Source organism: Haematobia irritans, chromosome 2, assembly GCF_050003625.1.
Source record: "Haematobia irritans isolate KBUSLIRL chromosome 2, ASM5000362v1, whole genome shotgun sequence".
Taxonomy (NCBI): Eukaryota; Metazoa; Arthropoda; class Insecta; order Diptera; family Muscidae; genus Haematobia; species Haematobia irritans.
This window is the reverse complement of record NC_134398.1, coordinates 222,230,921-222,303,009: the sequence shown is the minus strand read 5'-3', so window position 1 is coordinate 222,303,009 and position 72,089 is coordinate 222,230,921.

Below are 72,089 nucleotides of genomic sequence, written 5' to 3'. Positions count from 1 at the left end.
ATTCATCCGATCCGAAATTTGCAACGTGGTGTTAGTATAAGGCCGCAAATAACCATGCCAAAATTGGTCCGTATCGGTCTATAGTTATATAGAGCCGATCCCCAACCACACAAAAATTGGTCCATATCGGTTCATAATCATGGTTGCCACTCCAGCCAAAAATAATCTACCAAAATTTTATTTTTATAGAAAACATTGTAAAAATGTTATTTCTATAGAAAATTTTGTCAAAATTTTATTTCTATAGAAAATTTTGTCAAAATTTTATTTCTATAGAAAATTTTTTCCAAACTTTACTTCTATAGAAAATGTTGTCAAAATTTTATTTTGTCAAAATTTTATTTTTTCAAAATTTTATTTCTATAGAAACTTTAAAAGATTACGTATTTAATCGGTCTTTTTTAGTTTAATATATACCACGTATGGACTATGTGGTATATATTACGTTGTTAGGAAGTGTTAAGATACCTTGCCATCGGCAAGTGTTGCCGCAACCCAAGTAATTCGATTGTGGATGACAGTCTTCAGTAGAAGTTTCTACGCAATCCATGGTAGCCTGGCCGAACTTACGGCCGTATATACTTGTTTAGTTTAGTTTTAATATATACTACGTATGGACTACCTTGTAATTTAGAAGACGGTGTTAGGAAGTTTTAAGATACCTTGCCATCGGCAAGTGTTAGCGCAACCCAAGTAATTCGATTGTGGATGACAGTCTTCAGTAGAAGTTTCTACGCAATCCATGGTAGCCTGGCCGAACTTACGGCCGTATATACTTGTTTAGTTTAGTTTTAATATATACTACGTATGGACTACCTTGTAATTTAGAAGACGGTGTTAGGAAGTTTTAAGATACCTTGCCATCGGCAAGTGTTAGCGCAACCCAAGTAATTCGATTGTGGATGACAGTCTTCAGTAGAAGTTTCTACGCAATCCATGGTGGAGGGTACATAAGCTTCGGCCTGACCGAAATTACGGCCGTATTTTTTTTTTTTTTTTTTAAACTTTCCCCAGCCTAAGTTTCATAAAGAAATTCAAAAATAAACTAAAACAAAATAAATTTTCAAAAATTACCTTCTTCTGTATACTAAATTTCAGATTTTTGTTTCTCTCCCTATTTGAAAATACCATTCCACTGTATTTTATATTTTCGAAAAAAAAAAACGAAAACGAAACAACAATATTTTAGATAAATTGAAAAATATTACAATTTGACAATTGCATTTGTGTACTCATTGGAATTTTGAAATTATTCAATGACCAATGCAGCTTAGTTAACTGGCCAGAATATCCGAAATAGGGGTATCATTCTCGTTTTACACATTGATGGTGGTCTCCATTGTTTGGAGCTATTCGATTTTGTTTTTGTCTTTCTTTTAAATGGCATAGTTGTTGGTGTCATTTTGTAATATTACAAAATTTTAATTGGCATTTAATCATTTACAGCTTTAACTATTCCAAAAGGTGTTAAACTTTGTTTTTATTGCCTTTTTTGGGGCTCTATGAGACGAGGGCAAACAATTGCAATGAAGGATTTAATGAATGGTCCAATAAAATAATTATCATCACATTAAATGACAACTCACAAGGACATGTGCTTTATTCATTCGATTCGAGTTCATTATGTACATTAATTGTAAAAGATATTTTTGAACTTATTTAATCATCTTGGAGTACAGTAACAAAAGCATTTAAGTTAAATGGGCATTTTCATAAAATAATTGTTTTCACTAATTTTCAGAAAAAAAGTGGTAGATCATGCGAAAAACATTTAACATCGCAGTAGAAACTATTTGATATTATTTTTTTTTTATTTTATCTTTCGCCTGGACGGAGAATAGAACCGTGGACCATACAGTATGTACGCCAAACAACCTCGGTTTGGTAGAATTCGATCAAAATGGTAGATTTGTTAGTGTTTGGTAGATTGGTATAATTCTTGATGTTTTGCACAATATTCCTCTCCAACTAAGAGTTTGTTATATACAGATTTAAACGAAGTATTATTTTTTGGTATAATAGGGTTTTTATACCATTTTTTATACCCACCACCATAAAATTGATCAGGGAGAAATTCTAAGACGATATAAGCATGTCCGTCTGTCCGTCTGTCTGTCTGTCTGTCTGTCTGTCTGTCTGTCTGTTGTAATCACGATAAAGCCTTCAATAATGGCGCTATTATCCCGAAATTTGGCACAGATTCGTTTTTTGTTTGCAGGCAGGTCAAGTTCGAAGATGGGCTATATCGGTCCAAGTTTTGATATAGTCCCCATGTAAACCGACCTCCCTATTTGGGGTCTTGGGCCTATAAAAACCGTAGTTTTTATCAGATTTGCCTGAAATTGGAAATCTAGAGGTATTTTGGAACCATAAAGAGGTGCGTCGAAAATGGTCTGTATCGACCCATGTTTTGGTATAGCCCCCTATTTGGACCGATCTCCCGATTTTGCTTCTTGGGCGTCTAGAAACTATATTTACCATCCGATTTGCCTGAAATTGGAATCCTAGAGGTATTTTGAAACCATAAAGAGGTGTGTCGAAAATGGTCCGTATCGGTCCATGTTTTGGTATAGCCGCCATATAGACCGATCTCCCGATTTTGCTTCTTGGGCGTCTAGAAACTATATTTACCATCCGATTTGCCTGAAATAGGAAATCTAGAGGTATTGTGGGACTATAATGAGGTGTGTCGAAAATGGTCCGTATCGGTCCATGTTTTGGTATAGCCCCCATATAGCCCGATCTCCCGATTTTACTTCTTACGCGTCTAGAAACAGTATTTTCTATCCGATTTGTATAAAATTGCAAATCTAGAGGTATTTTGCGACCATAAAGAGGTATGTCGAAAATGGTCCGTATTGGTCCATGTTTTGATATAGCCCCCATATAAACCAACCTCCCGATTTGGAGTCTTGGATCTATAAAAACCGTAGTTTTTATCCAATTTGCCTGAAATTTAAAATATAGAGGTATTTGAGGACCATAAAAAGGTATGCCGAAAATGGTGCCCATCGGTTCATGTTTTGGTATAGCCCCCATATAGACCGATCTCCCGATTTTGCTTCTAGGTCTTCTAGAAACTATATTTACAATCCGATTTGCCTGAAATTTAAAATATAGAGGTATTTGAGGACCATAAAAAGGTATGCCGAAAATGGTGCCCATCGGTTCATGTTTTGGTATAGCCCCCATATAGACTGATCTCCCGATTTTGCTTCTAGGGCTTCTAGAAACTATATTTACCATCCGATTTGCCTGAAATTCTTGAGCTTCTATAAACTTTATTTATTACCCGATTTGCCTGAAATTCGAAATCGAGATGTATTTTTAGACCACTAATAAGTGTGCCGAAATTGAGGTATATCGAGGTCCATTTTTTGGTATAACCCCCATATAGACGGATCTCTCGATTTTTACTTCTTGGGCGTCTAGAGACTATATTTTTTAGCCGATTTGTTTGAAATTGAAAATCTGGAGGTATTTTAAGATCACAAATATGTGAGTAGCAAATGATACCTATGGGTCCATGTTTTGGTATATCCCCTATATAGATCAATCTCCCGGCTTTATTTCTTGGGCTTCTAGAATCCGTAGTTTTTATACGATTTGCTGGAAATTAGTAATCTATAATGAAATTTTAAACAAACGAAATTTCCTTTTCTTATAAAGTATTTTCGTTTATTCAACGATTGTCTCTAAAATTTGTGTCAAAAAAACTTTGCTTGTCTAAAATTACGTTTCTCAAAAAAAGAAAACACTTCTTTCATGGTCATGAAAATTGCTTGAAACTGAAATTAGAATTTCCAGATTTAACTCATCGTATTTGTTCAAATAATGGCGGAAAAACTCTACAGATTTAAGATTTAAAATCAAGGCGTAATTTCATCATATACACGATATGTTTATAATTCTCTAAAACTCAAACAAAATTGGTTCTCATAAATCTAGAATCTGATCTGGTCTTCATAGGTAAAATCTTTAAAGTTCGTCTTCGGGAACTGACTTGCTTGGGAGAAGATTTGTCACCAAACCCCCTACAATTCTATATATTATCAAGTAACCTACTACAACGAAGAGTTTTCAAAGTAAACTATTATATTTGATTCATGGTGGTGGGTATTTCAGATTTAAGATTACTTATATAAAATAGTTTTCATCATAGTAGGCTTTTGTTATTGAATTTATTAAAACCTCATTTTCTCTACACGCAGAGAAGGAATATGATCACCTCAAACATGTTTCAAGAGCAAAATGTTATTTTGTATGGTGACCATGTTTGCCACTAAAATGTTGTTTTCTCGTCAAAGTCCCCGGTCTGACACATAGATGGCGTCGCTAGTATTAAATGCATATTATTTTTATATAGTACCAACCTTCAAATGATTCGTGTCAAAATTTGACGTCTGTAAGTCAATTAGTTTGTGAGATAGAGCGTCTTTTGGGAAAAAATACGGTGGAAGCAAAAACTTGGCTTGATAATGAGTTTCCGGTGTCTGCCCCAGGGAAATCAACAATAATTGATTGGTCTGCAAAATTCAAGCGCGGTGCAATGAGCACGGAGGGCGGTGAACGCAGTGGACGCCCGAAAGAGGTGGTTACCGACGAAAACATCAAAAAATCCACAAAATGATTTTGAATGACCGTAAAATGAAGTTGATCGAGATAGCAGAGGCCTCAAAGCTGTAGAAGGAACGTGTTGGTCATATCATTCATCAATATTTGGATATGCGGAAGCTGTGTGCAAAATGGGTGCCGCGCGAGCTCACATTTGACCAAAAACAACAACGTGTTGATGATTCTGAGCGGTGTTTGCAGCTGTTAACTCGTAATACACCCGAGTTTTTCCGTCGATATGTGACAATGGATGAAACTCAAAAGTCCGCTGTCAAAGTAATGGCCTCTGTTTTTTGAGATTCGCATGGAATAATTTTTATCGATTATCTTGAGAAGGGAAAGACCATCAACAGTGACTATTATATGGCGTTATTGGAGCGTTTGAAAGTCGAAATTGCGGCAAAACAGCCCCATATGAAGAAGAAACAAGTATATACGGCCGTAAGTTCGACCAGGCCGAATCTTATGTACCCTCCACCATGGATTGCGTAGAAACTTCTACGAAAGACTGTCATCCACAATTGAATTACTTGGGTTGTGGTATCTTAAAACTTCTTAACATCGTTTCCTAAATTGTGAGTTAGTCCATACGTGGTATATATTAGACAAAAAAGTTATGTATAGTTTAGTCTACAAATAATTACGAATCGATATAGACTTTTTGCACGGTACGTAGAGAGCCAGAATTGAAATATGGGGGTCGCTTATATGGGGGCTATATACAATTATGAACTTGATATGGACCAATTTTTGTGGCATTGGAAATCGATTTATCTGAGGGATATATATAACTATAGACCGATATGGACCTAGTTACGCATGGTTGTTAACGACCATATACTAGCACAATGTACCAAATTTCAACTCACTCGGATGAAATTTGCTCCTCCAAGAGGCTCCAAAACCAAATCTCGAGATCGGTTTATATGGGGCTATATATGATTATGGACTGATATGGACCACTTTTGGCATGGTTGTTAAATATCATATACCATCACCACGTACCAAATTTTGCTTCTCTAAAAGGCACCGGAGGTCAAATCTGGGGATCGGTTTATATTGGAGCTATATATAATTATGGGCTGATAGGAACCAATTCCTGCATGGTTGTTGGATACCATATACTAACATCACGTACCAAATTTCAACCGAATGGGAAGAATTTTGCTCTTCCAAGGGACTCTGTAGGTCAAATCTGGGGATCGGTTTATATGGGGCCTATATATAATAATGGACCGATGTGGACCAATTTTTGCATGGGGGTTTGAGGCCATATATTAACACCACGTACCACATTTCAACTAAATCAGATGAATTTTGGTCTTCCAAGAGGCTCCGGAGTTCAAATCTGGTGATGGGTTTATATAGGGGCTATATATAATTATCGACCGATGTGGACCAATTTTTGCATGGTTGTTAGAGACCATATACTAACACCATGTACCAAATTTCAGCCGGATCGGATAAAATTTGCTTCTCTTACAGGCCTCGCAAGCCAAATCGGGGGATCGGTTTATATGGGGGCTATATATAATTATGGACCGATGTGGACCGATTTTTGCATGGTTGTTAGAGACCATATACTTACACCATGTACCAAATTTCAGCCGGATCGGATGAAATTTGCTTCTATTAGAGGTCTCGCAAGCCAAATCGGGGGATCGGTTTATATGGAGGCTATATATAATTATGGACCGATGTGGACCAATTTTTGCATGGTTGTTAGAGACCATATACTAACACCATGTACCAAATTTCAGCCGGATCGGATGAAATTTGCTTCTCTTAGAGGCCTCGCAAGCCAAATTTGGGGGTGCGTTTATATGGGGGCTATACGTAAAAGTGGACCGATATGGCCCATTTGCAATGCCATCCGACCTACGTCAATAACAACTACTTGTGCCAAGTTTCAAGGTGATAGCTTGTTTCGTTCGGAAGTTAGCGTGACTTCAACAGACGGACGGACGGACGGACATGCTCAGATCGACTCAGAATTTCACCGACCCAGAATATATATACTTTATGGGGTCTTAGAGCAATATTTCGATGTGTTACAAACGGAATGACAAAGTTAATATACCCCCCATCCTATGGTGGAGTGTATAAAAAGTGTTGTTCCACCAAGACAACGCACCGTGCATACAAATCAATCATTGAGAACGATGGCAAAAAAATTAATGAATCGGGCTTCGTATTCTCCAGATGTGACCCCCAGCGACTTGTTCTTGTTCTCAGATCTCAAAAGGATGCTCGCAGGGAAAAAATTTGGCTGCAATGAAGAGGTGATCGCCGAAACTGAGGCCTATTTTGAGGCAAAACCGAAGGAGTACTACCAAAATGGTATCAACAAATTGGAAGGTCGTTATAATCGTTGTATCGCTCTTGAAGGGAACTATGTTGAATAATAAAAACGAATTTTGACAAAACAAATGTGTTTTTCTTTGTTAGACCGGGGACTTATCAGCCAACCTGTTACATATAAAAAAAGAACTGAACTTATATACAATCCAATCTAACATAGGATCCATAGAAAAACCATTTACAGTTCAGAAAAAATATTGTGGGTATTTTGAAGCTTAATTTCGATCTATGATCATAAACCCAACAGAGCGGACAATTCCTTAAATGCAATGGCGAAGAGTACATAATAGTCGAAATTTTGCCTAATATATCACCTTGAAATATTTGTTAAAAAAAATCCCCCATTTGGAAGTTTTTAAAAAGTTCTAATCATTCATTCGATTAGAAATTTAGGCCAATAGAATAATAACCAATTTATCCAATAACTTCCATGTTCTTCATTCACAAAACACACCAGGGAGTTGTCAAACATTTCTTGAACCCCTTAATAATCAATGTGAAACAATTTCCATGTGACCATTACTACCAAAAAAGGCATTCATTTGAACTGACTGACATCCACCCAGAAATGAAACAATGAAATGTTTGGAGGAAAAAAAATCTGTTTTGTTTTTTGGAGAAAAATCACCACCGACAACAATTACGACAATCATGAAACAACATTAAAACATTTCAAACAACATTAGTAACAAAACATCCAAGCAGGAAGGCAGGCAACCAGCTCAAAACAAAAGCCTAACAAGAATGCCATTAACATTTTGTGGCCAACAGCAAAGGCTAGCAACAGTTGTAGCCCACAAATGAAATGTTGCTGCGTTTGTTTATTTGTCCGTCTGTCCGTTCGTCCGTCCATTTGTTCGTTAAGCCGTCATCTATGATTGTTGGTGGTTGGTTTGTGATGTTATGTCGTTTTGCCGACAATGCCAGTGAGGGACCCTTGTTCTATTTATGCATGACATTACATAGCCATCGCGCCTTTAACTTCATGGCTGCCATCATCACCAGAATCACCAATTCGGGGACCCCGGAACAAACGGAGGAAGTTTTAGAATTTAAACCAAAAACAGTGTAATTAAGGCAAATACGAATATTGAAGGACCTTAAATGGAAATCAGAAATTGCCTATTAGTGGTTTATATTCTAAAGGAATAAAAAGGAAAATTCATTTTTTCCTTTTAAAAAGTAGTTAACAACAATAACTAGCAAAAGTAAAAAAAAAAAATTGGTGCAAAAAATCTTATTCCTTGGATAAATTCCATAAAATAGTTTTCCATTTAAATGCTGAACTAAGAATTTCCTCTGATTTCCTTGTAGGGTACCCTTCAAGAGCTTGATTGTCTTTCATCTAAGACATCATCAACATTAAAAGCGGAGGTCTGTCATAATCCACCCACACCCACATTTATTGTCGGCGTAAATTTATGTCAAATTGTGCTGTTCCATCTGCTGCTGCTACTCCCTGTGATATTTTTTAAGGCGAAAAAGTCAGCAGCAGCAGCAAACAATTAAAAAATTGGCCAGAAAGCACCATCATTGCCATGGCCAAAGATTGCATTAACCACGTTCGTTCGCTTGTTGGCCACTTTTCTAGAGTAGGAACCCACATGATTTGTCTTCTGTCCCCTTACACTTTTTTCACCGAACGTTTTTGTTGCTGATGAAAAGGGGCATAAAATTTCAAAAAGAAAAACAACCCGAAGAATTTTAAACATTATTCGTACTAACTACTTCATTAGAACTGCACAGAAATAAAACTCCCGACAAACATGCGTCGAAAATTGTTTTCTTCTACGTGATTAGAGAACGAGGTTGGGTTCGTAAGGCAAAAGGAGGAAAATTAAAACAGCAAGTAAAATAGAAAATATTTAAAACATAAAAACAAGGGTCCAGTTTTTATACCCTGCTCCACACTGTGGAACAGGGTATTATAAGTTAGTGCATATGTTTGCAACACCCAGAAGGATACGAGATAGACACATGGTGTCTTTGGCAAAATTGCTCAGGGTGGGCTCTTGAGTCGATATAGCGATGTCCGTCTGTCCGTGAACACATTTTTGTAATCAAAGTCTAGGTCGCAGTTTTAGTCCAATCGACTTCAAATTTGGCACAAGTATGTGTTTTGGCTCAGAATAGATCCCTATTGATTTTGGAAGAAATCGGTTCAGATTTAGATATAGCTCACATATATATATTTCGCCCGATATGGACTTATATGGCCCCAGAAGCCAGAGTTTTACCCTAATTTGCTTAAAATTTTGCACAAGAAGAACAATTAGCACTATAGTAAAGTGTGCCAAATTTTATTGAAATCGGTTCAGATTTAGATATAGCTCCCATATATATATTTCGCCCGATATGGACTAATACGGTCCCAGAAGCCAGAGTTTTACCCCAATTTGGTTGAAATTTTGCACAGGGAGTAGAATTAGCATTGTAGCTATGCGCGCCAAATTTGGTTGAAATCGGTTCAGATTTAGATATAGCTCCCATATATAGCTTTCGCCCGATTAACGCTCATATGACCACAGAGGCCAATTTTTAACTCCGATTTAGTTAAAATTTTGCACAGGGAGCAGAATCAGCATTGTAGCTATGTGTGCCAAATTTGGTTGAAATCGGTTCAGATTTAGATATAGCTCCCATATATAGTTTTCGCCCGATTTACACTCATATGACCACAGAGGCCAATTTTTAACTCCGATTTAATTGAAATTTTGCACAGGGAGTAGAATTAGCATTGTTGCTATGCATGCCAAATTTGGTTGAAATCGGTTCAGATTTAGATATAGCTCCCATATATATGTTTTTCTGATTTCGACAAAAATGATCAATATACCAACATTTTCCTTGTAAAATTGCCACTGCTTAGTCGAAAAGTTGTAAAAATGACTCTAATTTTCCTAAACTTCTAATACATATATATCGAGCGATAAATCATAAATAAACTTTTGCGAATTTTCCTTAAAATTGCTTCAGATTTAAATGTTTCCCATATTTATACCCTGCTCCACACTGTGGAACAGGGTATTATAAGTTAGTGCATGTGTTTGCAACACCCAGAAGGAGACAAGATAGACACATGGTGTCTTTGGCAAAAATGCTCAGGGTGGGCTCTTGAGTCGATATTAGAGGTCTGCATCGAATAACTTTTCGCTACATGTATGCAATTCGCTGTCGAATATAGTACATACACTGTCTTTCTCTCAGAGCGCAAGTAGTGAAGTGAAGAGAACACTTGCTTGTCAAATACCACCAAGTACTTATCCGAAACAATATGTGTTCCGAAAAAAAGGAACAATAAAAATGTAAGTACTTGAGAAAAAGTACAACATGGTTTCTCTTCACTTCACGTGGTACCACAAGTATTTCTCAGTTATGTGCGAAGCAAAACTTTCCATTATTATTAATCATAGATATGTATGTATATCACATATTTCATATATTTATGTATGTCACACACTTACCTTAACGTTTGCCGTTCTTTATAACAAACCGAAAACATATATTGTGGAGAGTAACTGTTTTTTTGTATTTCTGAAACTGCACGTGGTACATGGAGTACTCTATGAAGTTTTGTTCTCGCAACATACTCGACGTGATCACTCTGAGTACACTTCAATAAGAGAGAAAGAAGAATATGTGTTTGTTGGTAGTGAAGACATCAGAGTAGCAACAAGAAGTTACTCGTGGCTTTTGGTGTTCATCAAAATGTGTACCAATAGTTTTGCGACTCTCTCAAATAGATGTACTCATGTAGCAAGTACACGTGTACTCTGCATTTACAAATGGAATTGTGCAGACCTCTAGTCGATATAGCGATGTCCGTCTGTCCGTGAACACATTTTTGTAATCAAAGTCTAGGTCGCAGTTTTAGTCCAATCGACTTCAAATTTTGCACAAGTATGTGTTTTGGCTCAGAATAGATCCCTCCCTATTGATTTTGGAAGAAATCGGTTCAGATTTAGATATAGCTCCCATATATATATTTCGCCCGATATGGACTTATATGGCCCCAGAAGCCAGAGTTTTACCCTAATTTACTTCAAATTTTGCACAAGAAGAACAATTAGTACTATAGTCAAGTCTGCCAAATTTTATTGAAATCGGTTCAGATTTAGATATAGCTCCCATATATATCTTTCGCCCGATATGGACTAATACGGTCCCAGAAGCCAGAGTTTTACCCCAATTTGGTTGAAATTTTGCACAGTGAGTAGAATTAGCATTGTAGCTATGCGTGCCAAGTTTTGTTGAAATCGGTTCAGATTTAGATATAGCTCCCATATATATCTTTCGCCCGATTTACACTCATATGACCACAGAGGCTAATTTTTTGCTCCGATTTAGTTGAAATTTTGCACAGGGAGTAGAATAAGCATTGTAGCTATGCGTGCCAAATTTGGTTGAAATCGGTTCAGATTTAGATATATCTCCCATATATAGCTTTCGCCCGATTTACACTCATATGACCACAGAGGCCAATTTTTAACTCCGATTTAGTTGAAATTTTGCACAGGGAGTACAACTAGCATTGTAGCTATGCGTGCCAAATTTGGTTGAAATCGGTTCCGATATAGATATAGCTCCAATATATATATTTTGAGTCTATAGATTTTGTAGAAGTCTAGCAAATTCTGTCCAGATCGAGTGATCTCTATAGAAAATTTCACTAACATTTTATTTCTATAAAAATTATTGTCAACATTTTTTTCTATAGAAAAATTTGTCATAATTTTATTTCTACAGAAATTTTGTCAAAATTTTATTTCTATAGAAATTTTGCCAAAATTTCATTTCTATAGAAAATTTTGTCAAAATTTTATTTCTATAGAAATTTTTGTCAACATTTTATTTCTATAGAAAATTTTATCAAAATTTTATTTGTATAGAAAATTTTGTCAAAATTTAATTTCTATAGAAAATTTTGTCAAAATTTTATTTGTATAGAAAATTTTATCAAAATTTTATTTGTATAGAAAATGTTGCCAACATTTTGTCAACATTTTAATTCTCTACAAAATTTTGTCAAAATTTCATTTCTATGGAAAATTTTGTTAAAATTTTATTTCTACAGAAAATTTTGTCAAAATTTTATTTCTATAAAAAATTTTCTTAAAATTTTATTTGTATAGAAAATTTTGCCAACATTTTATTTCTATAGAAAATTTTGTCAAAATTTTATTTCTGTAGAAAATTTTGCCAAAATTTTATTTGTATGGAAAATTTTGTCAACATTTTATTTCTATAGAAAATTTTGTCAAAATTTCATTTCTATAGAAAATTTTGTCAAAAATTTTTTTTTCTATAGAAAATTTTGCCAAAATTTTATTTTTGTAGAAAGTTTTGTCAACATTTTATTTCTATAAAAAATTTAGTCAAGATTTTATTTCTATAGAAAATTTTGTAAAAATTTTATTTCTATAGAAAATTTTGTCAAAACTTTATTTCTATAGAAAATTTTTGTCAAGATTTTATTTCTATAGAAAATTTTTGTCAAGATTTTATTTCTATAGAAAATTTTTGTCAAGATTTCATTTCTTTAGGAAATTTTATTTCTCTAGGACATTTTGTGAACAGTTTATTTCTGTAGAAAATTTAGTCAAAATTTTATTTTTATAGAAAATTTTATCAAAATTGTATTTGTATAGAAAATTTTGTCAAAATTTTATTTCTACAGAAAATTTTGTCAAAATTTTATTTCTATAGAAAATTTTGTCTAAATTTTATTTCTATAGAAAATTTTGTCAAAATTTTATTTCTATAGAATATTTTATAACAATTTTATTTCTATAGAATATTTTATCAAAATTTTATTTCTATAGAAAATTTTGTCAAAATTTTAATTCTATACAAAATTTTGTCAAAATTTCATTTCTATAGAAAATTTTGTCAAAATTTTATTTCTACAGAAGATTTTGTTATAATTTTATTTCTATAAAAAATTTTGTCAAAATTTTATTTCTACAGAAAATTTTGTCAAATTTTTATTTCTATAAAAATTTTTTTTTTAAATTTTATTTCTATAGAAAATTTGGTCAAATTTTTTTCTATAGAAAATTTTTTCAAAATTGTATTTCTATAGAAAATAGAAAATGTTGTCAAAATTGTATTTCTATAGAAAATAGAAAATGTTGTCAAAATTCTCTTTCTTTAGAACATTTTGTTAAAACTTTATTTCTATAGAAAATTATGTCAGAATTTTATTTCTATAGAAAATTTTGTCAAAATTTTATTCTATAGAACATTTTGTCAAAATTTTATTTCTATAGAAAATTTTGTCGAAATTTTATTTCTATACAAAATTTTGTAAAAATTTTATTTCTATAGAAAATTTTGTCAACATTTCATTTCTATAGAAAATTTCGTCAAAATTTTATTTATATAGAAAATTTTGTCAAAATTTTATTTCTATAGAAAATTTTGTCAAAATATTATTTCTATAAAAAATTTTCTTAAAATTGTATTTGTATAGAAAATTTTATCAAAATTTTATTTGTATAGAAAATTTTGTCAAAATTTCATTTCTATAGAAAATTTTGTCAACTATGTTATTTATATAGAAAATATTGTTTCTAGAGAATTTTTTTTTAATTTCATTTTCAAAGAAAATGTTCTCAAAATTTTATTTCTATTGAAAATTTTGTCAATATTTTATTTGTATAGAAAATGTTGTTAAAAAGTTTATTTCTATAGATAATTTCAGAAGTTCAGAATTTTTGTCAGAATTTTAATTCTATAAAAGATGTAGTCAACATTTCATTTCTATAGAAAAATTTGTCAACATTTTATTTCTACAGAACATTTTCTCAAAATTTTATTTCTATAGAAAATGTTGTCAAAATTTTATTTCTAGAGAATATTTTCTCAAAATTTTATTTCTATAAAAACTGTTGTCAAAATTTTATTTCTATAGAAAGTTGTTGTGATTTACCACCCAAATAGAAAGCTAACACGTGTGATTTCACCACGAAGAACTTAATTTCTGAATGCAATAGATCGAAATGCGTTTGTAAGCTTTTGACTAACAAAATTAACTGCCACTGGAATAAAAAAAACTAGCTGTCTAAAAATAAGAGTAAATTGAAGTTGGTGACAATACATATCAGCCACAATGTATGCACTTATGTGACCAAATATTCTTCGTCCCTAGCTACCATGTCACTACCAAATTTCTTTACCACCTATCGTATCAGTTTAAAATTTCCCCACAAAAAAACAGTGAGTAACCAGCAGTTGGCAATTTCAGTGATTGTTATGGTCGTTCCATTTACGAGAGTATGGGAGTGTTTTTTTATTTAGAATTTCTTAGTGCTATTTTTTTTTCTTGACTTACAATCTAACAATAAACCTAGAAAATAAAAATTACAGGACCAAGAAAAAAAACGAAAGAAGAATAAGCTAAAATTCAAAATGAAAGAATGGCAATGAAATGTTATGTCGTATTCGTCGTGGTTTACTGAATACTGTTGTTCTTTCCATGGGGGTGGCTTTATAGGCCCATAACAATCATTAAGCGCCAGCCACCAACTCAAAAGTTTGTTGCTAGAATTGTGCTAGTGCTGCTGCAGCTGATCTCTACTTTTTGTAGTCGTCAGTTTTTGTCGTCGCAGTCATCATCATCTTCGTTAGTCCGTCAGGCCTTCTTTTTGGAAAGTCTCAGTTGTTATACTTTAGCAGTGGCTGTGCGCTTGCGCAGCATTATGGCAGTGGTAATCATCATACTTGGATACTTTACAAGCTCATTCACCACATACTTAGACGCTAACAATCAGTTAAAAAATGTTTTGCGTTTTTTTCTCTCTCTTTGCTTTTCTCCAATTTTTCTTGGATGCCATAAAGTTTTGGAAAAAAAATATTATAGCATTTGGACAGCGAATAATGACAGGATTTCGGAGGAGGAAGTATTTGAAGAAAATATTATCTCACACTGAAAAACAGCGATCCCGGTTCCAAAGAGTTTGTCTTTACACTGATGCACTGAAAAAACATTGAAAAAACACCAACAATTTTGGTTAATTTTAGAAAATTTAGAACCCAAGCAAAAAAATAATAGACTGAAGTTATAGGTTCAATTAATGTTTTATTTTATAAAAATTAATAAAAAATCTGACTTCAACATAAATAGACAATTAATTAAGAACATGTATATATGGCCGTAAGTTCGGCCAGGCCGAATCTTATGTACCCTCCTCCATGGATTGCGTAGAAAGTTCTACTAAAGACTGTCTTCCACAATTGGATTACTTGGGTTGTGGTAATACTTGCCGATGACTTTGCCATCTTACAACTTCTTAACATCGTCCTCTAAATTGTAAGTTAGTACATACGTGGTATATATTGGATAAAAACAAATATATACGGCCGTAAGTTCGGCCAGGCCGAAGCTTATTTTACCTCCACCATGGATTGCGTAGAAACTTCTACTAAAGACTGTCATCCACAATCGAATTACTTGGGTTGCGGTAACACTTGCCGATGGCAAGGTATCTTAAAACTTCCTAACACCGTCTTCTAAATTGCAAGGTAGTCGATACGGGATATATATTAAACTAAACAAGGCCGATTAAATACCTATATAATTAAGTTTGACAAAATTTTCTACAGAAATAAAATTTTGACAAAAGTTTCTAAAGAAATAAAATTTTGACAAAATCAAATCTTGACAACATTTTCTATAGAAGTAAAATTTGCACAAAAATTTCTATAGAAGTAAAATTTGGACAAAAATTTTTATAGAAATAAAATTTTGACAAAATTTTCTATAGAAATAAAATTTTTACAAAATTTTCTATAGAAATAAATTTTTGACAAAATGTTCTATAGAAATAAAATTTTGACAACATTTTTTATAGAAATAAAATTTTGACAAAATTTTCTATAGAAATAAAATTTTGACAAATTTTCTATAGAATTAAAATGTTGACAACATTCTTTATAGAACTAAAATTTTGACAACATTCTTTATAGAATTAAAATTTTGACAACATTTTCTATAGAAATAAAATTTTGGCAAAAATTTCTATAGAAATAAAATTTTGACAAAATTTTCTATAGAAATAAAATTTTGACAAAATTTTCTATAGAAATAAAATTTTGACAAAATTTTTCTATAAAAAATAAAATTTTAACAAAATTTTCTATAGAAATAAAATTTTGACAAAATTTTCTATAGAAATAAAATTTTGACAAGATTTTCTATAGAATTAAAATGTTGACAACATTCTTTATAGAATTAAAATTTTGACAACATTTTCTATAGAAATAAAATTTTGGCAACATTTTCTATAGAAATAAAATTTGACAAAATTTTCTATAGGAAGAGGCTCCGGAGGTCAAATCTGGGGATCGGTTTATGTGGGGCTATATATAACTATGGACCGATATGGACCAATTTTTGCATGGTTGTTAGAGACCATATACTAATACCATGTACCAAATTTCAGCAAGCCAAATCTGGGGGTCCGTTTATATGGGGGCTATACGTAAAAGTTGACCGATATGGCCCATTTGCAATACCATCCGACCAACATCAATAACAACTACTTGTGCTTGTTTCGTTCAGAAGTTAGCGTGATTTCAACAGACGGACGGACATGTTTAGATCGACTCAGAATGTCACCACGACCCAGAATATATATACTTTATGGGGTCTTAGAGCAATATTTCGATGGGTTACAAACGGAATGACAATGGTGGAGGATATAAAAATTAATAGACTGAAGTTATAGGTTCAATTAATGTTTTATTTAAAAAAAAAAATTAATAAAAAATCAGACTTCAACATAACTAGACAATTATTTTACAAAAAAGCAACTAAAAGTAGTTCCACACCTTTTCCCATAAACAAATTGGTGTTGTTGTTGTAAAGGCACAACTTTAAAAGCACTTCCAAAAATATCCTCACAAAGAATTTAATTATTTTAACTACGCAGGAAGTTGTTTTAATTCAATTTTTATAACATGTTTTTTCGTATATTTAGTTGGTATTTTTTTAATAGATTAAAAGGAGTAAGAGTTTATAAAATGGTACAATTTGTTTTTTCAAATTTTACCGCAAAAATGCTAATTCCATTCTAGAAAATTTTAATATTTTAATAATTTTTGAAAATATTCGAGGTCAAATGTTTCAGACAAGCGTTATAATACATTAAAAATCATAAAAACATATAAAAAATTTTTATTCGGGAAAATATCACACAATTTTTTAATTCACCTTATAATAAAGAAACTAACTTACAATTTAGAAACCAATGTTAAGAACTAAAATTATATATTGCCATCGGAAACTGCTACATTGTGGTAGTCGTAAATAGGTTTTCAAATTCTGGGGGGGGGGCTAAAATTTTTCTGGGGTGTCTAAGCCCCCTCCCTAGAGGCCTTCTTAGGCTTATGGACCATACGAAGTTCAATATGGGCGTATTTGTAGTAAAATGTTCAAATTTAAAGATATAAAGAACTATTTTGTAAGAAGTACGAATTTATAATTTATTCCCGTTTTGTAGTTCATTTAATAGTGATTTATATTTGCTTTTGTTATCTAATCGCGAAATATTAAAGGAAACCCTCGTCTTCCATTACCAACATCATACCATCAATTTGAATGGCCAGTTATTACAATCATTTTCTGCTTTTCGAATTTTTAATTTTAGTAAGGTAAAAGGATCATGGGGTTGCAAAGTACTGTCCCAAATCCGATGTAGGCAGCAAAAAGTTCATGCAAACTTGCGAAGAAGGCGAAAAATTACCTCTCGGCTAAAGAGGTGATGATTACGAGTTTCCTGTATTTACACGTTTTAATCCACATCAATCACAAAGAAATCTGGGAAAACGAAGTACCTCCTAAATTGAAATTATTTGAACGCTGATAGAGTTTTATACCCACGTCTTTTTGGAAAAAGGAAATCACGACCATGACATAATTGATGAGACAACTTATTGTCATATCCACTGTATGCTCCTGATTGCACCCAGGCAAACAGGCACCGAAAAATGTGAGGGCTATCCTGTCGGCCTGAAAGATGATGGCCACTGCTTTCTGCAATTCTCCGCCACGGAGGTTTCAAGAAAACAAATTTTCCAAACGGTTTAAAACTGTACTTGTCGCACAACTCTCAGTGTAGCTTTCTTCTTCTTTCACCAACAACTTAATAAACTTCAAAATAATTTGTTCGAACATCCAACTCTATGTTGTGAATAACAAATAAATGCATAGTAGAACAAACAGACAGACTGGTATCCATAGTTCAATCAGGATTTAGTTCTGAGTTGATCCATACATGAATAGCATATCCTGATCATTTAATGGTTATCGGAATCAAAACTTATGTGGTGGTCCCTCAGAACAGTATCGATTCAATTTCGCATGGCTTTTTTTGAAGTCACAGCAATAGTTGTGATGTTGTTTGTTTCATTTCGCAGTTTTTCAGCTATAGTTTGCTATGCCAACTGAGCTTTGCTTTGGCTATGGCTGTTGTTGGACTGTTTTGACTTTGATTTATGTATGACGCAAATTTCTTCATTTTTTGCATTCATTATGTGGCATTATGATTTAAGAATACAAGTTGTTATAGAATCAACCAAACAAGCTGGAACAGAAGACTTTTGCCATCATCCTTTCTTGTGGCATTTCCGAGCAATAGCAGCATTTTCAGCAGCCGCAAAAGCATCATCATCGTCGTCAAAGCATAAGTTGGGGTTCATTCTTTTCCGGCAAATCCAATGCCAAGAAATGACAGGAACCACAATAACAAAACTCCAAAAAAAAAAAAAACAGAAAATCATCTCAAAATAAATAGGAACAGTCCAAAACTTAAAACATTCGTGAGTGTGCAATGATAATGACAGAGCATTTGGGTTGGCGGTGGCTTGATGATGATGACGACCACATCAGTTCCTTTCACAAGGAAGATAGGTAGGTGGGGGTCTATGTATACCGACTTAGTAACGCCGAATCTATTTAGTCTCTGAGCGTTTCGATGTATGTTTCTCCCTGTAGTGTAGATGTTGAATGTTTGGAGTTTTGTATTAAAAAAAGAAAAAAAAAACATTTATTTGGAAAAAGGAGCAATCGTGACATTTCCTACAGGGGATATTCAATTAATTTTATGCTAATTTCTCTGAAGCTCAACTATTATGGAGCACTTAACAATCCTTTAAAAATAGCAAATCACGAAGAACAAGAACACCATAGGAAATTAAGAGGGTGTGATCGGTGTACTCGTATTTTGGGAATGAGAATGGATATACAAGGCAACAAAGCAGATGAGACAGCTTCCATAGAAGCTAGAAAGAATTGAGAAATTTTGTGAAAACACAGCACTAATTATTCACGGATTTTGTTTTGTTATTTAATCCTCATTAAAAAATCAAACATTCGATCATTTCTAAGAAAAATATTTTATGAAAACCTAGGTCCTATCCATTTGTCCACGAAACATAAGAAAACGATTCGCTTTTATCCGTGTGGAAATGTATTTCAGACCAACGGAGTCAGCCTTTAAATTTTTCATTTTTAAAATGTGCTGTGGAGGGATTGTATCCCAAGATCGGGATGAATTTCTAAGAAGCTCTTCCGATGTTCAAAGATTTTTGTTAAAGTGTCATTCTGAACATAGTTTCTATAGATCTCATTTCATTCCTTAAAACATGACATGATCGGATGATTTGAATTAAAATATGCTTAGTACCAAATATTGACAACATTACCAGTACACAGAAAAAAAATTCCGTACTTAAACTAACGCTAAATTTAATTTAGCGTTAGAAAAAAATTATTTGCTAGTAGTTAAATTTTATTATTTTTTTCGAAATTTTCTACAGTTTAAGTATGTCTCAAAAATTTTATCAACTAAACGTGGGTATAAAGTTCAATGACCGTACACATAAGTTCAATATGAACTAAAGCAAACGAAGATTTTCGTACGATTCCCAAAAATAGTAAGAATGAACTACTATATGGCTAAAATGGTGATGATTTGGCGCCAATGATTTTCTTCTTTACTTTTAGTTGATTTTTTCTTCCATGAGAAATTTCGTGAACTGCAGTTAAAAAGTACAAAAGGTCATTAATTTTTCCTGGTTTTAACAACGCTTTGTGGAAATCTCAAATGTGGAGTAAAATTTAGTTCAATTTTCGTGCGAGGTAGTTCATTCTTCCTATAAAACAATTCACTTTTTTCGGTGTATTACGTACAGATCGATACAGAGATGTTTTGTGAGGTAATCAAACACTGATAGACAGAGGGAGCAACTTCTGTAAAGTCTTTTTTTTAGCGCAAACACTACCCATTTGTATATCTAAAATATCTGTTGGTTTCCAATATAAGGTAAACCGGAAACTCAAGGAAACAACTTGGGGGCGGATTACTCGTATACATTTTAAAAACCTGAGCACCCCTCATTTTGAAGGTGTTTGTGTAGAATGTTGCTCCTATTTTGATTTTGGAATTCACTCTTCAGTTGTCAAAATGCCGTCCAAGCAAGAAGAGCAGCGTATCAAAATTTTGCTCGCGCATCGCGAAAATCCGAGCTACTCGCACGCAAAGCTGGCAAAATCGCTAAAAGTTGCCAAATCAACCGTTACAAATGTAATTAAAGTGTTTGGGGAACGTTTGTCGACAGCCAGGGAGTCTGGATCGGGGGAAATCGAAAACCGGAAGCCGCTGAGACGACAAAGAGAGTTGCCGGTAGTTTCACGCGAAACCCTAACCTCTCTCTCCGAGATGCCACAAATAAGCTGGGTGTATCGTCTACAACCGTGCATCGAGCCAAAAAACAAGCCGGACTATCAACTTACAAGAAGGTAGTGACTCCAAATCGCGATGATAAACAAAATACGACGGCCAAAGCGCGATCCCGGAGGCTGTACACGACGATGCTGACAAAGTTTGACTGCGTGGTAATGGACGACGAAACCTACGTCAAAGCCGACTACAAGCAGTTTCCGGGACAGGAGTTTTATACAGCAAAAGGAAGGGGAAAGGTAGCAGATATTTTCAAGCAAAGAAATTTTCGCAAAGAAATATCTGGTTTGGCAAGCCATCTGTACCTGTGGCTTGAAAAGCAGCATTTTCATAGCTTCCGGGACTGTCAACCAAGAAATTTACGTGAAAGAGTGTTTGAATAAACGTCTGCTGCCTTTCCTGAAGAAACACGGTTGTTCCGTACTGTTTTGGCCGGATTTGGCATCTTGCCATTACGGTACAAAGGCCATGGAGTGTACGCCGCCAACAACGTGCAGGTGGTTCCGAAGGACAAGAACCCTCCCAACACGCCAGAGCTCCGCCCAATTGAGAAATACTGGGCTATTGTCAAGCAGAACCTAAAGAAGACAAAGAAACTGCTAAGGACGAGCAGTAGTTCAAGGCAAACTGGCTTTCTGCGGCGAAGAAGGTGGACAAGGTGGCTGTACAAAATCTGATGGCAGGTGTCAAGCGTGAGACCCGGCAATTCGGATTTGGAAAAGCGAAAGCCTAACTGAATATTTTTCCTGAATTTTATACTAATTGAACTTGAAAAAGAAATTTAATTTGATTTTTTAAATAAACGATTTCACCGATTTACACGCGTTTTCCCTTGACCAAATTTTGACCGCATCACCCTTTATGTGAAATATATCAAAATTTTGGGCGATTTGCCACATCTTTGAACCTAGATTTCCTTGGCTGTCAGACCTACATCAAACGAGTACGGTATAATCAATACGGAGTGTCCGAAGAGCGAAAAAATCCCTAGAAAATTCATATTGGTCTTTTGTGATTCCTCATTCTTGGTTTCCTCCTCTTCATCATCTCTCTTCCTCCATCAGGTTTGATCCCATCATATTTGCTTTTCCAAATGAGTTTTCTAGGCCTTACATTACACAAAAACCTTGATGACGGCAAGAATATAGTTTAGATCACAGTACCGATTCAGTACATCGGTAATATCTTGAAAGAAAAACGAGCCCAATATCTTATTTCTTCTAAATGATAATGCCGGACACTGACAGAGAAAATGGTAAGAGTATTCCGTTGCCTTTGGGTCCAGACCACGGTTGCCACTCGAGCCAAAAATAATTAACCCAAAAAGTTAGAAAAATATTACCTAATAAATATATCTTATGCAAGATTACATTTTTAATAGAAAATTTTCTCAAAATTTTTTTTAAAATTTTATTTAACAATTTTATTTGTATAGAAAATGTCAAAAGTTTATTTCTATAATTTTGTCGAAATTTTATTTCTACAGAAAATTTTGTTAAAATTTTATTTCTATGGAAAACTTTGTCAAAGTTTTATTTCTATAGAAAATTTTGTCAAAATTTTATTCCTATATAAAATTTTGTCAAAATTTTATTACAATACAAAATTTTTGTCAAAATTTTATTTCTATACAAAATTTTATTTCTAGAGAATTTTTTTTTCAAAATTTTATTTCTATACAAAATTTTATTTCTATAGATTTTTTTTTTTCAAAATTTTATTTCTATAAAAAATTTTGTTAACATTTTATTTCTATAGAAAATTTTGTCCAAATTTTATTACTATAGAAATTTTTGTCAAAATTTTATTTCTATCGAAAATTTTTTTTTTCTATAGAAATATTTGTAAACATTTTATTTCTATAGAAAATTTTGTTAAAATTTTATTTCTATAGAAAATTTTGTCAAAATTTTATTTTTATAGAAAATTTTGTAAATATTTTATTTCTATAGGAAATTTTGTAAACATTTTATTTCTATAGGAAATTTTGTCAAAATTTTATTACTATAGAAAATTTTGTCACAATTTTATTTTTATAGAAAATTTGGTCAAAATTTTATTTCTACAGAAAATTTTGTTAAAATTTTATTTTTACAGAAAATTTTGTCGAAATTTTATTTCTATAGAAAATTTTGTCAAAATTTTATTTCTATATAAAATTTTGTCAAAATTTTATTACTATAGAATTTTTTGTCAAAATTTTATTTCTATAGAAAATTTGGTTAACATTTTATTTCTATAGAAAAAATTTTGTCAACATTTTATTTCTACAGAAAATTTTGTTAAAATTTTATTTCTACAGAAAATTTTGTTAAAATTTTATTTCTATAGAAAATTTTGCCAACATTTTATTTCTACAGAAAATTTCACCAAATTTTATTTCTATAGAAAATTTTGTCAAAAATTTTATTTCTATAGAAAATTTTGTCAAAAATGTATTTCTATAAAAAATTTTGTTAAAACTGTATTTTTATAACAAATTTTGTCAGTATTGTATTTGTAAAAAAAATTGTCAAAATTTTATTATCTATTATTTCTATTGTCAAAATGTTATTTCAATAGAAAATTGTGTCAAAATTTTATTTCTATAGAAAATTTTCTCAAAATTTTATTTCTAGAGAACATTTTGTCAATTTTTTTTTTCTATAGAATATTTGGTCAAAATTTTATTTCTATAGAAAATTTTGTAAAAATGTTATTTTTACAGAATTTTTTTTTTAAATTTAGTTCTATAGAAAATTTTGTCAAAATTTTATTTCAATAGAAAATTTTGTCAAAATTTTATATCAATAGAAAATTTTGTCAAAATTTTATTTCTATATATAAAATTTTATTTCTTTAAAAAAAAATTGTCAAAAATTTATTTCTATAGAAAATTTTGTCAACAATTTTTTTCTATAGAATATATTTTCAAAAATTTATTTCTACAGAAAATTTTGTCAAAATTTTATTTCTATAGAAATTTTTGTCACAGTTTTATTTCTATAGAAAACTGTGTCAACATTTTATTTCTGTGGAAAATGTTCTCAAAGTTTTATTTCTATAGAAAATAATGTCAAAATGATATTTCTGTGGAAAATTTTGTCAAAATTTTATTTCTATAGAAAATTTTGTCAAAATTTTATTTCTATAGAAAATTTTGTTCAAATGGAGAGGTATATTTGGCAAAATCTACCAAAACATCAAGAATTCTACCAATCTAACAAACATTGAAAAATCTTCCATTTGTGGTAGAATTCTACCAACAGTGGCAACCTTGGTCCTGACACCATCTACAAATATCTTCAGTCATTAAGTCAATCCTTACCATGTGTTTTGCAAGTGTGTTATGTCCTGTTATGATGCCTATTGATGGTCTTAAATCCTCTCTATGTGTCGTCATTAGAAATCCAGAGTACTCTTGTCGTCCCATATCAATTTGGTTTGCTCGAAGCCTGCAGAGGAGGCCGAGCGTCCTTTCCATAAATCATTGTATTTGACATTGACTCTGTAAATATAAAAAGATAGCGGGGGGAAACATCCGTAACGATGTAATTCGTGTCCCGTGCGCCTTCTATAGCCACCACAACAAGCCCATGTTATATTCATCACTTCTGCCCCAATTTTCTTTCGGATCCAAAAAGAACATTTTCACTACGTTTTTGGCGAGGTTTTTTACGCTGGGTAGTAATAACATTGGAGGATTTTAGATGGGGTGTAGTGTGGTACAAGCTATAATATAGCAAACCCCGTCTGACATTAGAAATTACTTATTTATTTAACAAAAAAGTCTTTTGTGTCTGGGACTGATCTATGACCTTTGTGATCAATGTGGTTTCTGAGCTGGTCAAATAATATTTAATGACTTTCTTAAAATATGGACTTTTTAGTGACCAAACAGACCATTTGTTAGCCCAATATTTGTCATTGAATTCAAATAGTGATTGTAGTTCATGTGGGGCTTTCCCGCTTTATCGATTACTAATTTTGCAGCTTGTACATTTTACTGTTAACCTCAATAGAGCCCATTGGTTTGTTTTTAATTCTAAAGACTTGCCGTTTTTTGCATGATTTCGTAGTTCATTGTTGGTTTGTAGTTTGAGGCCGTGTTTTGTATGCTAAAGTGTTCGATAGCTTCTGTTTTTTTTTTTTTTGTTCTCCATACCTTCTCTAGGAGCTGCTTGAAACAAATAAAACTCCTGTTACAAGAGGGAAAACGTGATCATTTTAACATTTTCTTAAATGATTTTAACTTGCTTTATGATATTTGATGGCGATGTTGTAAAAAAAAGACTATGTTGGATTTTTCGGCCAATTCAATGGTTTGTTAAGAATTTATCCAAAAAATGAACATAATCAATACCAAAGAAGAAATCCCATGAATAACTAAAAGAAGCCGAAAATGTTCCAACACCCCCCAATATTGACATACTTTCTCATATGGCTTTATTTTGTTATCGGACTAAAATCCTATGTTTCCCACAATATAGTTACATTAAAATATTCTCTTTTGCAATGGAATGGAATTTAAAATGAAATATTGTATATGTACGTATGTACTGCGCAAACAAAATGGTGTGGTTTTGTTTTTGTGTATGTTTGCGATTGACACAAATTTGATAGATATGCTATAAAACAATAGTCACGTTTATTGCTTAAGTCTTTTGTTTTAGTGATTGTGAAATTCTTGTCTCTTGTATGCATATTAAGCATAAGGAATTTGACATCTTAAGGTGTGAGAAGACGTTATCTATGAAACTATAAATTATTTTATATAGAATCGTGTATAATCAAAATTATAACATTTACTTATACACTGACAAAAATGTTCACTTAATATGCAGGTTGATGTATCCTGAATTTTAGGTCTGGAAATTTACACAACATTAAAAAAATTAAATTTTAAATAACAAATTGTTGAGCAAGTAAATGTTCATAAACTTTGCTTCAAACAGTTTTTATATACTGAAATACAGTACGGAACAGGGAATTATTAGTGCATATGGAAAGTAGACAATGCGTCAAATGGAGCTCAATTGCAGTGAGCTCCATTTGAAATCTCTAATAAGACACCGTACTGTTCGGCTTGGAATCCAAATGAATACTAATTTATTTATTTAATAAAAAACTTGTATCTAGAATATAGAAAATCTTAAACTAATCTAGAACAAGACAACAAGAATCCGTTATCATTCTTCTAGCTCTCTTATCACCTAACAAACGATCCCAAATGAACATGCAGTACACATGCACGTCCACTAGTTGTTTAGTTGTAACCTTTCGAAAACACCCTCACACATAAGTGTTTCTTAGAATGAGTGATTCATTTTGATCGTTTCTCTTATCTTCATAAGTGGAAAGAGAAAGTAATAAACATAAACGTAAACACTATGCTAGAGATTATTGATATTTAGTTGCATAGAACGTATTTATTCCATATGCATTTGTTTTGATTAGAACCCCTCAGAGATCCCATATTCAAAGCATTTTTGTTTTGAACACCCGATATGGCCAAGAGGCCGTTTGGTTTTGCTTAAAATTTTGCACAATGAGTAAAATTAAATAAAGACTCTACGTGTACCGAATTCGGTTAAAATCTAGTTAGATTTGCGCAATTTACCTTCATATGGCCCCAAAAGCCAAAATTTGTATTCGGATTTACTTGAAATTTCGCGCAGGAAGTAGAATTAAAATTGACGGATTTGAGATGGCGTTGAAAATGTGGATCCACAAATGGTTCAGGTTATAATATAGTCGGCCGACTGTGGATTTTCCTTACTTGTTGATTTTTTATTAAATTTAGGACACGAATCTTTGAAATTTAAGTCCACCCATTAAAGTCGTGTGTTTGAAAGTAAATGTTCCTTAACATAAAATAAACAAACTCATTTTTAATTTAAAATAATTTTAACAAATAATCTTTAAATTAACAGAGGTATAGAATCTGGGGATTAAAATAAATATCTTCAAGTAGAGTTTGAGACTTATCTCAAAAATTTTACATCTTTGGTTTCATTTTTATACCCTCCACCATAGGATGAGGGTATATGTTATTAACTTTGTCATTCCGTGTGCAACACATCGAAATATTGCTCTAAGACCCCATAAAGTATATATTCTTGGTCGTGGTGAAATTCTAAGTCGATCTGAGCATGTCCGTCCGTCCGTCCGTCTGTTGAAATCACGCACGAAACAAGCTATCGACTTGAAACTTGGCACAAGTAGTTGTTATTGAGGTAGGTCGGATGGTATTGTAAATGGGCCATATCGGTTCACTTTTACGTATAGCCCCCATACAAACGGACCCCAAATTTGGAATGCGGATCCTCTAAGAGAAGCAAATTTCATCCGATCCGGCTGAAATTTGGTACATGGTGTTAGTATATGGTCTCTAACAACCATGCCAAAATTGGTCCGCATCGGTCCATAATTATATATAGCCCCCACATAAACCGATCCCCAGATTTGGCTTGCGGAGCCTCTTGGAAGACCAAAATTCATCTGATTCAGTTGAAATTTGGTAGGTGGTGTTAATATACGGCCTCAAACACCCATGCAAAAATTGGTCGAAATCGGTCCATAATTATATATAGCCCCCCTATAAACCGATCCCCAGATTTGACCTCCGGAGCCCCTTGGAAGACAAAATTCATCCGATTCGATTGAAATTTTGTACGTGATGTTATTATATGGTATCCAACAACCACGCAGGAATTGGTTCATATCAGTCCATAATTACATATAGCCCCCATATAAACCGATCCCCAGATTTGACCTCCGGAGCCCCTTGGAAGACAAAATTCATCCGATTGGGTTGAAATTTTGTACGTGATGTTATTATATGGTATCCAACAACCATGCAGGAATTGGTTCATATCAGTCCATAATTACATATAGCCCCCATATAAACCGATCCCCAGATTCTACCTCCGGAGCCCCTTGGAAGACAAAATTCATCCGATTCGGTTGAAATTTTGTATGTGATGTTATTATAAAGGGTGATACGGTCAAAATTTGTTCAATATAAACTTGACATATTTCTTTCAATTTTGCATTTAAAAAACCTGAACACCCCTCATTTTGAAGGTGTGTGTGTGTAGAACGTTGCTCCTATTTTGATTTTGGAATTCACTCTTCCGTTGTCAAAATGCCGACCAAGCAAGAAGAGCAGAGTATCAAAATTTTGCTCTCGCATCGCGAAAATCCGAGCTACTCGCACGCAAAGCTGGCAAAATCGCTAAAAGTTGCCAAATCAACCGTTACAAATGTAATTAAAGTGTTTGGGGAACGTTTGTCGACAGCCAGGAAGTCTGGATTGGGGGAAAATCGAAAACCGGAAGCCGCTGAGACGACAAAGAGAGTTGCCGGTAGTTTCAAGCGAAACCCTAACCTCTCTCTCTGAGATGCCGGAAATAAGCTGGGTGTATCGTCTACAACCGTGCATCGAGCCAAAAAACGAGCCGGACTATCGACTTACAAGAAGGTTAGGTTAGGTTATGTGGCAGCCCGATGTATCAGGCTCACTTAGACTATTCAGTCCATTGTGATAACACAGTGGTGAACTTCTCTCTTATCACTGAGTGCTGCCCGATTCCATGTTAAGCTCAATGACAAGGGACCTCCTTTTTATAGCCGAGTCCGAACGGCGTTCCACATTCCAGTGAAACCACTTAGAGAAGCTTTGAAACCCTCAGAAATGTCACCAGCATTACTGAGGTGGGATAATCCACCGCTGAAAAACTTTTTGGTGTTCGGTCGTAGCAGGAATCGAACCCACGACCTTGTGTATGCAAGGCGGGCATGCTAACCATTGCACCACGGTGGCTCCCAAAAATGTGGAACGCTTCACGATTTTGCGTGTCATCCTTGCGCAAGAAGGTAGTGACTCCAAATCGCGATGATAAACAAAATACGACGGCCAAAGCGCGATCCCGGAGGCTGTACACGACGATGCTGACGAAGTTTGACTGCGTGGTAATGGACGACGAAACGTACGTTAAAGCCGACTACAAGCAGCTTCTGGGACAGGAGTTTTATACGGCAAAAGGAAGGGGAAAGGTAGCAGATATTTTCAAGCACATAAAGCTGTCAAAGTTCGCAAAGAAATATCTGGTTTGGCAAGCCATCTGTACCTGTGGCTTGAAAAGCCGCATTTTCATAGTTTCCGGCACTGTCAACCAAGAAATTTACGTGAAAGAGTGTTTGAATAAACGTCTGCTGCCTTTCCTGAAGAAACACGGTTGTTCCGTACTGTTTTGGCCGGATTTGGCATCTTGCCATTACGGTAAAAAGGCCATGGAGTGGTACGCCGCCAACAACGTGCAGGTGGTTCCCAAGGACAAGAACCCTCCCAACACGCCAGAGCTCCGCCCAATTGAGAAATACTGGGCTATTGTCAAGCGGAACCTAAAGAAGACCAAAAAAACTGCTAAGGACGAGCAGCAGTTCAAGGCAAACTGGCTTTCTTCGGCGAAGAATGTAGACAAGGTGGCTGTACAAAATCTGATGGCAGGTGTCAAGCGTGAGGCCCGGCAATTCGGATTTGGAAAAGCGAAAGCCTAACTGAATATTTTTCCTGAATTTTATACTAATTGAACTTGAAAAAGAAATTTAATTTGATTTTTTAAATAAACGATTTCACCAATTTACACGCGTTTTCCCTTGACCAAATTTTGACCGTATCACCCTTTAAGGTATCCAACAACCATGCAGGAATTGGTTCATATAAGTCCATAATTACATATATAATATTTTTTCCGGTTCTTTAGATAAAAAAAACTGCTAAAGGCGAAAATTATACACAATTTAGTAAATCTTTACTAAATTCGTATCTCCCACAGAATAGTTCAGTATTTCTTAAAATTTGTACATTTTACCAATAATACGCCCTTCATAAACTTCTTATGGCAGTAAAGAAATTTTTGCAATTTTTCTAATTACTAAATTTTCTTTTACAATTGACGATGTCAAATCGAAATATTGGCTTCAATAAAGTAAAACTCGAATAAAAACATCGGGAGTTTTTTCATTAATGACCTTAAGCTGGACTAAAACCAAAATTATAGTTAAACACAGGTCAACAATCCAAATAAATAAGTGAAAAAAATAATAAAAAATAATAATAAATAATAATAAATAATAAAAAAATAATAAAATATATTTAATATTTTTTTAAATCAGCATGACATCTGCTTTTGTAATACAGTTTAGTTAAGATTTTATAAAATTAACCTCAATTTACTAAAATTATTCACAATTTTCATTCCTGGTGAGTTCACTGCTTTCTGAGTGTGTATTGATTCCTGAATACTTTACAGAATCTGCATCTTTGGCACGAAATTAACATCGAAATTAACAGTAAATGTTGGTCCAACTCTTAGGATCAAAGAAAGCCTTTTTTGAGTTAAGTTAAATACGATTTATCTAAGGTAAAAAACAAGTTTGGATCTCTGTGGAATATTTTATCTAATTCTAATCATTCTAAAGTTAGCATCATTTCCATAGGCGAACGGATGGGCATATATCCTCAATATTTGAACCCAACCAATTTTAAACCATAAGACCAATATTTCATTATTATATTACAAACTGAATATTACTATATATTCACCTATGGTAAAAATTATAAAAAAATGCATGTTTTTATTTAATTTAATTTTTTTTCTTTAGTATATATTCTCTCTCTCAATAGAAAATTTATCTTTGGCATAAAAATGCAAATGAATGTCGATAATTCAAACGATAAGTTTGTCTTTTGTCTTGTTTGTGCTACTGTTTAATGTTGGCTTTGTTAGATTTGCTGCTGTTATTGTCATCATTGTCAACGGTGTTTCTTGCTGAAAGTTTTAGTTTTTTTTCTATCTAAGTACTTTTTGGGATTTCCTTTAGGGTTAGTACCCTACTGAATCTAGGAAAATATAATTAAAATTTCACGAGATTTGTCATTGAAATGAAGTAGCCAATCGATCAGACAGATGGACGGACAAAAAAAAATCCATATTGACTCAGAAAGTAATTCTGATTCGACCTCTGTTTTCATTGTGGGGTATAGAACTAGCTAGTCACATTTTTACTTAGATCAAAGTTGTTAAACTCTTGGCGCATATGAGGTGGCCCAAGAAACACTAAAACTTAGAGTTCGTCTAAACCTACTTGCTTCAGAATCTAGAAAAATATAATTAACATTTTAAGAGGTTTGTCATTGAGATGAAATGGCCAGACGGTCAGACAGAGGGATGGACATAAACATCCAGATAGATTCAGAAAGTGATTTTGAGCAGTTTGCCAGCTCATACAGTGCCATACCTAAGTATTGCCACAGCACCCTAAACCACATAGTGATCAGGATATCTGCCTAACAGAAATATGGATTTTAAGCTCCATAAAATATATAACGATCGACCCAGAACCATCTCCTGAATCGGTTTAGCCCTTGGTGTCCGTCCGCCTGACCATGTATTTGTTGTTCGCAGTATTCCATTCATTGTCTGGACTGCTTTATGCTGTTACAAAACAAAAAGAAATGCCCAAAAAGTACTAAATGTACCAAAAAACTAATTTAGAACTACATGTGCCAATACTTTTGTTTCTCAAAAAAAATTGTTTTTTTTTAATTTTTTTAATTTAAAATAGATTAATATCACTTTTAACATGTGGGTTTTAAACAAAAGATGTTGGTGTGCCAATACTTATGAGTGTAACTGTACTAAAACTAAAACATAGAGTTGTTCTAACCAGTTTTGCTAGGGAAAATGTTCGATTTACCCTACAAGGACAAAAAGTTCCCTACTCTCCCCTACCTTTCCAAAAAATTTCCCTACAATTACCCCTACATTATTTTTCGTTAAATTTCAGCACAATGTACAAAACAATAATTGTTCTATATGCTTTATTATCTTAAAACATATGAAAATGCAACGTATATTACGTAAAACTAAATTTGTATTACGACCACGGTTGCCACAGTTGGTAGAATTCTCTCAAAAATAATTTTTTTTTCTGTTTTGTAGATTGGTAAAATTTATGATGTTTTGATAGATCTCTCTACACTAAAAAAATATTGTCGTGAGGTCAAAGATTTCGTGTCTTTAAAATACGAATGCAAATTTTTCTTAGTATAGAAGACGTATTTCTTTAATATAAAGTTTTTTCCTTGTCCAAAAGTTGATAAACTTTTCAATGAAGTCGTATTGTCCTTATATTTAAGTGGAAAATAAAGTTGTCGTTAACTCGTTTTTAAAGGACTTTGATAACATATGAAGAAAAAAAGCTGAAAAAGCGAAAACTTAAAATATGCTTCCTAGAAGCAAGTACACAAAACCCAAATTTAAAAGAAAATAGTGTCTTAAAAGTATCCTTACTTGTATTCTCCGCTTCTTTGGCCCGGAATAAATTCCAAAATTTTTAAAGTAAAGACAAAATCTTTGGAACCGGGAATGCTTTTTTTTCAGTGTAGAAATTAAATTTTGGAAAAAGTTTATATAAAAAAAATTGTTAAGTTTTTCTAATATAAATAAAATTAAAAAAAAAATCTATAGAAATAAAATTTTGAGAAATTTTTCTATTTTATTTCTATAGAAATAAAATTTTGATTTTGCAATTTTCTATCGAAATAAAATTTTAAAAAAATTTTGTATAGAAATAAAATTTTGAGAAAATTTTCTATAGAAATAAAATTTTGCCATAATTATCTATAGAAATAAAATGCTGACTAAACTTTCTATAGAAATAAAATTATGAAAAAATTTTCTATAGAAATAACATTTTGAGAAATGTTTCTATAAAAATAAAAATTTGAAAAAGAAAATTCTATAGAAATAAAATTTTGACAAAATTTTCTATACACAGAAAAAAATATCACCAAAATATTTCCAATTAAAAAGTTAATTGAAGTTGAAAATTTTTTCAATTAATAAATTAATTGATACAATTAACTTTTTAATCATGATAGAAAATTAAGTTAATTAAGTCAATGATTGAACATTTTAAAATTTTTAATTAAAAAATTAATTGATACAATTAATACAATTAAAAATGTATTTCAACCAATCATTTGTTAATCCAAATAAAAACTTTAAGCCAATTCAGAAAGTAATTAAAAATAGTTACCTTTTTTAATTAATAAATTATTTGAGCTTTGCAATCAACATAAATTAAATTTTTAATTGAATCAATTAAAAAATTAATTGAAATTTGCTGACAAAAATCAATTAATTTTTTAATCAAGAATTTTTTCTATGCTCAATTAAAACTGTGATTGATACTATCATTTTCGTGATTGAAGACATTTCAATTAAAAAATTAATTGGATCAATTAATTTGGTGATTGAATCAGAAAAAAATTTTTTTGTGTGTAGAAACAAAATTTTAAAAAAAAATTTATAGAAACAAAATTTTGACAAAATTTTCTATAGATATAAAAGTTTGAGAAAATTTTCTATAGAAATAAAATTTTGATTTTGCAATTTTCTACCGAAATAAAATTTTAAAAAAATTTCTATAGAAATAAAATGTTGACTAAATTTTTTATAGAAATAACATTTTGAGAAAATTTTCTATAGAAATAAAATTTTGAGAAAATTTTCTATAAAAATTAAAATTTGAAAAAGAAAATTCTATAGAAATAAAATTTTGACAAAATTTTCTATAGAAACAAAATTTCAAAAAAAAAAATTCTATAGAAATAACATTTTGAGAAAAAAAACTTTGAATTCTCTCAAAAATGGATTTTTCTGTTTGGTAGATTGGTAAAATTTATGATGTTTTGATAGATCTCTCTAGACATAAAATTTTGGAAAAAGTTTACATAAAAATATTGTGACGTTTTTCAATAGAAATTAAATTTTTAGAAAATTTTTTATAGAAATAACCTTTTGAGAAAATTTTCTATAAAAAAACTTTTGAGAAAATTTTGTATAGAATTAAATTTTGAGAACATTTTCCATAGAAATAAAATTTTGAGAAAAAAATTTTCTATAGAAATAAAATTTTGAGAAAATTTTCTATAGAAATAAAATTTCGACGAAATTTTCTATAGAAATAAAATTTTGAAAAAAAATTTCTATAGAAATAAACTTTTGAGAACATTTTCTATAGAAATAAAATTTTGCAAAAATTTTCTATATAAATAAAATTTTGCAAAAATTTTCTATATAAATAAAATTTTGCAAAAATTTTCTATATAAATAAAATTTTGCAAAAATTTTCTATATAAATAAAATTTTGCAAACATTTTCTATATAAATAAAATTTTGAAAAAATTTTCTATAGAAATAAAATTTTGAGAATATTTGCTATATAAATACAAGTTTGAAAAAATTTTCTATAGAAATAAAATTTTGAGAACATTTTCTATAGAAATAAAATTTAAAAAAAATTTCTATAGAAATAAAATTTTGAGAACATCTTCTATAGAAATAAAATTTTGAAAAAATTTTCTATAGAAATAACATTTTGAGAAATTTTTCTATAGATATAAAATTAAAAAAAAAAAATTCTATAGAAATAAAATTTTGAGAACATTTTCTATAGAAATAAAATTTTGACAAAATTTTCTATAGACATAAAAGTTTGACAAAATTGTTTATAGAAATAAAATTTTGAAAAAATTTTCTATAGAAATAAAATCTTGACAAAATTTTATGTAAAAATAGGGAGCCACCGTGGTGCAATGGTTAGCATGCCCGCCTTGCATACACAAGGTCGTGGGTTCGATTCCTGCTGCGACCGAACACCAAAAAGTTATTCAGCGGTGGATTATCCCACCTCAGTAATGCTGGTGACATTTCTGAGGGTTTCAAAGCTTCTCTAAGTGGTTTCACTCCAATGTGGAACGCCGTTCGGACTCGGCTATAAAAAGGAGGTCCCTTGTCATTGAGCTTAACATGGAATCGGGCAGCACTCAGTGATAAGAGAGAAGTTCACCACTGTGGTATCACAATGGACTGAATAGTCTAAGTGAGCCTGATACATCGGGCTGCCACATAACCTAACCTAACCTATGTAAAAATAACATTTAAAAAAAATTTTTCTTTAGAAATAAAATTTTGAGAAAATTTTCTATAGAAATAAGATTTTGAGAAAAATTTCTATAGAAATAAAATTATGAGAAAATTTTCTATAGAAATACAATTTTTAGAAAATTTTCTATAGAAATAAAATTTTGAAAAAAAATCTATAGAAATAAAATTTTGACAAAGTTTTCTATAGAAACAAAATTTTGGAAAAAAATTCTATAGAAATAAAATTTTTACAAAATTTTCTATATAAATATTTGTTTGGTAGATTTCTAGTAGGGTTTTCTTCAAATTTTGGTAATTTTTTCTTGGCAGGAGTGGTAATCATGGATAAAGTTCAAGCCTTGCCGGCTTCTAATTTCCTCCTCTTGAGCCACCAAAATGTAAAAATTATTAAAAATTGTGTTAAGTGAAAAAGTCCCTACATTTTGCCCCTACGTCCCCACAAGAAGCTAAATATTAGAAAAAAATCGCTTCTGTAACATATACCCCAAACACATTTTGCTTCAAGCATATATATCTTCAGGATTGGTGCAAACAAAATATTGTTTGAATTGTTCAAACATATTATGTTTCACCTTAGGACATACATTGGTAGAAAAAAACTATAATGAAATTTTCATTGTGTGGATATATTTTTAAAGCGCCAATTTGTTACATCCACTTACAGCATACTCTCTAGGTCTCTCTTTCTAGACACATATATGTTTATAGGGTATTTCTAAATTAATATATGTTTGCATCTAAGCATATTATATTTAGCAACATTTTATGTCCCAAACATAATATGTTCTAACATATTAACATATATGTCCCAAAAATGTTATGCTAGTTTATGGACATTATATGCTTGCACTTAAAAATATTGTGTTAAAAAATTTGAGTTCCAAACATATAATTTTTACACCCAAACATATGAAAAATAGTCTTTTTCGTCCGTGTACATGTAGGGAATTTCCCCTACTTCTGGCAACACTGGTTCTAACCCACCTAGCTTTAGTTTTCTATTTGATCATGGACTAGTGTCACTGTATCCTCCGTAGCAACCATTGTACACAGCATCCGACTATAATTTCACGATTCACTTTCCAATTCGAATCACCTAAACGGAAAAAAGCATTTCTTTTCTCAGAAACTAAACTTTTTCCAAAACAAAAAAATCTTTAAAAGCAATTATGCTTATCTGCTGCAATCGTTAAATCGTTTGCAATAAATTCGTTTGTGTACGGGTAGGAAAATATTTGACGAAAATGAGAGTCAAACGTTTTCCAGGTTCATTTTGGAACTATCTCAAAACCGTTTTTGGAAAAGACTCCAATCGTGCCCAATACAAGCTAAAAATGTTTGACTGTGGCGACGAATTCATTTTTGATTACTGTCAAACATTTTCCCAGTGTAACCGTTCCGTATGATTTCATGCCGGTTTCATGATTTCATGTGTGTGTTGATATCATTCAGTTTCTATTGCTCTAGAATCTCTGGCCGCTTTAATACGCGTTTCATACCAAAAAACGAAACCGATCTGGATGAAATTTTTATATCTATGTTATAATAGGCTAAGTACTCATGGGACCAATCTTGAACACTGTATTTCATCAAATTGCGATAAAGCTTCCAATATAATTACACTTTGAATAAAATCTATTGCGAATATTAAGAAAAAATCCTAGCATAAAATATGTTGAAGAGCACAATATATTCGGGGCCACCTGACCTCCAAGCCAAAAATCTATTGAAGGGTCTAATATAGTCGGCTCCTTCGGACTTTACATACTTCTTTTATATATATAATATTTTTTACTTGGCATCAACAACCGTAATGCCCAAATGGTGTAGCTGTAGTAGCCTTAACAGAACTTTTTACATAAAAGCTTGTGCCATTTTGTACTTACTGTGATTTTTCTTCTAACAAAAAAAAGGAAGCAAAAATCTACTTAATCTTGCGATTGTTTCGAAAGACAAAATTTGGAAAAAATCCCAGTTTACTTCTATGATCACGATTTTTTAGTTGAGACATTTGTTGTTGATGATTTTTTTGGTTTTGTTGATTTTGTATGCTTGGTCTTTGAAAGCTTGCTTTTTTCTGGATTGCCTTGCACCGATTGTTTTTTATTTGCCATTCTAGTCAAATGAGCATTTAGTGTCGATACAATGAAACCTCTACCAGAGGCAGAAAGCAAATCAACAATGAAATCAAAGCATTTCCAAAATTCTGAACAGTAATTGCTTCGAAACATTTTTGTTTTAATTGAAGAGAGTTCTATAGAACTCTAGAATATAGGATAAGGTATTTTACTCAATAATGGATAAAGAGCTTTTGATTCTCTGTTTATTTACAATCTGTACACAATATCCTCCATTAGAGAGACCGTGATTGTTGCAATATTCCAAATAATACAAAGTTAATCTTCAAAACAAAATAGGAGTCATTGGATTTCAGGGTCTTCGTTCGAGCTTCACTGCTTAATCCAGTTACAATTTTAAATTTTTAACTCCATAATGAAAGGAAACAAAAATGACCGTTTTGCCGCGATTTCCACCTTCAAACGCTCCAATAACGCCATATAATAGTCACTGTTGATGGTTTTTCCCTTCTCAAGATAATCGATAAAAAATTTTCCATGCGCATCCCAAAAAACAGAGGCCATTACTTTGCCAGCGGACTTTTGTGTCTTTTCACGCTTCGGAGACGGTTCACCAGTCGCTCTCCACTCAGCCGACTGTCGATTGGACTCAGGAGTGTAGTGATGGAGCCATGTTTCATCCATTGTCACATATCGACGGAAAAACTCGGGTGTATTACGAGTTAAAAGGTGTAAACACCGTTCAGAATCAAAACCTTGTTGTTTTTGGTCAAATGTGAGCTCGCGCGGCACCCATTTTGCACAGAGCTTCCGCATATCCAAATATTGATGAATGATATGACCAACACGTTCCTTTGATATCTTTAAGGCCTCTGCTATCTCGATCAACTTCATTTTACAGTCATTCAAAATCATTTTGTGGATTTTTTTGATGTTTTCGTCGGTAACCACCTCTTTCGGGCGTCCACTGTGTTCACCGTCCTCCGTTCTCATTTCACCACGCTTGAATTTTGCATACCAATCAATTATTGTTGATTTCCCTGAGGCAGAGTCCGGAAACTCATTATTAAGCCAAGTTTTTGCTTCCACCGTATTTTTCCAATTCAGAAAACAGTATTTTATCAAAACACGGAATTTCTTTTTTTCAATTTTTTTTTTTCACAATAACAAAAGTTGCTTCATAAAAGACGCTCTATCTCACAAACTAATTGACTTACAGACGCCATATTTTGACACGAATCATTTGAAGGCTGGTACTATATAAAAACAAGTAAGGAAAGTCTAAAGGCGGGCGGGACCGACTATATTATACCCTGCACCACTTTGTACATCTAAATTTTCGATACCATATCACATCCGTCAAATGTGTTGGGTGCTATATATAAAGGTGTGTCCCAAATACATATATTTAAATATCACTCGATTGTGACAGAATTTGATAGACTTTTACAAAATCTATAGACTCAAAATTTAAGTTGGCTAATGCACTAGGGTGGACCACAATTTTAGTAAAAAAAATATGGGAAACATTTAAATCTGAAGCAATTTTAAGGAAACTTCGCAAACTTATTTATGATTTATCGCTCGATATATATGTATTAGAAGTTTAGGAAAATTAGAGTCATTTTTACAACTTTTCGACTAAGCTGTTGTGATTTAACAAGGAAACTGTTGGTATTTTGACAATTTTTGTCGAAGTCAGAAAAACAAACAGAAAAACGGGCGAAAGCTATATATGGGAGATATATCTAAATCTGAACCGATTTAAACCAAATTTTGCACACATAGCTACAATGCTAATTCTACTCCCTGTGCAAAATTTCAACTAAATCGGAGTTAAAATTGGCCTCTGTGGTCATTTGAGTGTAAATCGGGCGAAAGCTATATATGGGAGCTATATCTAAATCTGATCCGATTTAAACCAAATTTGACACGCATAGCATAATGCTAATTCTACTCCCTGTGCAAAATTTCAACTAAATCGGAGCAAAAAATTGGCCTCTGTGGGAAATGAGTGTAAATCGGGCGAAAGCTATATATGGGAGCTATATCTAAATCCGAACCGATTTGGCTGATATTTTGCAAGTTTTTCGAGACTCTTAAAATATTCGGATATACGGAATTTGAGGAAGATCGGTTGATATACACGCCAATTATGACCAGATCGGTGAAAAATATATATGGCAGCTATATCTAAATCTGAACCGATTTTTTCCAAAATCAATAGGGATCGTCTTTGAGCCGAAACAGGACCCTATACCAAATTTTAAGACAATCGGACTAAAACTGCGAACTGTACTTTGCACACAAAAATACACCAACAGACAGACAGACAGACGGACATCGCTAAATCGACTCAGAATTTAATTCTAAGACGATCGGTATACTAAACGATGGGTCTCAGACTTTTCCTTCTTGGCGTTACATACAAATGCACAAACTTATTATACCCTGTACCACAGTAGTGGTGAAGGGTATAAAAATTTGCATGTAATACTAGCGACGCCATCTATGTGTCAGACCGGGGACTTATCAACCAACCTGTTACCTCTAGATTTCCAATTTCAGACAAATTGGATAAAAACTACGGTTTCTATAAGCCCAAGAAGTAAAATCGGGAGATCGGTCTATATTGGATAAAAACTACGACACCACATCGGGAGATCAGTTTATATGGGGACTATATCAAAACCTGTACCGATATAGCCCATCTTCGAACTTGACCTGCCTGCAGACAAAAGACGAGTTTGTGCAAAATGTCAGCACGATTGCTTCATTATTGAAGACTGTAGCGTGATTACAACAGACAGTCAGACAGACAGACAGACAGACAGACAGACAGACGGACATGGTTATATCGTCTTAGAATTTCCCCTGATCAAGAATATATATACTTTATATAGTCGGAAATCGATATTTCGATGTGTTACAAACGGAATCACAAACTTATTACCATTCTATGGTGGTGGGTATAAAAAAGCTGAAAGAAAGAAAAATTATAATTTGCTTCCTAGAAGCAAGAACACAAAACCAAAATTTAAACGAGAATTGTGTCTTAAAAGAAAAGACAAAATCTTGAAAGAAAAGACAAAATCTTGGGAACCGGGCTTGCTTTCTTCCAGTTTAAGAGTTAAAAGGATTAAATTAAAATTAGGTTAAAGATGTCATTTATCAAATATGATATTGTCTAGGGAAGTCCCCTTCCAATATGTTGTCTTATCGCTAGACCTTCGTCTATGTTCCCTATAAATTTCAAGTAAATCAGAGACCATTATATTTCATGTTAGCCTGATAACGAAACACGCAATTGAGGTCCAAATGCATTTTATCTAATTATACAATTATTTTTCGAGCTTTATGGACAGATATAGATTAACCATGTTCCTTAATCTATATCTGTCCATAAAGCTCGAAAAATAATTGTACAATTAGTAAATCAGAGACTTTATATTTTCATATTTGCTTTTCTCTGTCCAAATATTAAAAAATGAAATACCAATTTAGTCAAGTACCACATTCTTATATTACAGAAATACTTAGAACAATATGTTTTTCAGTGTACCAATTCCCAAATCAAATATACATATCAGATTGACTTTTCCGCACATTGACTTATCCTCAACCACGAAAACTTTTCGTCAATTCTTGGTGGAATCCATTGATGGGTTTTCAACGCAAATACTTTTTCAACGCTTTAGCAATAAAAACAAAAACTCCACCCTAGCACAAGCTTGTGATAGAGATCTAAATAACATGGTACTTTCAGCATTGGCAACATTGTATTTTTAATAAAAGGCATATGTCACATTCTTTTGGTCGTAACATCCATTCCATCCAAGCATTGATCTATTTAAGGAATTGTACCATGAAAGACGGCGTATAAGGATGGTAATTTATGATCTACGCTAGTACAACGATTGGAGGATTAACCCATTGAATACCATAGTCTTCTACAGAGAAACTACAATGATCACTATATTTATGGTGAACTCACAGTCCCGTACAGATCCCATGTTGTAGCTAGGACCTTTTTAAATGATTTCGACCGTCTGCCCAATAAATCCCTGCAAAAAGAGCTTCCAAAAATTTGTTTGGATGTCCAACTTGTAATTCGGAAGTAGTGCAAACTTGAATCATCTCCAATGAATTTTACATGGGCTTGCCATAGAACGGAAGTATTCCGTTTTCGGATCCTTTACATTGCTTTAGAAGTTGTGCATTGGAAGAAGAAATTTAACAAGCTTAAGATCCTAGCAGTTAAAGCTTTCAATTATATTTATAATTTTATTGTAAATGTAATTAATAAATAAATAAATAAGAAATTTAAAGAAGCTTAAATGATTTTCTCAACAATTTAACTTTTTATTTTTATCAATATTTTTATTACACTTTTATATTTAAATTATATAATTTTATAATTTGGTTTTTAATAGAAAAACTCTTTCAAATCTCACCAGGCGGCAATTTTTTTCAATCAAATATTTTATCAAAAGACTTTTTTTATTTTGTACATCGCTTTTAATTTGTTTTTTTTTTTACCCTCCACCATAGGATGGGGGTTTATTAACTTTGTCATTCCGTTTGTAACACATCGAAATATTGCTCTAAGACCCCATAAAGTATATATATTCTGGGTCGTGGTGAAATTCTGAGTCGATCTGAGCATGTCCGTCCGTCCGTCTGTTGAAATCACGCTAACTTCCGAACGAAATAAGCTATCGACTTGAAACTTGGCACAAGTAGTTGTTATTGATTTAGATCGGATGGTATTGCAAATGGGCCATATCGGTCCACTTTTACGTATAGCCCCCATATAAACGGACCCCCAAATTTGGCTTGCGATTGCTCTAAGAGAAGCAAATTTCATCCGATCCGGCTGAAATTTGGTACATGGTGTTAGTATATGGTCTCTAACAACCGTGCAAAAATTGGTCCATATCGGTATATAATTACATATAGCCCCCATATAAACCGATCCCCCGATTTTACCTCCGGAGCCTCTTAGAGGAGCAATAGTCATCCGATACGATTGAAATTTGGTAAGTGATGTTAGTATGTTGTCTCTAACAACCATGCCAAAAGTGGTCCATATCGGTCCATAATTATATATAGCCCCCATATAAGCCGATCCCCAGATTTGACTTCCGGAGCCTCTTAGAGGAGCAAAATTATCCGATTCGGTTGAAATTTGGTATGTGGTGTTATATGGTCTCTAACAACCATGCAAAAATTGGACCATATCAGTCCCTAATTATATGTAGCCCCCATATAAACCGTTCCCCAGATTTGATCTCCGGAGCTTCTTGGAGAATCAAAATTCATCCGATCCGGTTGAAATTTGCAACGTGGTGTTAGTATATGACCGCTAATAGCCATGCCAAAATTGGTCCATATAGGTTTATAGTTATATATAGCCGATCCCCAATCACACAAAAATTGGTCCATATCAGTTCATAATCATGGTTGCCACTCGAGCCAAAAATAATCTACCAAAATTTTATTTCTATAGAAAATTTTGTCAAATTTTATTTCTGTAGAAAATTTTGGCAAAATTTTATTTCTATAGAAAATGTTGTCAAAATTTTATTTCTATAGAAACTTTTATCAAAATTTTATTTCTATAGAAAATTTTGTCAGACTTAATTATATACATATTTAATCGGCGTTTTATACCCTGCTCCACACTGTGGAACAGGGTATTATAAGTTAGTGCACATGTTTGCAACACCCAGAAGGAGACGAGATAGACACATGGTGTCTTTGACAAAAATGCTCAGGGTGGGCTCTTGAGTCGATATAGCGATATCCGTCTGTCCGTGAACACATTTTTGTAATCAAAGTCTAGGTCGCAGTTTTAGTCCAATCGACTTCAAATTTGGCACAAGTATGTGTTTTGGCTCAGAATAGATCCCTATTGATTTTGGAAGAAATCGGTTCAGATTTAGATATAGCTCCCATATATATCTTTCGCCCGATATGGACTTATATGGCCCAGAAGCCAGAGTTTTACCCTAATGTGCTTAAAATTTTGCATAAGAAGAACAATTGGTACTATAGTCAAGTGTGTCAAATTTTATTGAAATCGGTTCAGATTTAGATATAGCTCCCATATATATCTTTCGCCCGATATGGACTAATACGGTCCCAGAAGCCAGAGTTTTACCCCAATTTGATTAAAATTTTGCACAGGGAGTAGAATTAGCATTGTAGCTATGCGTGCCAAATTTGGTTGAAATCGGTTAAGATTTAGATATAGCTCCCATATATAGCTTTCGGCCGATTTACACTGATATGACCACAGAGACCAATTTTTTGCTCCGATTTAGTTGAAATTTTGCACAGGGAGTAGAATTAGCATTGTAGCTATGCGTGCCAAATTTGGTTGAAATCGGTTCAGATTTAGATATATCTCCCATATATAGCTTTCGCCCGATTTTCAACCATATGACCACAGACGCCAATTTGTTACTCCGAATTAGTTGACATTTTGCGCCGGGAGTAGAATTAGCATTGTAGCTATGCGTGCCAAATTTGGTTGACATCGGTTCAGATTTAGAAAGCTCCCATATATACATATGTTTTTCTGATTTCGACAAAAATGGTCAAAATACCAAAATTTTCCTTGTAAAATCGCCACTGATTAGTCGAAAAGTTGTAAAAATTACTCTAATTTTCCTAAGCTTCTAATACATATATATCGAGCGATAAATCATAAATAAACTTTTGCGAAGTTTCCTTAACATTGCTTCAGATTTAAATGATTCCCATATTTTTTTACTAACATTGTGTTCCATTAGCCGAATTAAATTTTGAGTCTATAGATTTTGTAGAAGTCTATCAAATTCTGTCCAGATCGAGTGATATTTAAATGTATGTATTTGGGACAAACCTTTATATATAGCCCCCAACACATTTGACAGATGTGATATGGTATCGAAAATTTAGATCTACAAAGTGGTGCAGGGTATTATATAGCCGGCCCCGCCCGACTTTAGACTTTCCTTACTTGTTTCAGTTTAATATATACCACATATGGACTACCTTGCAATTTAGAAGACGGTGTTAGGAAGTGCGGCAAGTGATACCGCAACACAAGTAATTCGATTGTGGATGACAGTCTTCAGTAGAAGTTTCTACTCAATCCATGGTGGAGGGTACATAAGCTTCGGCCTGGCCGAACTTACGGCCGTATATACTTGTTCTTTTTTAAATCTCACCAGCGGTAAATTTTTTATCGAATATTTTTTCAAAGCATTGTTTTTTATGTTTAACATCGGTTTTATTTTGTTTCTTCTTCTGCGTATATTTATGTAGAAATATATTTATTGCATTTAAACCCAAATGTAAAATTCTCTAAACATTCTCAAAAGAACTGGAAAAGTCATCAGGCACAGGTTCAAATAATTTTTATTTTTTTTATAGCTTTTTTACTTTTTTTTATTGATTTTCCTTTATTATTTTTTTTTTATTATTTTTGTCCAAAATTTAAATTTTGATTTTAAACAGCCAAAGAGCGTATTTTCTAAGACTGGTCCAAAAGAGCTTCATTGGAAGTGGGAAAAATTGATGGGGGATTCCGAAATGCTCTTAAAGAGCAATAGTTGTCGAAAAATGGTTTTTACTGGATTATTCTTGATTGGTTAATGTAGGTTATAATAAGACAACATTCTATGCCCAATAAAAGTGACAGACAAGTCACTCCATCTCTCAAACTAAACAAAAACCACCTGTTTTTTCATATCATCTTACTCTAGGTGTCCTTTAATTTAACTTTAAGTATATTTAAAAATGATACAGATATATCCATTTGAAACAAAAAATTGTAATTTTAAGTGAAATTAATTTTTATTTGAAATACAAAAACAAAAGACTTAAGAAACACTTAAGAAACTTACTTTATTAAGTTTGTTGATTTAGTCTTTCTTTGTATTTCAAATATAGCTGCATTGTAGGCAAACTACTTTGAACTGAAAATAAATTCACCTTAATTTTGACAAATGAAGAAAGAACCTTAAATCACGAAAAATATTCTTTAAAGAAATTTTAGATTTCGAATAGCAGTTCTAGGATAGGTTTTTAAAGAGTTAAAATCACAACTGGTTAAAAGTACTAAAGGAAGAACATTGCCTACACCTACATTAATTCCTAAATACTTACAACGAATTAACAAGATTCACAAGATGAATGTCAATTCCATCCATTAAACTGTGCATGACGAATTTTCGTTGTCAAAATTGTTGACTATGTCTACCAATTCTAAGATATAAATCCTCCCAACATATCAATTCCATCTGTTTAATAATTTTTTAATGATCCACAGATGGCCAGGATATACTAATCATAATTTTCATCATCATTATAGATAGACAAAAAAGTGAGAGGGAGAGAGAGAGCGCGAAAGATCAAGTGACAAAAAACCACCGTTCACAAATCTCATATGAAAAATTTATAAAATTTCGTAAAATATTTATTACTAATTAACATGTCACTTTGTCCATATGGCAACTAAATCATACAACAGCGAACCTATCTCCACCAACAACTGCTGCCACCACCACCACAACTCTTAGCCATTCGTAACGTAAAGATCAGTGCTTAGCGAAATATGCACAAATATTGGATGATTGTCTCATGTGGTCGTTCGATGGATGTATGGTTTAGCGTGCACTGTGGTAAATGAAATTTTATTTCAAAACTCAGAAAATCAGTGAAACCAGCAGGAAGAAACATTTTAGTTCATTTTACAAAAAATTGTTAAATTTTTGAAAATTTTAACTAAACTGTATTACGAACGCAGATATCATGTCGATTTCACAGAACTAAGTACAATGACACTTCTCAAACGTGGACGCCCACGGTTGCCTAAATTTTGTGCAAATTTTCAAAATATTTTTCAAAATGAATAGCTATGAATTTCTCAAGAGGGTTCCCAGGTTTATAGTAAAACATTCTATGTCCAATAAAAATGTCAGGAAAATGATTTTTTTAAATCATTCCATCTCTCAAACTAAAAATAAGTACCTTTTTCCTAGCTTCTAATTCAAGGTGCCCTTTAAAATCTGAGTGTATTTAAAAATGGTCTTCACTTCATATCATTTGAAACGTAAAATTTTAATTTTAAAATGAAATTAATTTTTATTTGAAATAGAAAAACAAAAGACTTAAGCAACACACATATGTTAAATAGCAGTAAACTTTATTAAGTTTGTTGCTTCAGTCTTTCGTTTTGGCATTTTGCCATATTTTTTTGGACAATCACAAATCCGAAATTTTATCTTATTATTGCATGTTTTAGACTTCAAAATATAGTATAAGTAATATATTTTTTTAAATTTAATATTTAACTATTGCTTCAATCGATTTGATCCAATACCACTGTAACACCCTGGGGAATATGTATCTTTTTTTTTTAAATATTTCTCATTGCTTTTTGGTATGTGAAGACATATCAGCAAGTTGTCATGTCGTTTAAAATACTATGGCCGAAAACACAACACATTTAATCATTTGTATTTTTCCTTCCACTGGGTACGCCATAATTTATATTCTTTAAGATTTAATGTGGCAACAGATAAAACCAGAAATCTGCCACAGTTATTGTGGTATTATAGTCACATGGGACAAAACTCTTGGATGAGAAGAAAACTACAGAATGATTTCTACACACACCAGCATCGGGTTATTAATATTTCGATAGTTGGTAACAGGATAAATATCATCCATCTGGACAAATTAACCAAGTCCCAATTGCTAGAATCACGAATTTAAAATGGAGAAAAATTTGTTTACAAAAATAGCTATGAGGGTGTGGGTGTGGGTTATATTCATGGATATTTAGCTTTGTATATTAATTAAGGCTATTAAAGGCCGGAAACGAAATTAGTATTCGTTTGAGTCATTTATATGAAAGAAAAATAGAGGCGGAAATGGAAGAGAAGTGGAATATTTTAGAGTCAAAGGTACACAGCAAAAAACAATATCACTAACATTCTTATTTACCAAAATTTTGTTTCAATTAAAAAAAAAAATTTTTTTAATGATTATTTTATTTTTTATGATTAAATTAAAATAAAAGTTAATCACATTTATAAATTGAATCAACAAAGTTGTTATTAGACCAATTCAATTTTTAATTGACGTCGATCATTGATAATACATAACTGAAGAAATTTTAATTCAAATTAAAACAATTAATAAATCACAAAGTTTGAAAAGTATGCTGTACTAAGGGAGTTGCCGTGGTGTAAGGTTTAGCATTCTCGCCTTTCGTTGGCAGTGTTGCCAGTATTGGGGATTTCCCCCAAATTGGGGTTATTTTTTGGTGAATGGGGTCGAGAAATCAGGTTTAACTATTTATTCAAAATTTTATTTCTACAGAAAATTTTGTCAAAATTTTATTTCCACAGACAATTTTGTCAAAACTTTATTTTTATAGAAAATTTTGTCAAAATTTTATTTCTATAGAAATTTTTGTCATAATTTTATTTCTATAGAAAATTTTGCCAAAATTTTATTTCTGTAAAAATTTTTGTCAAAATTTTATTTCTGTAGAAAATTTTGTCAAAATTTTATTTCTATAGAAAATTTTGTCAAAATTTTATTTCTATAGAAAATTTTGTCAAAATTTTATTTCTATAGAAAATTTTGTCAAAATTTTATTTCTATAGAAAATTTTGTCAAAATTTTATTTCTATAGAAAATTTTGTCAAAATTTTATTTCTATAGAAAATTTTGTCAAAATTTTATTTCTATAAAAAATTTTGTCAATATTTTATTTCTACAGAATATTTTGTCAAAATTTTATTTCTATAGAAAATTTTTTCAAAATTTTATTTCTACAGAATATTTTGTCAAAATTTTATTTCTATAGAAAATTTTGTCAAAATTTTATTTCTATGGACAATTTTGTCAAAATTTTATTTCTATGGAAAATTTTATTTCTATACAAAATTTTGTCAAAATTTTATTTCTATAGAATATTTTGTCAATATTTTATTTCTACAGAATATTTTGTCAAAATTTTATTTCTATAGAAAATTTTTTCAAAATTTTATTTCTACAGAATATTTTGTCAAAATTTTATTTCTATAGAAAATTTTGTCAAAATTTTATTTCTATTGACACTTTTGTCAAACTTTTATTTCTATGGAAAATTTTATTTCTATACAAAATTTTATTTCTATAGAAAATTTTGCCAAAATTTTATTTCTATAGAAAATTTGGTCAAAATTTTATTTCTATAGAAAATTTTGTCAAAATTTTATTTCTATGGACAATTTTGTCAAAATTTTATTTCTATGGAAAATTTTATTTCTATACAAAATTTTGTCAAAATTTTATTTCTATAGAAAATTTTGTCAAAATTTTATTTCTTTAGAAAATGTTGTCAAAATTTTATTTCTATAGAAAATTTTGTCAAAATTTTATTTCTACAGAATATTTTGTCAAAATTTTATTTCTATAGAAAATTTGTCAAAATTTTGTTTCTATAGAAAATTTTGTTAAAATTTTATTTCTATAGAAAATTTTGTTAAAATTTTATTTATGTAGAAAATTTTGTCAAAATTTTGTTTCTATAGAAAATTTTGTTAAAATTTTATTTTTATAGAATTTTGTCAAAATTTTATTTCTATAGAAAATTTTATCAAAATTTTATTTTTATATAGAAAAATTTCTCAAGATTTTATTTCTATAGAAAATTTTGTCAAAATGTTATTTCTATAAAAAATTTTGTCAACATTTTATTTCTATATAAACTACATATTGCCCCAGAAAATTACATAGTTGGGACAAACGATTTACACTTTCACCGTTCAAAAATAACGCTCTAAGAATTGATCACATTCCTTCGAGCGAACATTAAAAATTTTTTCAGCAGTGGAGCATCTCTTCACAGAAACAAGTATTGACCTAATATGAAAAATTATGCAAACTAAATTTAAGGACATTAAAATTACAAAACAAATATCTTTACATTGAATAAATTTTAATTGAAATTGAAAATTCATAATCTTTCCTTAAATTAATACTTATATCACGAATTTTTAAAATTTGCGTCCCGAAACAGAAAAAAATTTCCAATTATAATTTTAATTGAGTTTTAAAAAATATTCAATTAAAAATTTAATTGATTCAACAAATTTTTTAATTGAAACAAACATCAATCACAAAATCTAATAGTATCAATTAATTTTTTGATTGGATCACTTAATTTTTATACCCTCAACCATAGGATGGGGGGTATATTAACTTTGTCATTCCGTTTGTAACACATCGTGGTGAAATTCTGAGTCGATCTAAGCATATAAACCGATCCTCCGATTTGGCTTGCGGAGCCTTTAATAGAAGCAAATTTCATCCGATCTGGCTGAAATTTGGTACATGGTGTTAGTATATGGTCCCTAACAACCATGCAAAAATTGGTTCACATCGGTACATAATTATATATAGCCCTAATATAAACCGATCCCCAGATTTGACCTCTAGAGCCTCATGGATGAACAAAATTCATCCGTTCGGTTGAAATTTGGTACGTGGTGTTAGTATATGGTCTCTGACAACCATGCAGGTAGTGGTCCATAGCGGTCTTAATTATACATAACCCCCATTTAAACCGATTCCCAGATTTGACCTCCGGAGCTCTTGGAGGAGCAAAATTCATCCGATCCTGTTGAAACATGGTACGTGGTGAAATTTGATACATTGCGCTAGTATATGACCGCTAACAACCATGACAAAATTGGTCCATATCGGTCTATAGTTATATATAGCCGATCCCCAAACATAATCTACCAAAATGTTATATCTATAGAAAATGTTGTCAAAATTTTATTACTATAGAAAATTTTGCCAAAATTTTATTACTTTAGAAAATTTTGTCAAGATTTTATTTCTATAGAAAATGTTGTCAAAATTTTATTTATATAAAAAATTTTTTCAAAATTTTGTTACTATACAAAATTGTGTCAAGACTTTATTTCTATAGAAAACTTTGTCAAAATTTTATTTCTATAGAAAATTTTATCAAAATTTTAATTCTATAGAAAATGTTGTCAAATTTTATTGCTATAGAAAATTTTGTCAAAATTTTATTTCAATAGAAAATTTTGTCATAATTTTATTTTTATAGAAAATTTTGTCAAAATTTTATTTAATATATACCCCGTATGGACAAACTTAAAATTGAGATCACGGTGTTAAGAAGTTTTACGATACCTTGTCATCGGCAAGTGTTACCGCAACCCAAGTAATTCGATTGTGGATGACAGTCTTTAGTAAAAGTTTCTATGCAATCCATGGTGGAGGGTACATAAGATTCGCCCTGGCCGAACTTACGGCCGTATATACTTGTTTTAATTGACTTTCAATTAATTTTTTAATTGATACTATCATTTCTGTGATTGAAAACATTTCAATTAAAAAATTAATTGGATCAATTAATTTCGTGATTGAATCAAAAAAAATGTTTGTGTGCAGTATGTCCTTGAAGCAAGGAAAATATTCCTTACAGTAATGCAAACCATTTTGATCTAAAGAAATAATTTTAAATTAGCTGAAGTATTTAATCTTTGGTCTAAAGGTAAAAAAACTTCAAATATTCAAATTGTAAAATTTACTTTCGAAATTTAAGCTCGGTTTCAAGTAGAAAATATGTTTCAAGTAAAAATATCTTTAAAATAAAAAGGTCAAGATAAAAAAGTCAACAAATATAAGAACCATTTAATTATTTTTGAAGAATTTTTCAAAATTACTAAAGGCAAGTAGACCTTTGACAAATAAAATGTGAATTCCATCTTTAAGTCAAATCCCTTTACGACAAGAATAAAATGACTTTATTGAAAAGCTCATCGGCTTTTGGTCACGAAAAAAAAAATTATAAAAAATGTGTCTTCTATGCTAAGCAAAGTTCACATTGGTATTTAATGGACATAAAAGTGGTTAATATAAAATATTATTTACATTTATTTATGCTATTCTAATCCCTACGGGGTCTCCAGTAAACAGCAATCAGGGAAAGTTTGCCATTGGAACTAATTCCATTATAAACAATTTGAATATGATCATTCATACTGGTAATTATGTTAATATTCCAATTCAAAGTACATTTCAAGGTTCACGAAAATTCACACACACACACATTATCACAAACAAAAGCTCATACAACGCAAAATTAGCCATATCTTGCACTTCGAAGAGGACATGATGACAGCATGCCTTTATCCTCATAGCCATCGTCACTCATTCGTTGTTCAACGAATCTGATGCTAAGTTTGTTGCTTAAGTCTTTTGTTTTGCAATTGAATGCTGTTTCTTTTCGATTTTGTTTGCTAAGAAATCCGTCTTTCGTTATTCAACTGTCGTGCTAATGTGGCTATCGCTTTTGTTGTTGTTGTTGCTATTTTTGTTGTAAGTCCTTTGTTAACCTTAACTATTTTCCATTTCTTTCGAAAAGATGGTCGACGACAATGGCCCCCAAACGAACACAAGTAGCCGCATGTGTGTGAGTCGAATCAACAACGACACTGCTGCCGCCACCGGGAGCAGTAGCCACCACAACAGGAAAGACGGCAAGGATGTCAAAGGCATTCGAATGCAAAGACATGCATCATTTTGCGTCATTGAAAGTATTTTATATGAGTATTGTTTGCATATAACTTCAATTTCGACAATGTCAGCGCAATAAATTAATCAAAAGATTCGCTGCTACTTTTCAATGCAGTGTTGGACCATAGCATTTTGGCGGACGACAGAGCACAGTGGAAGTTGGCGTAAATAATGTTTTTGGGTACTATAATAAAGTTTTTGGTTCCAATAGTGAAATTCTTCACACAAAGAAGAAATTCTTTCCTCAGGAACAAAATTTTAGACAAACGAAATTCCTCTTTAATATAAAAGTATTTTTGGCTCTATTTTTATACCCTCCACCATAGGATGGGCGGTTAATTAGCTTTGTCATTCCGTTTGTAATACATCGAAATATTGCTCCAAGACCCCATAAAGTATATATATTCTGGGTCGTGGTGAAATTCTGAGTCGATCTAAACATGTCCATCCGTCCGTCCGTCTGTTGAAATCACGCTAACTTCCGAACGAAACAAGCTATCGACTTGAAACTTGGCACAAGTAGTTGTTATTGATGTAGGTCGGATGGTATTGCAAACGGGCCATATCGGTCCACTTTTACGTATAGCCCCCATATAAACGGACCCTCAGATTTGGCTTGCGGAGCCTCTAACAGAAGCATATTTCATCCGATCCGGCTGAAATTTGGTACATGGTGATGGTATATGGTCTCTAATAAACATGCAAAAATTGGTCCACATCGGTCCATAATTATATATAGCCCCCATATAAAACGATCCCCAGATTTGGCTTGCGGAGCCTCAAAGAGAAGCCAATTTCACCCGATCTGACTGAAATTTGGTACATGGTGTTGGTATATGGTCTCTAATAACCATGCAAAAAGTCGGTCCATAATTATATATAGCCCCCATATAAACCGATCCCCAGATTTGGCTTGCGGAGCCTCAAAGAGAAGTAAATTTCACGCGATCTGGCTGATATTTGGTACATGCTTTTTGGTATTTAGTCTCTAACAACCATGCAAAAATTGGTCCATATCGGTCCATAATTATATATAGCCCCCATATAAAACGATCCCCAGATTTGGCTAGCGGAGCCTCAAAGAGAAGCAAATTTCATTCGATCTGGCTGAAATTTGGTACATGGTGTTGGTCTCTAAAAACCATGCTAAAATTGGTCCATATCGGTCCATAATTAATATAGCCCCCATATAAACCGTTCTCGAGATTTGACCTCCGGAGCCTCTTGGAGGAGCAAAATTCATCCGATTCGGTTCAAATTTGGAACGTGGTAACAACCATACCAAAATTGGTCCATATCGGTCAATAGTTATCGCAAAAAATTGGTCCAGATCGGATCATGATCATAGTTGCCACTCAAACCGAAAATAATCTACCAAAGTTTTATTTCTATAGAAAATTTTGTTAAAATTTCATTTCTATGGAAAATTTTGTCAAAATTTTATTTCTATAGAAAATTTTGTCAAACTGAATTATAGACGTATTTAATCGGTCTTTTTTGATTTAATATATAACACGTATGGACTTCCTTACAATGTAGAAGACGGTGTTAAAAGGTTTTAAGATACCTTGCCATCGGCAAACGTTACCGCAACTCAAGTAGTTCGATTGTGGATGACAGTGTTTAGAAGAAGTTTGTACGCAATCCATGGTGGAGGGTACATAAGCTTCGGCCTGGCCAAACGTACGGCCGTATATACTTATTTTATTTGCTTTAAATAAAAATAGTATAATGTCAAATAAAAACAAGTATATACGGCCGCAAGTTCGGCCAGGCCGAATCTTATGTACCCACCACCATGGATTGCGTAGAAACTTCTACGAAAGACTGTCATCCACAATTGATTTACTTGGGTTGTGGTATCTTAAAACTTCTTTACTTCGTTTTCTAAATTGTGATTTAGTCCATACATGGTATATATTAGACAAAAAAGTTATGTATAGTTAAGTCTAAAAATAATTACGAATCGATATGGACTTTTTGTACGTAGAGAGCCAGAATTGAAATATGGGGGTCTCTTATATGGCGGCTATATACAATTATGAACTTGATATGGACCAATTTTTGTGTGATTGGGGATCGATTTATCTAAGGGCCATATATAACTATGGACCGATATGGACCTAGTTAGGCATGGTTGTTAACGACCATATACTAGCACAATGTACCAAATTTCAACTCACTCGGATGAAATTTGCTCCTCCAAGAGGTTCCAAAACCAAATCTCGGGATCGGTTTATATGGGGCTATGTACGATTATGGACTGATATGGACCACTTTTGGCATGGTTGTTAAATATCATATACTACCACCACGTACCAAATTTCGAGCAGATCGGATGAATTTTGCTTCTCCAAAAGGCACCGGAGGTCAAATCTGGGGATCGGTTTATATGGGAGCTATATATAATTATGGACTGATAGGAACCAATTCCTGCATGGTTGTTGGATACCATATACTAACATCACGTACCAAATTTCAACCGAATGGCAAGAATTTTGCTCTTCCATGGGGCTCTGGAGGTCAAACATGGGGATCGGTTTATATGGGGCCTATATATAATTATGGACCGATATCGACCAATTTTTGCATGGGAGTTTGAGGCCATATATTAACACCACGTACCAAATTTCAACTGAATCAGATGAATTTTGGTCTTCCAAGAGGTTCCGGAGGTCAAATCTGGTGATCGGTTTATATGGGGGCTATATATAATTATGAACCGATGTGGACCAATTTTTGCATGGTTTTTATAGACCATATACTAACATCACGTACCAAATTTCAACCGAATGGCAAGAATTTTGCTTCTCTTAGCGGCCTCGCAAGCCAAATCGGGGGATCGGTTTATATGGGGGCTATATATAATTATGGACCGATGTCGACCAATTTTTGCATGGTTGTTAGAGACCATATACTAACACCATCTACCAAATGTCAGGCGGATCGGATGAAATTTGCTTCTCTTAGAGGCCTCGCAAGCCAAATCGGGGGATCGGTTTATATGGGGGCTATATATAATTATGGACCGATGTGGACCAATTTTTGCATGGTTGTTAGAGACCATATACTAACACCATGTACCAAATTTCAGACGGATCGGATGAAATTTGCTTCTCTTAGAGGCCTCGCAAGCCAAATCGGGCGATCGGTTTATATGGGGGCTATATATAATTATGGACCGATGTGGACCAATTTTGTTAGAGACCATATACTGACACCATGTACCAAATTTCAGCCGGATCGGATGAAATTTGCTTCTCTTAGGGGCCTCGCAAGCCAAATTTTGGGGTCCGTTTATATGGTGGCTATACGTAAAAGTGGACCGATATGGCCCATTTGCAATACCATCCGACCTACATCAATAACAACTACTTGTGCCAAGTTTCAAGTCGATAGCTTGTTTCGTTCGGAAGTTAGCGTGATTTCAACAGACGGACGGACGGACGGACGGACGGACGAACATGCTCAGATCGACTCAGAATTTCACCACGACCCAGAATATATATACTTTATGGGGTCTTAGAGCAATATTTCGATGTGTTACAAACGGAATGACAAAGTTAATATACCCCCCATCCTATGGTGGTGGGTATAATTAGGTTTGTCAAAAATTTCGTTCCGCGGAAAAGAAGACCTTTGTGTTTTTTTTTTTTTTTTTTTTGTCTAGTTCCATGAGCACATTTTCTCATTATCTCTTCCCAATTCGAATTCTGATATTGAGCGTCAGTCTGCTTATAGCACTTTTGTAATTAAGGTAAAGGCATACTATTTTTCGATCGTAACGCTATTTTTCACATATCTGTTTTTGGGGCCACGAGTGTTCATTTCGAAATAAATCGCTTGTTGGATACAAGACACGATCTTAACTATTATATGCCAAAAATGTCGGATCATACATTTTATACAGCCTGATTTTATTGTTCATCCTTGCAATTGTTTTCAAAGAAAAAGTCGTTGAAGCCGGTCTTTACTTTTACCATTTTGGTTTTTAATATCTATAACTATCGCCCATTGTTGCACAGACACCGTAGAATTCTCATCGATGCAATTCAATATACGATTTAAGTGAAGCCAAAATAAAAGTGAATACAAAACAAAAGACATTGCAGACATTTGCATACATCTCATACGATTATCAACCCCCCCTACTCCACAAGGTTTGGAAAAATATTACAGAGCTACAGTGGTTTGGTTCGCATCGTCACTTTATACATTATACAAAACAAAACGCAAGGAACATTTTCCCCCTTAATGCCAATGTCTTAGTTATAGTCACATCCATCGCCCAATCTTCAGTCGCTCTCTCTCTCTCTCTTGTATGAACAGGATGTAGAGAACTGATGATGTTGGCGGCTGATGCCGCGTTATTGTGCCACTATTTAAAGCTTCGAAATGTCCATCTTCCTTGACAGGCGGCATCTCTCAAATAAAACCGAAAATTCTTTAATCCTTTTTTACTTGCTCGGACAGTAGAGTGAAATGATCTTGGAGCCAGAACCCACAAACACAGCTCTAACAAAACATTGATTTGTTGAAAAAAATAGGGATTTAGTTTTGAGATAAAATATGAATATTGATGGGATTTGATAAAAACCATCAAACAAAAATTGATTTGATTGACTCCAATGATTTTTTCCTCCCTTAACACTTAAATGCGCACTGTATCTTTTACGATACAACCAAAAAAAATTCTTTCGTTTTAAAATTTTGATCGAATTCTATGAAATTAAGTTTGTTGCATTTAGAACATCATAAAGGTATTTTTTATAATATGCTTTCCGGAAAATTTGTAGTACTTCTGAGTAATCTGCAGTCAAAATTGAAAATCACAGTTTCAATTAATATTTACTAGAGATGAAAGTAATGGTGGTAAAAAATTGTGAAGTGTAAAACTATCTCTATTCACTACTAAAATTAATCTGTTTATTTGGAAAAAAAACTAAGTTCAATGCGCACTGTATTTTTGTTCAAAACACATATAAATGTTTATACCCTCCACCATTGGATGGGGGGTATATTAACTTTGTCATTCCGTTTGTAACACATCGAAATATTGCTCCAAGACCCCATAAAATATATATATATTCTGGGTCGTGGTGAAATTCTGTGTCGATCTGAGCATGTCCGCCCGTCCGTCCGTCCGTCCGTCTGTTGAAATCACGCTAACTTCCGAACGAAACAAGCTATCGACTTGAAACTTGGCACAAGTAGTTGTTATTGATGTAGATCGGACGGTATTGCAAATGGGCCATATCGGTCCACTTTTACATATAGCCCCCATAAAAACGGACCCCCAAATTTGGCTTGCGAGGCCTCTAAGAGAAGCAAATTTCATCCGATACTGCTGAAATTTGGTACATGGTGTTAGTATATGGTCTCTAACAACCATGCGAAAATTGGTCCACATCGGTCCATAATTATATATAGCCCCCATATAAACCGATCCCCCGATTTGGCTTGCGAGGCCTCTAAGAGAAGCAAATTTCATCCGATCCGGGTGAAATTTGGTACATGGTGTTAGTATATGGTCTCTAACAACCATGCAAAAATTGGCCCACATCGGTCCATAATTATATGTAGCCCCCATATATTCCGATCCCCCGATTTGGCTTGCGAGGCCTCTACGAAAAGCAAATTTCATCCGATCCGGCTGAAATTTGGTACATGGTGTTATTATATGATCTCTAACAACCATGCAAAAATTGGTCCACATCGGTCCATAATTATATGTAGCCCCCATATAAACCGATCACCACATTTGACCTCCGGAGCCTCTTGGAAGACCAAAATTCGTCTGATTCAGTTGAAATTAGGTACGTGGTGTTAATATATGGCATCAAACTCCTATGCAAAAATTGGTCGGTATCGGTCCATAATTATATATAGGCCCCATATTAACCGATCCCCAGATTTGACCTCCAGAGCCACATGGAAGAGCAAAATTCTTCCCATTCGGTTGAAATTTGGTACGTGATGTAAGTATATGGTATCCAACAACCATGCAGGAATTGGATCCTATCAGCCCATAATTATATATAGCTCCCATATAAACCGATCCACAGATTTGACCTCCGGTGCATTTTGGAGAAGCAAAATTCATCCGATCTGCTTGAAATTTGGTACGTGGTGATCGTATATGATATTTAACAATCCACAATCGAATTACTTGTGTTGTGGTACCTGAAAACTTCTTAACTTCTTAATTTGCTTCTCCAAGTGGCTCCAAAACCGAATCTCGGGATCGGTTTATATGGGGGCTATATATGATTATGGCCTGATATGGACCACTTCTGGCATGGTTGCTAAATATCATATACTACCACCACGTACCAAATTTCAACCAGATCAGATGAATTTTGCTTCTCCAAAAGGCACCGGAGGTCAAATCTGGGAATCTGTTTATATGGAGGCTATATATAAATATGGACTGATATGAACCAATTCCTGCATAGTTGTTGGATATACTAACATCACGTACCAAATATCAACTGAATCAGATGAATTTTGGTCTTCCAAGAGGCTCCGGAGGTCAAACCTGGTGATCGGTTTATATGGGGGCTATATATAACTATGGACCGATTTCGACCAATTTTTGCATGGGTGTTAGAGACCGTATACTAACACCATGTACCAAATTTCAGCCGGATCGCATGAAATTTGCTTCTCTTAGAGGCTACGCAAGCCAAATCGGGGGATAGGTTTATATGGGGGCTATATATATATAATTGATGACCGATGTGGACCAATTTGTGCATAGTTGTTAGAGACCATATACCAACACCATGTACCAAATTTCAGCCGGATCTGATGAAATTTTCTTCTCTTAGAGGCTCCGGAGGTCAAATCTGGTGATCGGTTTATATGGGGGCTATATATAATTATGGACCGATGTGGACCAATTTTTGCATAGTTGTTAGGGACCATATACTAACACCAAGTACAACATTTTAGCCGGATCGGATGAAATCTGGGGATCTGTTTATATGGGGGCTATATATAATTATGGACCGATGTGGACCAATTTTTGCATAGTTGTTAAATACCATATACTAACACCATGTACCAAATTTCAGCCTGATCGGATGAAATTTGCTTCTCTTAGAGGATCGGAAAGCCAAATTTGTGGGTCCGTTTATATGGGGGCTATACGTAAAAGTGGACCGATATGGCCCATTTGCAATACCATCTGACCTACATCAATAGCAATTACTTGTGCCAAGTTTCAAGTCGATAGCTTGTTTCGTTCGGAAGTTAGCGTGATTTCAACAGACGGACGGACGGACATGCTCAGATCGACTCAGAATTTCACCACGACCCAGAATATATATACTTTATGGGGTCTTAGAGCAATATTTCGATGTGTTACAAACGGAATGACAAAGTTAATATACCCCCTTCCTATGGTGGAGGGTATAAAAATTTTAAATTTAATGAAATGTATTTACTTTTAGTGGACTTTATGTCGCAATAAGTTGGCAATATATCTTTTTATGTTAAAGGACTGTTCCTTTATTGTTTTTGTGTTGTGTTTTATAATTTTTTTGTAAATAAAAGACTCCATATATGTAAGCGACTTTTTTGTGTGACCTTTTTTTGAATATGCGACTTTTTCAAAATATCCAACGGTAACACTGGTCATGGGCATAAAATTTGGAAAAACTTACGCATTCTAAATAACAAATACCCTCTTATAGAGAACCACTCTCATTCGGAATATTATATTCAGAATATTTCTTACAATACTGAAATAGATCTAAATAACTATCACAATCCGTACAATTTCTGCCATGACATTCCTATATTGTTGGCCAGAGAAAAACTTCCCACAAGTATTCTAAAACTTTTGCTTTTGTTTCGAAAATTTGCGTTTTTCTTTCTGTTTTTTACATATCCCTCAAATTGCAGCTGTAACAAATAATAATGCGATGAAGTGAAGTTGAATCGAAGTACCCAATGTGAAGTAATGATCTTGAAACGGTCTTGAAGAACAACCCAGAACTTTGAACCTCAACGACCAAACCAAGACCATAAACCTCAACCTTATGATTGGCGGTGGAAGTCTTCAGTGTCTCCTTGCTTTCGTTTGCCACTGAACCGCAGAAAATTGCTTAGCAATTGACAAGTCGGTCTTTTGGGCTTTTGGAGCTAAGTCAAAGAGCAACGAAAAAAAATCAGAGTGAACAAATAAGATTTGCATCTCTCAACATTGATGATAATTTATATTTTTTCGGCTACCTGCCAACAAACTTCGCTTACCAAACAGCAAAAAACACCAACAACAACAACAAAAAGAAATATATATCAAACAAGGAATCGAACAAAGGAAACAATTGCTACTGACGTTTTCCCAGTCGGTTGTTTGATTGGAAGAATGTTTTGTTGGGGTTTGAGGGAAAATCTTAAAAAAAGATTTTTAGAAGTACATTGGCGGGATCACAGTTTTAAGTAGCTTCATAGATCTTTATCCACTCAATCATAAGGCTACAGAAAAATCAAGTCAATATCAATGACAATAATTTTCTTTTGGTAGTGAAGGGATAGAGTAATAACCAGAAGTGATATATTTGAGTAAAGATAGATCTTCCTGATTTCAGAGAATATAGAAAATATCCCCAAAGATTAATTTTTGAATGGATATATGTAGGTTACGATCTTTTTAAAGCTTTAAGGTTGAAATTAACAAGGATGGCACAATTTTTGCATAGTTGTTAGCAGGGATCCGGAGCGGTCCATTTTTTTCGCTCCGCTCCGCTCCCGCTCCGGAGAAAAAAAAACCGCTCCGCTCCTCGCTCCGCTCCGAGAAAAAAAAAATCGCTCCGCTCCGCTCCACGCTCCGCTCCGCTCCTCTTCGAGAAAATTATAGTACAAACATTGTATTATTTGTTCAATTGAGTTTTATTTTATTTAGAAAAATCGGGCGGTACATATATGGGAGCTATAGCTAAATCTGAACCGATTTCGATGATTTTTTGCACATATAGTTAGTGCTATAGAAGATTACATTTCGCCAACTTTGAGTAAGATCGGTTGATAAATAAGGGTTTTATGACCTAATTTGACTAAATCGGGCGATACATATATATGGGACCTATATCTAAATCTGAACCGATTTCGATGAAATTTTCAGACTTAAAGGGTGATACAGAAGATTATTTTGTGCTAAATTTGACGACGATCGGTTAGTAAAAAAAGTGCAACGTGACCCCATTTGTCGAAATCGGGCAATACATATATATGGGAGCTATATCTAAATTTGATCCGATTTCTTCCAAATTCAATAACGTTCGTCCTTGTGCCCCAAAAAACTCCCTGTACCAAATTTCATCAAAATCGGTTAATAATTGCGACCGAAATCCTGTGAACAACAAATACATGGACAGACGGACGCCAAGCGCTAGATCGACTCAGGAGGTGATTCTGAGTCGATCGGTATATATTTTATGGGGTCTAAAATCAATATTTCTTGTAGGCACATTTTTTGGCAGATCAAACTTATTATACCCTAACCACTATGTGGTTTAGGGTATAATGACTTTAAAACAATGTGTTGAAATATTTTATTAATTTTGAAGATTTTTTCAGAAATATTAAATCCATTTTGACTTCATTAAAACGAAATTTGCATTCATGTTAGGATACACATTTTTATGTCGAATCACTTAGCTATAAGGACAAACAGACTTCATTGAAAAGTTTAGAGACTTTTAGACAAGGAAAACCTTTCTTTCAGAGAAATACGTCTTCTATTCTAAGCAAAATTCGTATTCGTATTTTAAGCATGTGAAATATTTGGCCTCCCGACAATATTCTTTGCGGTGCACCATCTACTATTTAATATGTGATAGAAACCAAATTTATGAAAATGGACCAAAATGGACCAAATTCTGTTTGGTCTGACCATCGGACTATATTTAAAAATTAGAAATCTTTTGGACCAATTTTGGTCCGATCGGACCAAAACGGCAACGCTGATTGGAATTGAAAGTCTATACACAGAGTATAAGTAACTACTCTCCGAAGTTTTTTTTGTTTTGCAACAGACGTAGAGAAGAGGTTTTGTTATATTTGTAATGTGTGTGCGTGTATGTTTATGTTTGCAACAACCTCCATCGATATCAGTCCGTGGTATACCTACGAATATTCTTACTCAGATCTAGTGTTACCTAATTTCGCTTTTTTCCCCTTTATTGTATAATAAATGTATATGCGCACATTTTTCAACCAAAATTGAAACTATCCATAATTTTAATTAAATTTTCGAGAACTAATATCAGAAATAAGAGAATGCTAGGTATAGTACAATAGTAAAGCAAATGTGGTTCCAAAGATTTTGTCTTTACTTTAAGAGTTTGGGTATTAATTCCGAGCCAAAGAAGCGGAGAATACAAGTAAGAATACTTTAAAGACGTAATTCTCTTTTAAATTTGGGGGTTATGTACTTGCTTCTAGGAAGCAAATGTTAATTTTTAATTTTTTTTCGTCAGTTGTTATCAAAATCCTTTAAAAAGGAGTTAACGAGTTTTTTTCCATATTAAGAGTCGACTTCCAGTAGAAATTATGCTATGTTTCAAGTAAAAAGCGTCTTTAAAATAAAGTGTTGAAAAACATGTCTTATTTTTTAACGATTTTTTGCTTTGTAGGCAAGATGCAAAAAGGAAACAAATTTAAAGACAATTTTATTAATTTTAAATAATTTTTCTTAATTATTAAAGTCACGTTGACCTTACCTCAAAAATTGTATCTTTCATGTTATGATACATATTTTTAAGTAAAATCACTTAATTATAAGGACATTACAACTTCATTCAAAAGTTTATTGCCTTTTGGACAAGAAAAAAAACTTTATTTTAGAGAAATGCGTCTTCCATGTTAAGCAAAATTTGCATTCTTACTCTAAGGACATGGAATCTTTGACTTCACGACAATATTTTTTTCAGTGTAGAAAACTAAAAAAATAAATATAAATAAGATCGTTTAATTGCATTTATTTGACGTTCATTACAAACATCTTTGTAGTAATACGGGATGAAATTGATCGAAAGTACTGTTGTTACTTTTACAACACATACTAGATATATATTTTGACATTTGCCGTTTTTGAAAACAATTACTACGTACGTATAAAAATACATATCGTACATTTTAAACGTTTACTCACACTACACTAAGTACTAGCTAAATTTGAAATTACTTACACAGTGTAATTTCAAAGTTACACATTTCATTCAAGTAATATTTTATTCGGAGCGGAGCGGTTTTTCATTTGGAAACCGCTCCGCTCCCGCTCCGCTCCGGATTTTAAAAATACCGCTCCCGCTCCGCTCCCGCTCCGGCAAAAAAAGGGCTTGCTCCGCTCCGCTCCACGCTCCGCTCCGCTCCGGATCCCTGGTTGTTAGCAGGGCTATGGATTCGAGCCAGTCGGAGTCGACTCCGACAAAATCTATGCACTTAAAATTTAAATCTAACACAATTTTAGTAAAAAAAACAAATATAAGGAGAGTTTGAAGTCGGGCTAGGCCGACTATAATATACCCTGCACCACTTTATATTTAGATCTACTTTTCTATACCATCTCAAATACTTCATAATTTTGTCAGACTTCTACAAAATCTCTAGACTTGGTGGATCAGGGTATAAATATGGGAAATATTTATAAATTTTAAGGCAACTTCGCAAAATGCATTTATGATTTATCGATCAATAGATACGTATTAGAGGTATAGAAAAATTTGAGTAAATTTTATCAGTTTTCGGCTTAGCAGTGCCGATGTTAAAAGGAAAATTTAGGCCATTTTTACCCAAATCGGAATAAAATATATATGGGGCTTCGTCCAAATCTGAGCTGATTTTGACCAAATTTTACACACATATCTAAAATGTTAATTGTACTATCTAAGCAAAATTTCAAGTAAATCGGAGCGAAATTTTGACCTACGAAAGTCATATGGGTCTAAATCGGGCAAACGACACATATGGGAGCTATATCTAAATCTGAACTGATTTTAACCAAATTTGGCATGCATAGTCAAAATTTTAATTCGCCTGTGCAAACTTTCAAGTACATTGGATAAAAATTCTGGGTGGAGCCATATACCATGAGTGCATATCGGGCGAAAGATAAATATGAAAACTATATATAAATCTAAACTTCAAATTTGGAGTGCATAATTAAATAAAATTTTGAGAAAATTTTCTATAGAAATAAAATTTTGAAAATAAAAATTCTAAAGAAATAAAACTTTGACAAAGTTAACTATAGAAATAAAATTTTGACAAAATTTTCCATAGAAATAAACTTTTGACAAAATTTTTTATAGTAATAAAACTTTGAGAAAATTTTCTATAGCACTAAAATTTTGGAAAAATTTTCTAAAGAAATAAAATTTTGAGAAAATTCTTTATTGAAAAGAAACAAAACTTTGACAAAATTGACTAAAGAAATAAATTTTCGACAAAATTTTCTATATTAATAAAATTTTGACGAAATTTTCTATAGAAATAAAATTTTGACAAAATTTTCTATAGAAATAAAATTTTATGAAAATTTTCTATAGAAATAAAATTTTGGGAAAAATTTGTATAGAAATAAAATTTTGCCAAAATTTGCTATAGAAATAAAATTTTGACAAAATTTTCCATAGAAATAAAAATTTGAGAAAATTTGCTATAGAAAAGAAACAAAACTTTGTTGGCACTATGTTGGCAAAATTTTCTATAGAAATAATATTTTGAGAAAATTTTTTATAGACATATAACAAAACTTTGACAAAATTGACTATAGAAATAAAATTTTGACAAAATTTTCCATAGAAATAAAATTTTGACAAAATTGTCTATAGTAATAAAATTTTGATAAAATTTTCTATAGTAATAAAATTTTGACAAAATTGTCTATGGTAATAAAATTTTGATAAAACTTTCTATAGTAATAAAATTTTGGCAAATTTTTCTATAGTAATAAAATTTTGACAAAATTTTCTATAGAAATAAAATGTAGACCAAATTTTCTGTAGAAATAAAATTTTGACAAAATTTTATACAGACATAAAATTTTGGCAAAATTTTCTATAGAAATAATATTTTGCGAAAATTGTTTATAGACATAGAACAAAACTTTGACAAAATTGACTATAGAAATAAAATTTTGACAAAATTGTCTATAGTAATAAAATTTTGATAAAATTTTCTATAGTAATAAAATTTTGACAAAATTTTCTTTAGTAATAAAATTTTGATAAAACTTTCTATAGTAATAAAATTTTGACAAAATTTTCTATAGAAATAAAAGTTTGGCAAAATTTTCTATAGAAATAATATTTTGAGAAAATTTTTTATAGACCTAGAACAAAACCTTGACAAAATTGACTATAGAAATACAATTTTGACAAAATATTCCATAGAAATAAAATTTTGACAAAATTGTCTATAGTAATAAAATTTTGATAAAATTTTCTATAGTAATAAAATTTTGACAAAATTTTCTATAGTAATAAAATTTTGATAAAACTTTCTATAGTAATAAAATTTTGACAAATTTTTCTATAGTAATAAAATTTTGACAAAATTTTCTATAGAAATAAAATGTTGACAAAATTTTCTGTAGAAACAAAATTAACTAAATTTTCTATAGAAATAATATTTTGAGAAAATTTTTTATAGACATAGAAAAAGAAAAAAACTTTGACAAAATTGACTATAGAAATACAATTTTGACAAAATTTTCCATAGAAATAAAATTTTGACAAAATTGTCTATAGTAATAAAATTTTGATAAAATTTTCTATAGTAATAAAATTTTGACAAAATTTTCTTTAGTAATAAAATTTTGATAAAATTTTCTATAGTACTAAAATTTATATAAAATTTTCTATAGAAATAAAGGTTTGGCAAAATTTTCTAAAGAAATAATATTTTGAGAAAATTTTTTATAGACATAGAACAAAACTTTGACAAAACTGACTATAGAAATAAAATTTTGACAAAATTTTCCATAGAAATAAAATTTTGACAAAATTTTCTATAGTAATAAAATTTTGATAAAACTTTCTATAGTAATAAAATTTTGACAAATTTTTCTATAGTAATAAAATTTTGACAAAATTTTCTATAGAAATAAAATGTTGACAAACTTTTCTGTAGAAACAACATTGACAAAATTTTCTATAGAAATAATATTTTGAGAAAATTTTTTTATGACATACAACAAAACTTTGGCAAAATTGACTATAGAAATAAAATTTTGACAAAATTTTCCATAGAAATAAAATTTTGACAAAATTGTGTATAGTAATACAACATTGACAAAATTTTCTATAGAAATAATATTTTGAGAAAATTTTTTATAGACATACAACAAAACTTTGACAAAATTTACTATAGAAATAAAATTTTGACAAAATTTTCCATAGAAATAAAATTTTGACAAAATTGTCTATAGTAATAAAATTTTGATAAAATTTTCTATAGTAATAAAATTTTGACAAAATTTTCTATAGAAATAAAATTTTCTATAGGAATAAAATTTTGACACAATTTTCAATTGAAATACAATGTTGAAAAAATGTTTTACAGAAATACAATTTTGAAAAAAATTTCTATAGAAATAAAATTTTGACAAAATGTTCTATAGAAATAAAATTTTGACAACATTTCAATAGAAATAGAATTTTGATAACATATCAATAGAAATACAATTTTGATAAAACGTTCTACAGAAATACAAGTTTGACAAAATTGTCTACAGAAATAAAATTTGGACAAAATTTTCTATAGAAATAAAATTTTGCAAAAAATGTTCTTAAAAATAAAATTTTGACACAATTTTCCATAGAAATACAATGTTGACCAAATGTTCTACAGAAATACAATTTTGACAAAATTTTCTTTAGAAATAAAATGTTCACAAAATTGTCTATAGTAATAAAATTTTGATAAAATTTTCTATAGTAATAAAATTTTGTTGTTGTTTTTTATTTCAGCTTAAAACCATACATTGACTAAACCACAATTGTAGCTTAACCAACATAGGAAAAGAATGTTTGTCAAATTTATTTGGGCAAAGCCCTATAGACTGCAAGATGGTTGGATGGACGCACGTTTCGGAATTACCACATTCCTCATCAGCATCCTCTACTTGCAGCAAAACTATCAACCAATTATCAGAATAAATTCAGGCAGTTTATTAAACCCAACAAAAACTACACTTGAACCCTCCGAAAAAAGGTTTTACATTGATAGCCGGCTTATGCCGAAATAAATTCGAAACAAACATATCTCTTTTCCTATGCCACTGTCAAATCATCGATTTGAATTCACATGGCTGGGTTTATTTTGAGCGTGCCTCCTCTTCTTTTTCCATTTGTTTTGTTTTGTTATTGTTGGTTTTGTTCTTTAAGCATTGTTGTTGTTTTTTATTTCAGCTTAAAACCATACATTGACTAAACCACAATTGTAGCTTAACCAACAGAGGAAAAGAATGTTTGTCAAATTTATTTGGGCAAAGCCCTATAGACTGCAAGATGGTTGGATGGACGCACGTTTCGGAATTACCACATTCCTCATCAGCATCCTCTACTTGCAGCAAAACTATCAACCAATTATCAGAATAAATTCAGGCAGTTTATTAAACCCAACAAAAACTACACTTGAACCCTCCGAAAAAAGGTTTTACATTGATAGCCGGCTTATGCCCAGCCATGTGAATTCAAATCGATGATTTGACAGTGGCATACGAAAAGAGATATGTTTGTTTCGAGTTTATTTCGGCATAAGCCGGCTATCAATGTAAAACCTTTTTTCGGAGGGTTCAAGTGTAGTTTTTGTTGGGTTTAATAAACTGCCTGAATTTATTCTGATAATTGGTTGATAGTTTTGCTGCAAGTAGAGGATGCTGATGAGGAATGTGGTAATTCCGAAACGTGCGTCCATCCAACCATCTTGCAGTCTATAGGGCTTTGCCCAAATAAATTTGACAAACATTCTCTTCCTCTGTTGGTTAAGCTACAATTGTGGTTTAGTCAATGTATGGTTTTAAGCTGAAATAAAAAACAACAACAATGCTTAAAGAACAAAACCAACAATAACAAAACAAAACAAATGGAAAAAGAAGAGGAGGCACGCTCAAAATAAACCCAGCCATGTGAATTCAAATCGATGATTTGACAGTGGCATAGGAAAAGAGATATGTTTGTTTCGAATTTATTTCGGCATAAGCCGGCTATCAATGTAAAACCTTTTTTCGGAGGGTTCAAGTGTAGTTTTTGTTGGGTTTAATAAACTGCCTGAATTTATTCTGATAATTGGTTGATAGTTTTGCTGCAAGTAGAGGATGCTGATGAGGAATGTGGTAATTCCGAAACGTGCGTCCATCCAACCATCTTGCAGTCTATAGGGCTTTGCCCAAATAAATTTGACAAACATTCTTTTCCTCTGTTGGTTAAGCTACAATTGTGGTTTAGTCAATGTATGGTTTTAAGCTGAAATAAAAAACAACAACAATGCTTAAAGAACAAAACCAACAATAACAAAACAAAACAAATGGAAAAAGAAGAGGAGGCACGCTCAAAATAAACCCAGCCATGTGAATTCAAATCGATGATTTGACAGTGGCATAGGAAAAGAGATATGTTTGTTTCGAATTTATTTCGGCATAAGCCGGCTATCAATGTAAAACCTTTTTTCGGAGGGTTCAAGTGTAGTTTTTGTTGGGTTTAATAAACTGCCTGAATTTATTCTGATAATTGGTTGATAGTTTTGCTGCAAGTAGAGGATGCTGATGAGGAATGTGGTAATTCCGAAACGTGCGTCCATCCAACCATCTTGCAGTCTATAGGGCTTTGCCCAAATAAATTTGACAAACATTCTTTTCCTCTGTTGGTTAAACTACAATTGTGGTTTAGTCAATGTATGGTTTTAAGCTGAAATAAAAAACAACAACAATGCTTAAAGAACAAAACCAACAATAACAAAACAAAACAAATGTAATAAAATTTTGATAAAATTTTCTATAGTAATAAAATTTTGACAAAATTTTCTATAAAAATAAAATGTTGACAAATTTTTCTGTAGAAACAAAATTGACAAAATTTGCTATAGAAACAAAATTTCGACAAAATTTTTAACCGGAGCGGATGGAATTTGATTCTCTAAGAGACTCCGTAAGCCAAATCTTGGGATTGGTTTATATGGGCACTACATTGTAAATAATTGAAGGTTATAAAAAGAGCAAAATTATACACAAGTGAAGCATAAATATTTACTATATTCGTGCCTGCCGCAAAATAATTCAGAATTCCTTAAACTTGGTAAATTGTACCAATAATGCCCATGCTCATTATGAATTTCGTATGGTACTAAATACATTTTTCCAATGAACTACAATTGTTTCTTAGGTGGCAGACCGATTTATTTTCAGACTGACTTAGACTATTCAGTCCATTGTGATACCACATTAACTAAACGCACCTATTACTTATGGGCCCTTCTATTTTAGAAACCACTGAAATCCAATATTTTCAATTTTTATTTATTTTCTTAAACTTTTACTTTTTTATTTAAAACCTGTAACGCTTACACCACAACAAATCGTACCATTGACAATGAGATATTAAGGTGAAACGTCACAGTCTATGAGCATAACACATAACAGCCTATGTCGATGCTAAAGTTCATAAAGTCACAATTAAATGTAATTAAATATTTGCTGTTAATTTTTTAACATAAACAAATTCTTTGTCTTCAAAGTGGCATTCAACAACAACAAACACGTGAAAAAAAAAAACAAAACGATATGGATAAAAAAATGCTAACTTACGAAAAGGCATATAGACAGGCCAACAGCCATAAGGACAGACGGACCATCTGATGATCGAATGCAATGGAAGAAAAGCCAAACCACATCGCCACCACCTCCAGCATTTGGGAGTTGATTCTGTTAAATACGCTTTTAACTAATGACTTGCCATTAATCATAGGCTAGGTTTTAAGGGTAATTAGTGACGACTCTAAAATATCGAATCTAGCAATGCCACAATACCCACCACCATTACCACAATATCAGCCAAAGTCTCTCCACTCCGAATCCTTGTTAAATGTGAACAAATATTGGTTACAGCAAATACAACCTGAAATGAACATCAAGGCGGCCAGCAACAATAGTCAATGCCAGCAACAAGACACTAACAACACAAACAAAAAATTACAAGAAAGCAACAAAATACCACCACCACCTAGAACACTTGTATTTTAAAGATTTATTGAAAAATATCTACAATTCTTGAGAAAAACAGAAGCCAAGCCATGAAACTAAACTAAAGTGAAGTGAATTCATTTAAGACAACTAAACCGCATATAAACTTCCATGGCTATAGCACAGTGGGTTAACAATTTCGCAATGCAAATGAGAACGACCGTAAAGTTGGATGGAGACGACTTTATAATATGGCCATAAATGGAAAAGGCTATACGATAACATCATTTAGGCATATTGGAGACGTTTGAAATGCGTTTAGTTTTCGAATTGTTATAAAATTTTGCAAAGTTTTATTTAATTGCTGGATTTTTTTTAGGACTATAGAAAATTATCACGTGTACGGAGAATTTTATTTGAATATGACGCTTTACTAAATATTCTTACAAAAGTGGCAAAGAAAGTGCCATTCGCAATAAAATTTCAAGAGAAATCGTCACTTTTATCCGAAGAAATCGTCATAATCATCAGTTGTATTTTAAAAATGGCCAAAAAATCTGCAATGTAAATAATATTAAAACCAAACAAATTTTTTGGTTAAAAATAAAAGTATTAATTTCGTATAAAGAACAGAAAATTACCATATGCCACTATGCATTTCAACAAGAAAAGCATTATAAATAAATTCAGTTTTGTACAAAAATAACAAAAAAAAAAAACATTTTTATGATTAGATTTAAGTTTTTATTTAAAAATAGTGATCTTTAATATTTACGTATAACATATAATCGGGCAACAATTTTCCAAAATTCTATTATAAAACTCTTACTGATTGACTCTCATATTAAGAGGTATAATTATGTTGACAAAATTTTCTATGAAAATGAAATTTTGCAAAAATTTTCTTAGAAATAAAATTTTCCAATAATGTTCAAAAAAAAGTTTACTTGGATCCAAAGATTTTGACCTTCCTTTAAGGATTTTGGTATTGATTCCGAGCCAAAGATGCGGGTTCTTTAAAATAAGGAAATTTTTTTGCGACCTATCTGGCTTTAAATCTAGAATCTATATAATTAAAATAAGGATACAGATCTTAACATATTTATCGAATTTTATCGAATTTTCTATTTTTCCGGTATATCAATAAAGCTATTCACGTACAAACAAATCTCAGTTTAAAAATCCAAATTATGACGGATACTTCGAAGTAAAAAATATTTTCTTAATTCTAAAAAAAACTTTAAACCAAAGATGATAAATCCTCAAAATAAGTCTTAGCCTATATTTGAAGCGTTTTTATCTTAAATCTGAAGATTCATTATTTCAGCTAATTTAAGGAGGATTTCTTTAAATCAAAAATGTGCTTTTTTACTTTAAGGAAAATTTTCCTAAGTTTAAAGAGAGGAAACTTTAAAGAAGGGACGAACATTTTCAAAATGTGTGTCCTAAATTTAACGAAAAAAAATTTTTGAAGCAAAGATTATAAACTTTCTTTTAATTAAAATTTCATTGTTTTAAAGAAATTGGTCCTTAATAATGTGTAAGTTGCGCATCCTAAAATTGAGGCTACGTAATCTTTAATATCACGTAAATATTTTTTTCAGTATAGAAATAAAATTTTGCAAGAATTTACTATAGAAAAAAAATTGCCAAAAATGTTGTATAGAAATAAATTTTTGCAAGAGTGTTCTCTAGAAGTAAACATGTGCAAAAATTTCTACAGATATAGAATTTTGACAAAATTTTCTATATAAATAAAATTTTGACAAAATTTTATATAGAAATACAGTTTTGACAAACTTTTCTATAAAAATAAAATTTTGACAAAATTTTCTATAGAAATAAAATTTTGACAAAATTTTCTATAGAAATTAAATTTTGACAAAATTTGCTATAGAAATAAATGACAAAATATTCTACAGAAATCAAATTTTGACAAAATTTCCTATAGAAATTAAATTTTTCCAAATTTTCTATAGAAATAAAATTTTGATAAAATTTTCTATAGAAATTAAATTTTGATAAAATTTTCTATAGAATAAATTTTTGACAAAATTTTCTATAGAAATAAATTTTTGAGAAAATTTTCTATAGAAATAAAGTTTTTGCCAAATTTTCTATAGAAATAAAATTTTGGCAAAATTTTCTATTGAAATAAAATTTTGGCAAAATTTTTTATAGAAATAAAATTTTGACAAAATTTTCTATAGAAATAAAATTTTGACAAAATTTTCTATAGAAATACAATTTTGACAAAATTTTCTATAGAAATAAAATTTTGACCAAATATTCTATAGAAATTAAAAGTTTTTCTAAATATTTCATAGAAATACAATTTTGACAAAATTTTCAATAGAAATAAAATTTTGACAAAATTTTCTATAGAAATTAAATTTTGATAAAATTTTCTATAGAAATAAAATTTTGACAAAATTTTCTATAGAAATAAAATTTTGGCAAAATATTCTATAGAAATTAAAAATTTTTTCTAAATATTTCA